Here is a 70,500-nt window from a genome sequence, read left to right on the forward strand (position 1 = left end):
AAAAGAAGTTTTACTAGTTGTTCTCCAGAAAAGAGATTTTGGTCTCTGGTCGCTACCAAAGGTACTTAAAACATAGGTTTTGAAAAGTAAAAACGTGCATAATGAAATGACCAAAAGGCCCTTGAGTAAATTGAATTCGAGCAAACAATAGGCCCGCAGCGACCTCTAGTAGTCGCTCCGAGAGGTCGCTCCAGGCTTCGGGAGCGACCTGGAGGGGTCGCTGCGAGACGTCGCTCCGGGCCCATTATGTTGTCGTCACGCGATAGAAATGCGAGCGACCACGGGGTGTCACTCTGGCCAAGTCGCTCTGGGCTTCGGGAGCGACCTGGAGTGGTCGCTCTGATAGGTCGCTCCGGGTCGGTTTTCGGCTTCCACCGGGATGAAATGGCGAGCGACTTCTCCGCATCGCTCTGGTAAGGTCGCTCTGATAAGGCAGGTTAGAGTGACTTGCTGGTGTCGCTCCGGAAAGTCGCTCCCAATGCTTTGCTCGTCCAATGATCATCTTTACACCTCTTTCGAGCTCCAAACACACCCAAATGTCTCCGAGAACTCCATGTGGTACTCCAATACCTGATAAAGACTTATGTATGCAAAATGCAACCTAAACATGGCTAAATCCTAGTCTATATGATCAAAATGCACATGGGTGAATAGATAAAACATTGGAAATATGCAAGATATCAACTCCCCCAAACTTGTTCTTTTACTTGTCCACAAGTGAACTTTCTAGAACTCATAGGGAGAGATGTTTGAAGATGGGAGCTCATAGCCAAAAGAAACACAACTAGCACTCAATTCAACATCTAATCCAACATGAGCACACTCTCTTATCACACTCTAGCTTCTCTTGGCCTATCTCAACTCTTTTTGCCCTTATACTCATCATCAAGCATCCACACATTCAAATCAACCAACTCTCACATTCATTAAGCATAAAACATCAAGTGAATTCTTGCAAATGGTCAATTGGTCCAAATCATTTGGTTGAGTAAAGGGAAGGCTTTTATTCAAGTGAGTCAAGAGGTTCAAAACACATGATCTTTAAAGGTGGTTTACTCTCAGACAAGTAGCCTTGACATTGCACATAATATATCTAAGAAATGGACCAACTCATGCATACAATGCTCAATCTCCATTGTTCTACCCTTTTCCCAAACATACAAGTTACACAATCACTTCATAATGTAAAACCCAACTCCCATCTCTCACCAAAAGATCCCAAGAACACTTTGCACATAAAATTTTTTTTCTTTGAAATCTATAAAGGATTTTCTCAACTTCAAAACAAATCTTAGCTCTAAACAACTTTGCTAGCCCCCTTTTTTTTTTTTTTATATTCCTTTTTTTCGGGGGCCAAGACTTTTCATAAACTCGAGCTAGACACTTATCTACTAATTCCAATAAGATTATCCATTTAAACACAAAGAGTCTATTCTTTTCCTTCGAACTTTTCATGCTTCCAAATCATAGTCACAACACTCACCCCCACCTATAGCTAGACAATAGAGTGCCTAATCTAGCAGGAATGAAGATCAAGCATTGTCGTTCCCGATACTCTCGACATTATGCACATGTAAGGCTTTCCGAAAAAGGCCTCACTCATCAAATAATGAAATCTCAAAAGGAGGGAAGGGTTTTGGGAATGGTGTACCACTCGAGTTTGTCAAAAAGATTGGCGTAAAGGATGTGACAACTCAAGTGTGTATATCCATGACTCAGTACATAAGGGACCATAAGCAAGAAGCAGTAAGTTCGTTCAGTTCAAACAAGGTTGTAGTTGGCTTCAAAGATTTAGTTTCAGCAACTAATGAGATTCAAGAAGAGTTTTCAAGGCTCGAAACGTACAAGGCTTTTTGAGAGATGCAATAGCTACTCGAGTGTGAAATAGTGTTCTTTACAAGGCATTTTAAATCATTGCTCCCAATGCAAGTGAATGCAACCTATATGCTCTAGACTCTCCTAAAAATGCAAGTGATGAAATCTATATGATTTTTTTTTTATGCTAAAAGGTATGTATGCAAGACTCAATGAAAAATCATCAAAGCAAACATGATCAAATACTTGGTACCTCCCCCAAACTTAAATGACACAGTCTCTGTGTTGTCAAGTAGAGAGAGATACCCAAAAGAGAAAGCTAATATGCAAAAATGAAATGGTATATACAAGGGAAAGTAGAGAAGTACCTCAAGTGGAAAGTGGAGAAGGAGGATCTTTCTCAATGTAGGGGTCTCCACAAGTGATGGTTCCACAATACTCAACATCCAGTGGAGACTGAATTGGGTAAGAGACAGCTTTGTTGACATTGAGGAGTGTGACCTTCTTGTTGGCGAAATCGATGCAAGCACCCACAGTAGTAAGGAATGGTGTGCCCAGGATCAATGGAACTCTCTTCTCAGTTGCCATCTTCAAGACAGTGAGGTCTATAGGGATGGTGCAAGATCCAATCTTCAAAGGGAAATCCTTGATGAGACCAATAGGAGTAGTAGAAGAAGAATCCCCAAACGTGAGAGAGGAAGTATCTGGCTCCATGTGTTCAATCTCAAGACTCTTCACCATCTCCATTGAGATCACATTCACACTTGCACCAGAATCAACAAGAGCATCATCAAAGGTGAGCTTACCAAGAGAGCAAGACAAGGTGAACTTCCCTTGGGATTCTAGTTTAGGGAGAGACTTTGGTGTGACTGGTGGATCAAGTTTCAAAGTTGAAATGTTGAGAAGCTCTGCTACTTCTGCTTGGTGGTCTACAATGTCCTTGATGAGCATCATTTGGACATGAGCCTCACGCATACCCGAAATCGCTGGAAGCTTAATTCCAATATCACTTAGGTCTTTTCTCAACTTGGAAATCACCTTCTTCTGAGCTTTGGTGAGGACCCTTTGTGGAAATGGGAGCTTGTCATAGGGTAACTGCTCAACCTCAGTGGTGTCCTCCAGCTTGACCTCTTTCAGCTTCTGGTTAGATCTCTTCGCAACTGGTTTCTCAGCCATGGGTGCATCTCCCTTCAAAATCTTTACTTCAACCATTTTGTCAGCTTCCTCAACAATCTTTGCTTCAGCTGTTGCTACAATCAGATGTTGAACCTGTTCAATCTCAGTTCCAAACACCAATCTTTCAATTTCATCTACCTCTTTCTTGTGGTTACTCAATTCAATCCCTGAAGAAGTGGTAGAGAGGACAACATTGCAATACTCCTTGGGTTTTTGCTCAGATTTTCCAGGTAAAGACCCTTGCTGGCGATTCTGGTGAGTGGTCATGGAAGCAAACTGGTTTTCCAAAGCCCTGAACTTGTTGTTGATCTCATTGTAACTTCCATCAATCTTGGAGTGAAGGTTCTTCAACTCATATCCAACCTGCTTTTCACTTCTAGTCTGAGACTCCAAGATCTGTTTCAGTAGAACATCAGTGCTGCTTTCCTGAGGAGTAGAGGTAGAAGGATTAGCTTGTTGTTGAGAAGACTGGTTCCCTTTGTTGGAGAAACCAGGAGGAGGGTTTTGTTGAGGCTGATAGTTGCCTTGCTGGTTGTTCATAGGCGGATAACCACTCTTTTGGTTGTTAGGATAGGATTTCTGTTGGTAGTTGTTGTACTGAAAGTTGTTCTCTTTCTTGTACCAGCTACCATTGTTGTTGATGAAACACAACTCTTCTTGCCCTTCCAAACCCTCAACTTTATGGACAACATGTGTTGCTTCTTGGTTTGGGTTACCAACAAAGTGCAGCTGCTCTTGGGTGGTTTTATCCGCAATGATGATGTCTATCTTATCCTGTAGAGCCTTCAACTCCTTCCTCATCTGCTTTTCATCTGTTCTACTGCCTCTGTCGTGGTCTCCACTGTAGACTGCATCACTCATTACCATGTTGTCAACCAGCTCTTCTGCATCTTCTTCAGTTCTCCTCAAGAAGAACCCATTGCTAGCTGTATCCAGTCTGGCTCTGTACTTAGGAAAAGCACCACGGTAGAATGTGCTCAGCAAGCTTTCTTTAGAGAAACCATGGTGAGGGCATTGAGCTTGGTAGCCCTTGAATCTCTCCCAGGCTTCACTGAATCCTTCCTAGCCCTTCTGTTGAAAGCTGGAGATCTCATTTCTCAGCTTAGCAGTTCTTGAAGTAGAGAAGAACTTCTCCAAGAATGCTTTCTTGCAGTCATCCCAAGTGGTGATAGAGTCGGTGGGTAGGGACTTTTCCCACTGACGCGCCTTATCCCCCAAAGAAAAAGGGAATAACTTGAGCTTTAAGGCGTCCTCTGACACACCATTGGTTTTTGACAACCCACAGTAGCTGTCGAACCTGTCCAAGTGATCATATGGGTCCTCTAGAGCCAAGTCATGATACTTGTTGTTCTCGATCACGTTGAGGAGTCCTGACTTGACCTCAAAGTTGTTGGCTGCCACAGCCGGTGCTCGGATTCCCAGTCTATGACCATGAATGTTGGGCCGGTCATAAGTACCAATGGGTCGAGCTGCCCGCGGTTGGTGTTCTGCCCCTTGTTGTGGATCTGCCATATCAACGTCCAATTCCTGCAAGTGGGCTTGTTGCTCTTCTTCTCTTCTAGCTCTAGCACACTCTTTCTCTAAAGCTCCGATGTCTGCTACTATTGGAACTAGGTTTGATTGACCCCTGCTCCTCAAGTTCATACACCGGAAAGCTAAAGGTAGGTGAAGAAGAAGAATCAGTAACAAAACAAAATTTAAAATGACTTAGTCTCAAGCAAGTGACTAAATCTCAATGTTTCAATCTACTCAGAATTTGGCAACGGCGCCAATTTGATGTTAGGAGTTTTCAAGGCTCCTAAGACAAATGTTGTAGTATAAGTGATTGTCGAACCAGTTCTGAGGGATATCAAAGCACCGAGAATGCAAGTACTTACTTAATCTAAGTGCAACCGATGATTTAAAGGGGTTTTAAACTACTACTAATACTAGAAAGCAATTACAGAATGATAGTTTCTTGACTAAGGGAAAAGAGAACTCATGGGCATAGGGATTAGACCTTGGGTGATCAAGTTTCGAACTAAGGATGGCAAACGATCAATCAAACTATCAACCTTAAGCTTAGACACAATCTTAAACAAGCTCTATGTCTAGATGAATGCTCATTTGCTAACATATCTCAAACATCAAATGTCTTTGGTTGAATAATATGAAAGCAATCATTACTAACAAGCCTATTGGCTATCTTAACACCTTTAACAACAAATGTCTTTGGTAAAGTATGTTAAAAGCTTAGGAGAGTTGTCTCAGGCATTTCATCAAACACCTTGTGGGTGGGAAATGCCTAAAGATCAACTTTTGATTGGCCAACTCAAAAGATGCATTATGAATACTCTACTAGCAAGGAACAAGAATGATCTACACTAAAACATCCTAGAACTAACCTAATCACCATTGATCTCCCTAACCCATGAATTCAAAAAGTGATTACTCACTAATCTCCATGACTCCTCTCAAACTCATGGTGGATTTCAGATTAATCATGCAGAGAAATAGACAAGAAATCAACAAGAACACAAGATGAAAGCAATCGAAATCTCAATCAAAAGAAGTTTTTCTAGTTGTTCTCCAGAAAAGAGATTCTGGTCTCTGGTCGCTACCAAAGGTACTTAAAACATAGGTTTTGAAAAGTAAAAACGTGCATAATGAAATGACCAAAAGGCCCTTGAGTAAACTGAATTCGAGCAAACAATAGGCGCGCAGCGACCTCCAGTAATCGCTCCGAGAGGTCGCTCCAGTCTTCGGGAGCGACCTGGAGGGGTCGCTGCGTGACGTCGCTCCGGGCCCGTTTTCGTGTCTCCGAGCGATGAAAACGAGAGCGACTTCTCCGTGTCGCTCTGGTAAGGTCGCTCCAGGCTTCGGGAACGACCTCAGTGGGTCGCTCTGAGAGGTCGCTCCGGCTCCATTTTGTTGTCGTCACACGATAGAAATGCGAGCGACCTCGGGGTGTCACTCTGGCCAAGTCGCTCTGGGCTTCGGGAGCGACCTGGAGTGGTCGCTCTGATAGGTCGCTCTGGGTCAGTTTTCGGCTTCCACCGGGATGAAATGGCGAGCGACTTCTCCGCATCGCTCTGGTAAGGTCGCTCTGATAAGGCAGGTTAGGGCGACTTGCTGGTGTCGCTCCGGAAAGTCGCTCCCAACGCTCTGCTCGTCCAATGATCATCTTTACACCTCTTTCGAGCTCCAAACACACCCAAATGTCTCCGAGAACTCTATGTGGTACTCCAATACCTGATAAAGACTTATGTATGCAAAATGCAACCTAAACATGGCTAAATCCTAGTCTATATGATCAAAATGCACATTGGTGAATGGATAAAACAATGGAAATATGCAAGATATCAATATGCTACAATGATAACAAAATAAAATGCCAGACACATTGACCCGAGAGAAAGAATGACTATGTCATCCCAGCTTAGCACCACACGGTTTTGATGTCTTAAAGACACAACCAAGTTGCTACAAAGTCTATATAAGATAGACCAAATAAATGTTCCAAATAAAGTTCCATAAATTCTATGGAACCTCGGAAAGAAAGAAAGGTGCATGAGATAAAATCCGAGTTTTATTAAAGGAAACCATTCCAGACATTGAGATATAAGGCTGGCCAGCTGAACAACTAGGTACCATACCATATAGCTTGGGACGCCAAGTTATAAGGTTATTAAGGTCCTAGATAATGAAATCTCAAATTTATTTATACCATGTCTGGAACTAAAAGGAACTATATATATATAAGTGTGTCGACACATACATTCATAGAAAATGCGCAAGTATGCAGCACATGAATACAAAGATATGTATCGAGGATCATAAACCCACACAAGAGTACTCATAATGAATAATGAAAGAAACGTGGGGTTTAAAGTGATATATAAAAGGCGTATTGTATTGGTCATGAATATGTAAACGCCATATGATGCCCAGTGAATATATAAATCCTGAAAGAAGGATAAATCGTGAGACAGACCGGGAAAGGTCTATATAATCCAATGTGGTGGATACGACTACATATTTTACTACATATGATGTCTGGAAGAAATTCAAAAGATGTAGTATGCTATATATGACTCACTGGATGATGATGATAATATTATTGGTACCAAAAGGTTTACCAAACGGTATTGAGCTCATAATCAAAATATGAGAAAAGAAGTTCTCTTGAACAGCATTTTTCTAAAGTTGTTCATGGACTGAATTAAATTACTACATGTAAGCAAGTGAAGAGTTCTATAAGAACAATTCAAATCAGTCCATAGAGGAATTTTAAATTCCTTGTGTTTTATATTAACCAGCCTAAGATAGGTTAAATGGTTATTCATTAAACCTTAGAAAATGTTATAGACCATCACCACAAATTAGCCAAATTTTGATAATACTTATGGTTGATCGAATTCTCAGCATGAACCAACCAAGCTGTGGTATGAATGAATAAGCTATCATAAAGATAAGCTATAAGATCGAAGTTCATCTTTGAACAAAAGGTATAGGACCACATTATGAGTCCATATGCGACCCAACGGGTCCGACCATCATATATGAAGATAATGCAGCTTGCATTGCTCAACTCAAAGACGGGTATATCAAAGGTGACCGAACCAAACATATTCTACCCAAGTTCTTCTTTACCCATGAGTTGCAGAAAGTTGGAGAGGTCAATGTCCTTCAGATCCGGTCTAGTGAAAACTCAGCCGACCTCTTCACCAAATCATTGCCCTCTTGCACATTCAGGAAGTTCACGCAACAAGATTGGCACGCGTAGACTCAAGGACCTTCAGTGATGTCCAAATCAGGGGGAGTAATGTGTGTTGTACTCTTTTTCCTTTCTCTGGTTTCCCTTTTTACCACATTGGGTTTTGGGTTTTCCGAGAGAGGTTTTAATGAGGCAAAATTAGCATGTTACAAACCCTATATGGTTATGGCATCCAAGGGGGAGTGTTATGAATCATGAAGTGGATGGTCCATAACATAGACCATACAAGTTCAAGACTAGAGTCCATTGGGGATTTACATCCAGCCACATGGAAGACTCATTCAACCTTATGTCTTTATGAGTTTGACCATGTCATTATGTAGAGTATCTTTGTAATCGATTCTCCCTTTAACTTCACCTTGTATGAACCACTATATATAGTGGTGTAAGCAATAAGAAATAAACAACACATTCTCACAAATCTTCTCTCAAATCTTAACAATTTTACTGTTAAACGATTTTGATCTGAAAATTCACGGCATGTTATTGGCACGGGCGGATCTAGGACAACATTTAATCGGGGGTATAACTGGTGTTATTTTTTTGGAATCAAATGGAATGATCCATTCCACTTATTCCAAATCCAAATTTTATTGATCCAGTTACAACCTAAATCTTGAACTAGTCGGAAAACTTTAATGGACTCGAGCTAATTTTAAGATGATCACTTAAAGAAAACTAAATTATAGAGGGAACCCCGTTCTCGTAGCGTATGTCCCCTAGTTATTAGTATTCATTTATACATGTTAATTGCAATTAGTGATTTAAAATCAATTATTAACGTTTTATAATATATCAGACTTTAAAATTTTAAAATAGTTTAAGGTGATGGATTCTACAATCTTTGCAGTATATGTTAGATTTTGAGTTCAATCATTTATTCATGAGAGACTCCATGAAAAATGATTTGAAATCAATCCAAAATACAAAAAAAAAAAATCTTTAAAAGTTAAATAACAATAGACTTTTAGAAAATGGATTTAAATCATTCATTGAATAATACTAATTTTAAAATAGAATTTATAATCATCATTCGAATAACAATGAATTATGTTTAGATATTAAACTCTATTAAAATACATTATTGAATAACTCTACCAAAAAGTTATTGTTGTGTCGTTTGTTCCAAAAAAAAGAATGATTAGATTAATGTTTCTAATCATTGAGTTAAAGAGAGATCAGGGCTGGGTAGTTTCCGGTAAAAACATGGCTTTCTAGAGACTCGTTGATGAAGTATGCATGTAAGAGACAAAAAAAAATTGATTGAAGCAGTTGAGGCGATGACGCAGATCCAGTCAATATCATAGTACTAAAGTTGTATTATCCACAAATAAAAGGCCGCATGCATTGACTTCACTTGACTTGACTCTGTCAGTCTTGACCTGCTTATTTCACCCTCCATGCATAAATTTAATCATAACCTTTATTAGTAATGGTTGGAAAATAATGATTTAACTAGAACTTTTTTTTTTACTTTTTCTTTAATAAATTGTTTAATAATCTTTTTAAACATATATGATATTTAAATATTTTTAGGTTTCTACGAACCTATCTGAATCCAGAAGGATCTTACTCGAATTACGTCCAAAAATTTATAATATTTGAATAGAGTTTAATTTTAAAACTCAAAAAATTCGATATCTAAAAAAATGATTCATATTTGAATGAGAATATGGATGTCCATATCTAACTGAATTTATAAACAAATAAAAAATTCTTTGTTAACTGGTTTGAATTCTTGTTACGAATTAATCAATTTCATTCAAACTTGTAAAATTATTATGGTTAATATGTTAAATAAATGATGTCGAATTACTATAGTAAATACAAATAATGAAGTAGTTAAGAAGTGTGAAAAAACAAAAAAAAATGTGATAAAGTACTTAAAATATGTAAATTCTATTTTATACTTTGTAATAAAATGATGTTGAATTGACCGGGAGCTTATGGTCAAGTTGTAAGGGGAAGGGGTTGTAATGTCACCACATTTCAGGTTCAATCCACCTACAATGCGAAACTATGTCACATTTTCCTGGTCACCTACACGTATATGGGCTACTGCATTTCGGCCAATTTGAATAGTCGGAAGAAGATCTATCCGTGGGCTGCACCTTCCACCCGTGAGTTAGTTCTGTGTCTTTAATAGATCCGGGGTTAATCTTTTTTTAGCAAAATAAATAAATAAATGATGTTGAATTAATTAAAAGGACGATAAATAAAGTGATTATAATTAGTTAAAAATGAATAAAAATTTGTAAAAAAAAAACACTTAAAAATTGACAAATATTATTTTGTATACTTCACTTCACTCGTTTGTAATAGAATAGATGCTTTCCAATATCACTTCGGTTATATTTGATAGCGTTTACCACGAAAATTCTTCTAGTTTGATATTACAATGTTCACTAATGTACATATACGCGTATATGAGAATATAGTATTTGTTACAAAACAAGTTATTTTGATAAGAATTAGCCGGTTGATGTTGTTCTTGATTGATAACAACTAACGTTGTGTGAAATTGATGTGCATGAATTCTTAACCGAGTAAGTTTGCAATTAACATTACATCTAGAGTGAGTACAGCAGACTATGGAAGACAGAAGATTAAGATTAGCTCAAATGTAATTTGGTGATAGTGCAATATTATGCACGATTAATTATGATGGATAGTTTAGGAATCTGGAGGAATGATCAATAGATGTGAGATAGTTAACAAAGATGGAGGCTAATCCTATGAACTCCCATGCAAAATAAAAAGCATACCATTAACTTCATTCTCAGAACTTTATGGTGTTATTCAATCAGTGATTTAAAATATATTGTCAGTTTTTGTAATCAATTAAAATTTTCAATTTAAATATAGTTTTTAGTTGATGAATTCTAAAATCTCTATAGTATACTTTGGATTTTTATTTCAATCATTTGTTCATAAAAATCCACCACAAATGATTTGAAATCAATTTTAAATACAAAAAACTTTTAAATCTTTTGAAATTGAGTAACAGTGAATTTTAAAAACTGGATTTAAATCATTCATTGAATAATACTAGATTTTAAATTAGATTTATAAATATCATATTCAATATCACTAGATTTTAAAGCAGAAATTAGAATCATTACTCTATTAAAGTGAATAATTGAATAACAAAGAAAAAAAAAACCTTCATTTTTCCAGTTCTTTGTATTTTTTGGATAGTTGGAAAATGAATAACTAATGATATGATTGTTCGACAGAAATTCAACATAGTGTGGACCGGATTGTCGAGAAAGTCTTAAGAAATTGATTGCAACTTCTAGAAGCATTTTAGCCAAAAAGAAGAAGAAAAACTTCTGGAAGCAATATAAAGTTATATAAGCCATTACGAACGATACGGGTTTCTTTCCACAGCCAACTCCGGTTAGGTAAAAATCGAATTGACACACATGAACATCGATGTGTGAATGCGTCACCAAAATATCCAGTGATGAACATGATCAAAATGGTTCGTAATGCGTAAATCGGATAGGAACATGTAGCCAGTACAAAACAGGAGAACCACAATGTCGACTAGATGAATAATCTAATCCAACGGCTCAAAGTCCACGAAACACGCCATCAAGTGGTGCTCTCTTTTACACCTTACCTCTCATTATAGTATATTATATAGTATTTTCAAAAAAAAAAAAGACAATAATAAAGGATGGTTCCCATGGCCCTTCTCGTTTAATTTATTTAAAATTAAATAAGAAGCATAAATTGAAAAAGTCTACTTGAAGACAAAGAAATGGTAAACCCCAAGTGGTACTCGTGAATAGTATATATACATGTTTCCACTCCCTTCTCTACTCAAATCATCTTCCTCTTCCTTCTCTCTTTTCCTTTGGTCTCAAGATTTTAATCTTAACCCAAAATTTGAATATTTATTAAAAAAAAAAAATCAATGGCCAATCCTAGCGAAGCTTCTGCACTTAGGTTCATTGAGAAGCATCTACTCGACGAGCTCTCTCCAGTGGCTACAGATCGATGGATGATACACGAATCAGCTGCAACGGAATCTAGCTCCGATTCTTCTCCTACGATCTTCGGATCACCAGCAGCTCCAATTGAATTCTCTGAGTTCGAGAATAAACCTGAAATCATCGATCTCTCGACGCCGAGATTCGTAGATTTGATTTCTAGTCCATTTGAATTCGACTCGGAGGTTTCTCTCTCTGATTTCGATTTTAAACCATCTTACCAAACCGGAAATCAATTCGAACCGGAGATTAAAACTCAATCGAACCGAAAACCGCCGTTGAAGATCTCCGTACCAACCAAAACCGAATGGATTCAATTTGATCCCCAACCGGAAGTTACTAAACCGAAGCAAGCAATCGCTGAAGAGAAGAAGCATTACAGAGGAGTGAGACAAAGACCCTGGGGGAAATTCGCTGCGGAGATCCGAGACCCGAATAAACGCGGATCTCGCATTTGGCTCGGGACGTTCGATACCGCGATTGAAGCGGCTAGAGCTTACGACCAAGCAGCGTTTAGACTTCGAGGATCGAAGGCCATTCTGAATTTCCCTCTCGAGGTCGGGAAGTGGAAGACACGCTCCAACGCCGACGGCGAGAAGAAACGAAAGAGACACGACGAACTAGAGGATGTGACTGTGGTAGAGAAAGTGTTGAAGACGGAACAGAACGTTAACGGCAAGGAGACTTTCCCGTTCGTAGAGTCAGACTTGACGGAGTTGTACGACTGGGACTTAACGGGGTTTCTGAACTTTCCGCTTCTATCGCCGTTATCTCCTCGTCCATCGTTTAGTTATTCGGAGTTGACCGTTGCTTGATTTTTTTCTAGTGTCGGCGGTGTATATGCTGATGTGGAAAAAATAGTACACGTTGGTGCATGAGATTTAAAAGGCATATACGTCGATACAGGTGTTTATATTTTTGACTTATTTCTATTTGTACATTTTTTTCATACTACTACGTTATTTTATTTAATGAAGATCGGAGAATCGGTTTGTGTGTTATTTCATCCTAGAAGAAATCAGAATAATTCAACACTATCATTTAATGCCATTGACCTGGATACATAAGAGTTGTTAGACACAATTAATGCATGACCATGATTATATGAGCTGGTCAACCTCGCAGTCGCACGTGCGTAGACCTATGCGTAATTAGCAAATTACATATTTTTTTTTGTCATCTAATAATATTACAGAGGCTAAAACCCAAGCTATACAATACAAAAGGCCAAAAAACTCATCCACACGGAAAACAAGAAAATAAAAGAGACCTAAGAGGGCCCAACGGCAAAAAATAGCACAAGGGAGAAACGGAGGTCGAATCAACCTCAACACGCGTCTTACGGAAAAGAGATGGAGAGGCACGTGGAAGCACAATCGACACCCGTCACCAAGACGACCGAAAAATCGTCACCGAAGCAGTTCACCGACAGTCCACCGGAACACAACGGAGCAGGACATAAATGAGAAGAAGCCGTCGGAAGACTTTAGCAATTAAGAGGCCACACCAACAAAGGCTAAAACGCCGGAGCCTGACTAACTAGATCGCATCAAATCGGCCCAAGCCGAGAACAGATCCGAAAAACGGAGCCACCAAAGACGTCAAAGTCCATGCCAAAAGATCTCTGCTTCATCAATCGACAACCACACTTCCAATAACGATTTTCCTGCAAGAATCACCAGGCACCCTTGATGATAGAAGGAAGCTTAAAAATGCAACAACTCTACCCGAAAGAAGGAAAGATCAATCGGAAATTGGAACAAAGGCGACTGCGCAGCGGAAGTCGAGACGTCAGAGATCGAACCAGACCGGGAAAGGATCCTGGAGAGAGGCCGTCGTCATCACCGAGAAGTAAGTGAGACGCCGGAGCTAAGAGCCAGTGAGAACGCCAGAGAAGAACGCCTACCACCGGAGCCAAAAGCCGACCAGTCTGTTCTAACTAAGCAACAGATGTCGGAACCTCATCCCCTACAGAGGGGACATATCGCCGGCCACAACCGCCGGACGACCACCGAGTCGGACGCTCTCTGAAAGATACAGGGAGAATTAAGAGAGAGAGCCCCGGTTCTAAAAGAATTTAATTAGCAAATTACATTACAAAAGTGAAGCTATGTATCCTGAAAAATATATCTTGCAAGACGAAACCTCTACGTACATTTTAGATTTGAATCTAATTAGCGAAAAACTTTTGTCTTTTTTGTTTTGATTTATTCCTAGTTCAACCTAAGAATTTTGTTGGGTCTTGGAATATATATATTTATACACTATCTCATTACTTGCTCTCATGGGCTTTAGGTTTTTTTTTGTCATCTGAGAATAAATTACAAAATCAAGTCCCTTTACAATGATACCCAAAGGCAGAAAAAAATGCAAAGATCCAACTGGGTCCATAAACAAAAAATGTCAAAAGGATTCGGAAATGACACGACAATACAAATACTAGCAAGTGCGGGACACGTGTAAGAACCTCAGCGAAGGAGACACGTGTCGCAGCGATCGACCACCGTCATCACCGCTTGAAAATCGCCGCCGGGACAACTTTTCGTTGATCCACCAGAAACACCGAAACATGATCTCAAAAAAAGGAGAACTGACTTAAGTAAAAAAAACACAATATGAGACTTTTGCCGTCGGATTTCCACCACCTGAAAACTCACATTGACCCTGACTATAATGAAAACATTCGATGTCTATATTGAGACATGCATTCTCCTTGACTAAAGTCAGATGGGTAGAAAGTCGATAATCTCATCAGTTTTGAATGGTCAAACTGAGAGAACGAATCGATGGGAGATAAAGAAGCAGCACAAATAAGTAGTTCAATGTTCACCTCATTAAAGCGGTCGTAGAACTCTTGGAGCTGCAAATCCAAAATTGCATATAAGCATTTAACCTTATAGTGATGTTCATTTATGACTCCTGTTTTTTTCCTTCGCCTTCTTGTGTCAAGGAAATCTTCCTTCATATCAAGCTCTTCAATACTATGTTTCTTAGAGAAAGAAGAAACTTTAAGCATAAGAGAATTCCATCCATCATCTCTAAACTTCTGCAACTGTCTTTTCGTTGATGCTACTATGGACATTGCATTCAAAATATCTTGATCTTTGTTTTCAAGGGCCAATGATAAAATATTTGTGACTCCTAAAAAGTGAACCACCACTTGCAAATAGAACACAAAATCAAAGTTATCCACATAACTGAGGAGACCATATGTTTGACGTCTTTTTGAGTCATCTGCGCCATCCTTCTGAACACATTCAAGCACTTGAACGATATAAGAAAAACACTCAACCACACGCAGCAAAGTTCTATAGTGAGAGCCCCAACGAGTCATCCCTGGTCTTTGAACAGAAACATCTTGATTTAACCCTTTTCCAGTTTTGTGTTCACCATCATTAACTTCTTTCTCAGTCATTTCTTTGTGACTCTCTCTAAGCGCATCCTTCCTTTTACATGAAGTTCCCACCACATTCAACAGCAGAGAAATCATATCAAAGAAGCCTCCAACAACAAAATGCTTTTTGGCAACTGCCACAACAACTAATTGAAGCTGAAGAACAAAGCAATGAACATAATATGTTGATGTGCTTTCCTTTGAGATTAATGACCTTAGCCCATTGAACTCACCCTTCATGTTACTTGCATCATCATAACCTTGCCCTATCACCTTCGTAATGCTTAATCCATACTTAGAAAACAAAGAATCAATTGCAGATTTCAAAGATGATGAAGATGTATCACTTACATGAGTAAGACTTATGAATCTCTCTTTGACTATCCTACTCTTTTCCACATACCAAAACACAACTGCCATTTGTTCTTTATAAGAAACATCAGCAGACTCATCCACCAACAAACCAAATACATCATGATCAATTTCACCAATAATGCTTTTGATTAGTTCCTCCCAAAACAATGGACAATATCTTTTTGAATCTTTGGAGAAGTCATCTGATTGTTTCCAGGAGCATTTCTTAAAACAACCTTACTCACATCTTCATTTTGCTCGACAGTGTATTTCAAGAGTTCAACAAAGTTACCATTATTACCAGTTTCTTCTTTCTCTTCATGCCCACGAAAAGGTAACCCTTGGCGCAACAAAAATCTTGAAGCATCAATGGAAGCATTTAATCGAATGCGATACTTATTTTTCATGATATCATCTTGTTTATGCAAAGAATGCTTGATAGACTGTCCTTGCTTCATCAAGTTTTCACACTTCATTGCTGCATTGTTGTGAAAACTGTTAACAGCTCCTACATTTTCTGAAATATTTTTAGCTTTATTCCAGCTAGAAAAATCGTCAATGGTCCATGCATCATTTCTTCCACTTTTACCAGCATTGTTTCTGAACAAGTAACAATATAGACAAAAGCTGCATCTTTCTTCACACTTTATTCTAACCAATTTAGAAACTGATCAAACCAAGCAGGATTAAGGCGTCTTAGCACGCCTCCTATCATTGATTGTTTGAAAATATGACCATGAGGTTGATAAAGACCTCTCATAAAATATTTTTGGATTACCTCATTCGTTTGATTCGCATTATATTCTGATATTTTTTTCCGATCAGCAGAAGGATCCCATGGTAGATTATCTAAATTATCTAAATCACTTATGATGATAGAGATGATGATGGAGGTGATGATGGAGCTTTTCTTTTCAAATTTATCAAAAATTTCTCCATATCTTCAACTGAAAAAAATGACAAACCAACTGTTAAAAAATCAATTGAAGTATGCAAAATATAATATAATTAATAATTGAATAATATACAACATTCAAAAAGTTACGTATTAAGAAAAACTTATAACCTATACAATATTCAAAACTTCGTCTAATTATAAAGTAGAAAATATTACTACTAAAATAAATTAGTTGGATAACTAGATCACTAAAAGCGAATTAGATTTTGTTTTTAAAGATCAAAAGAGGCTTGCCTGTTTTGATGGCGATTGATAGTCTGGTTTGCTTGATATTTTCTTAAAGAAGATGGCAAACGTTTTCGATAACTAGTAAAAGGTACAATTTTCTAACCTAATTTTATTTGGGCTTTAATTATTAGTTAAATATACTTGTAAAATACGTGGGTTAGTTATTGGGCTTGTAGTAGAATTTTCTATAATTAATACTAAGAGAGTTAGTGGGTTTAAAGATCAAAGGTGTGTCAAAGCCCCAGTTCTAAAAATCGGCCGCCTAGGCTAGGCGGCCGCCTGGGCGCTACGCGTCACTCTTCCGCTCCGATTTATGCCAAATCGGTTAAAAAAATTGGATATCCGATTTTTTTCCGCCTAGACCGCCTAAATAACCGCCTAGCCGCTTAGGCGGCCGCCTAACCGCCTAGGCAGCCGTCTAATCTATTTTTTTATTTTATTTTTATTTTTAATAATATTTTTATTTATTTATTTTATCTAAAATTTTATAAATATCATTTATATTCATAATTTTGATAAAAAAATTACACTATATTAAGTTTGTATATTCTATTTGTGTGTTTTATACAATTTTAAACATGAAAATGTATTAATGTTATACACAATTAAAGATTAACATGTTTTATAATATAGTAAACAGTCTAAAAATTCCGCCCCGCATAATTTCCGATTAATCTCCGATTTTCTTTTTAGGCGCTAGGCCCAACCCGACCGCCCGACTAGCGTCTAGCGCGTTTCCGAACAGGGGTCAAAACTATATTAAACGTGATTCAATCGTTCAATATTACTGAATGTGTATATATTAATTTTTAAAAAAATAAAAGGTGTGTCACCTGACACCCCATTGACTAACATAGGTTCGCCTCTGGAGTCTGGACTATATCCGTCGAAACCGAGAATAAAACCAAAAAGAGAAAAAGTAAAAGAACCAAACCCCTAGCCAATTGATCTTCACTTTGTAGAGATCCAATTGCATGCTTCAAAACTAAAATACAAATAAACGAAAATAAACGACGCGAAGATCAGAAAGAAACCGAGCTAACTCGGAGAAGAGCCAGACGACGCTGAAAGTATATGTATTTCCCTCGAAGAGTACCGTGTATATCATTGACAATATATAGTACAAAGTAGTTGAGAGATCACAAGAATATACTCTCGTATCTTCAAGAATATAGGAGAATAATATCTTAACTATACGCAGATAGTTATCTCATCTTATCTTGTATAATACCCTCCCGCAGTTGGAGCGTGGGTTCGCGCACGCCAAGACTGGACCTGAAGCTTGCTGCCTACGAAATCTCTTACTTGAGATGGGAATACCTCTTACACAAGCAACCGTCGTATATTGCGACAATGTGGCGCTGTCTACCTCTCTACAAATCCGGTCTAGCACCAACGGACTAAGCACATAGAGATTGATATACACTTCGTGCGCGAGAAGGTTCGTATATATTACTAAGGATCCCTTCTAATATCCGATGTGAGACATTTATCCCTAATACGCCCCCTCGAGATGATGGCTCTTTGAGCGTCAATCTCGGAATGTTCGAGCAAGGATCGATGGGCCGAATTTAGGCTGGATTGATAATGGATCGGATTGGACTGCATGGATCGGGCTCTGATACCATGTTAAGCTAGATGAGCTTCCAACCTAAAACCAATCTAGCTTAACATGGTATTAGAGCCCGATCCATGCAGTCCAATCCGATCCGTTATCGATCCAGCCCAAATTCGGCCCATCGATCCTTGTTCGAACATTCCGAGATTGACGCTCAAAGAGCCATCATCTCGAAGGGGCGTATTAGGGATAAATGTTCCACATCGGATATTGGAAGAGATCCTTAGTAATATATAAGATGGATGGGTCACTCCACTTATCACCAATTGGTTTTAGGTTGGAAGCCCATCTAGCTTAACATGGTATCAGATGAAAGTATAAGATGAAAGTAGATGTATTTCCCTCGAATAGTACGGTGTATATCATTGACAATATATAGTACAAAGTAGTTGAGAGATCACAGGAATATACTCTCGTATCTAGGTGAACGCAGATAGTTATCTCATCTAATCTTGTCTAATAGACGCCACTAGAAGAGACACTTTGATCGACATCGCCGAAACCAAACCAAGTGCCAATGAATCACCACGAAGAGATGTGATTCACCGGAGCCAAAAGCCAAACATCAGCACCAAGAGAACATCACCAAGAGAACATGAGAACCGTCAGAGCCAAAAAACCGTCCACAACGCTGGGTAAATAAAGCGCCGGAAAAATCTCCAGAAAAATGATGAAATATTTGCTCTCTTTCTATTTGTCTGAAAGATTTGAAAGAGTCGAGAGAGAGAAGACCCCGTATCATGAGCCAACATGAAGGATCTGGGGTTGCCACGTAACAGGTATTTTAACTTTACATAATATTAGTTATAAATTTAATAGTTTTTTTTTTCTTTTTGTAAATTTGTTGTACAAATATACCGTAAATTAAAGAACCAATTAGTAATCATATGCTTTATCACAAACAATCAAAGTAAGCTCACTTCAAATGTCAGATGGCGGGTATAAAAGTTGTAGGACCATCTACAGATAGCTAATTGACAATCCCTATAGAGTAAAAGAGAAGGATGGTAATAAATGCGAAGTGTATAGAATCACTGTAATAAATGTGTACATACTAAAATGGATATTTGTCACGTATAGAAAATTTTTCACTCAAATTCTACATAAATATGTTTACACTATGTACTTTACGTTTTTTAATATAAAACTCACATGTATGATTCTTCTTTACGTTATTTTTACTGTTTACGAATAGAGCTAGACAAATTATTCATAAATTTTGATTCGATTCGTTATCATTTTGATTCGAACAGAAAAATCTGAATATCCGTTACTCTACGAAGCAAGTCAAATACTAAAATGCAATATCCGTAAAAAAAGTAAATCACAAATATCAATATTGATAGGAACGGATATCCAATTTGATCTGTTATATGCATATATATACATATATTTAAAGAATTGTATATAAGTTATATATTATAGTTTATATAAATTTTACAATATTTTTGTTTTTAAATAATTTCATTTTAAGAATTTTATTTTTCATGTATTATTTTGAAAAAATGTCAGCTATATTAATTAACAGTATCTTTATATATTTATCAACCATCTTTATATACTTTTACATACATATACATGTGCAGATGGACGTGAGCACCTTATAACTAAGTATTTACCACAACTGAAACATCTAATTTTTTTGGAAGTTAAAATATTTTTTTTCTTAATGCTTCTTTCACTATCGACCAAATTGTAGTAAAATGATTTTTTTTTTTTTTAAACTATTATCCATTTAGAAACTATAATATGAAATCATTGTTTCGACATCACGACTATGTAAGATTTATAACATGAAAATAAACAAATAATAGTAATTTTTGATTATCACAGGAAAAAAAACCAAAAAATCAAATATTTTAACCGAACAAACCAAATAAATATTTATTGAAAATGATGGTTATATTTTAGGAGATTAAAAACAAAAAAACAACCTAAAACCGAACCGATATCCAGATTAAACAGATTAATCTCTCCTTATTAAAAAAATAAAGAAACTAATGTTTATGTTACTTAGAGGATCACAGCGCTACCTAGTTTGGTTTTAAATTGACAACCTATGTTTATGTTACTTAGAGGATCTTAAGACATACTATTCTGCCCGAATTTTGTATTCCTCATTCGCTACTCCAAGCATGGTTTTTCTATATTCTTTTGGTCACATGGTTTTTCTATATGTTCATAATTACGTTGTTTTTGCTGCAATTCTTGGACATTCTTTGATACCTCTTCAGTCTTACTCGGCATAAATTCGCTTTGACTAGAAGTCTTTGGTAGTGTCCATGCTTTTGTTACTTTTTCTGCTTTATTTTTTTTTCTTCCTATTAGAATCGATAGTGAAGTGATGTTGTAGCGGATAAATAATATAGTGGTTATATAGACACTCGGCGAAGTGAGGTTGTGCACACTGTTACATATAACTTTATTGTTGTTTAAGATACATAATACCTTGCGCTCCAAGATAAAAACACTTCCTATTTATTGGCAGATAGATCTACATTCCGCCGTCGCCTCCTCGTCCACTACCACCTCCACCTCCTCCGCTGCCCCTACCTCCTTGTCCGTGACCCCCTCCGCCTCCTCCTTTGTGTCCTCCCTGGCCACCACCGCCGCCTCCTCCTTTGTGTCCTCCCTGGCCACCGCCGCCGCCTCCTCCTTTGCGTCCTCCCTGGCCACCACCCCCGCCTCCTCCTTTGCGTCCTCCCTGGCCACCACCCCCGCCTCCTCCTTTGTGTCCACCCTGTCCTCCTTGGCCACTACCACCGCCTCTCTTGTGTCCTCCTTGGCCACCACCACCGCCTCCCTTCTGTCCTCCTTGGCCACCTCCTCCACCTCCCTTCTGTCCTCCTTGGCCACCTCCTCCGCGGCCCTTCTGTCCTCCTTGGCCACCTCCACCGCCTCCCTTTTGTCCGCCTTGGTTGTATTTGGATTCATCCTCTTTCCCGCCAATGACTTCATCGAAACCACCTATTCCTTGGTTGAGCTCATTCTTAGCGTTATGTGCTTCTTCGAAAGAAATCTCTCCACCATGTTCACAGTTCCCGTACTTACATGATGACTTTAACTCGTCTACTTGGTTTGCACCAGCTTTATAATGTGAGAAAAAAAACCCGTCAAACATATCATATTGATACGCATAAAGAAGAAAATGAGCCAATTGTGTACGACTCTAACCTTGTTTTGCGTCATCGACGGAAGCAACAGCTGTGGCGGCTAAAACAGCCGCTAACAAAACACACCACACTACAAAAGCTCTTGTATTCATGATCTTCAATGTTTTGCCGCATGCAAAATTACACACCCAGCGTCTTCGTATTTATAGTTGCACCGTATCCTTAACGAACAAGCAATTAAGAAACGATATACTAAAGAAGAACCAAGCGGTGAAAAATCCTGAGGGCACATCATGACCATAGCGTCTTACTTGTCAGTTCGAAATTTAGCCTGTAAGCTTACTTCAAGTCTGGAGCAACACGTACGATTTCAGGTAGCCACGTACCAAGTTTGGCGGGACTACGTACTTTTAATCAATATATTGTAAATCCTTATGGCAAAAGACGAAAACTAACTATTAAACTATGTAGCTTCCATAGTTACTATCTGCATGTGCTAATGGTGACACGTATATTCTGATGTTCCTGCGAGTTGTGCATGACATTGGCTCATGATGTTGGCTCAATCACGAGGTTCATCGTTGGAATCGGATTCTCCTAATCTTACCAAATATCGTCCAAAGCCTTCAAAGGGTGAGATAAACACAACAAAAAAGAGCTCATCATCTAATCACTTTATTCGGTTGAAATTATGCAAAGTTTCGAACAACCATTTTGTGATGTTACCATATCTCCAAAGTTCTGCTCCTCCAAAGGTAAATTAATACCCGTTATATCACTTCCTCTTCACAAGAATCTACCTTCAATAGTTATTTTTTTTTTAATAAGTTTAATTTTTCTTGGATGAGAAGTTGAAGGTTCAAGGGCAATATCGTCAAGTATTTCCTACACAAAGAGCCAATTTGTTTATGGAGAAAGCTTGCTGCAACAGATTCAGGCTATAAGATGGATGGACTTAACATAAGGAACAAAAATTTACTCAGTTATGCTAAAGAAAGATTATTACTTGATACTCATGTGATGAGTATCGTGGAGTAGGAGTTGATCATGGAAAATTACCATCAAACCCTAACGCTTTCGCTTCAATGCTTCGAAACTCTCTCTCGAATTGGAGAACAAAGGCAAACTAAAAACCAAGGAAATTTAAAGCCATATTCATAAAGTCATTTTCTTTAATCAATTTGTCAAAAAAAAATTTGTAGGGAAAGAAGGAAATTTGGTTGAAGTTACCTGTGAAAAAATCAGAATTAGTTCCAATTACCTGTGAATGTCTTCTCTGTGATTAATCAGAGAGTTTTTGTTTGATATTTACGTTAATTAAAAAAATTGGGATTGTGCAGGAAGGATTTGATCATCATGCAGAGAAAGGATATGTGATGCTAACTTATTGGATACTAGAGGAGGAGCCTTGTATGCTTCATGCAAATGCTTTCACATCAAGTTGGTCTTGGAAGGCCTTGTCTTGAACCAATATAAAGAGGTATCAAATATATATTATTTTGAAATCTGTGATATCGTTAGGTGCTTGTTGTGCAAGAAAAGCATTTGTACTTCGTCGAATACAGGACTATGGAAATTACCAACGGGATTTTTTAATGAAAATATGAATTATAAGAGATTTTCTCTGGCGCTGTAAGAGAAGTCAAGGAAGAAACAGGGGCAATTAAATTAAAAAAATCATTAGTATAAATCTTAATTTTAGACTTAAAAATCCGCAAGATAATAACCATGTATCGATGTTGTGTTCTTTAGGTAGATAGAGCGTTTCTAGGGGTTATAGCTCTCAGACATGCACACAACGTTGCGTTTTAGAAATCTGATCTCTTCTTCATCTCTATGTTGAAGCCACTTTCTCATAAGATCATCATCGACAATCTTGAGATCAAACCCGCAAAGGTATTAGATTCTTGCAGTCAGATCACAAATATAACATTAAAAACAGGATCATTCGTTCTTCATCCCAAGTGATAGGTGACTGCTTTTGTGTTTTCCAGTGGATGCCACTGGTGGAGTTTGTGGAGCACCAGATGATAAAAGGAGACAAAATGTTTAAGTGAGTGATTGAAATCTGTGAAGCAAGATTGAAACATTGTTACTGTGGTCTTTCTCCTAATAGAATTGTCTCTACTTTTGATGGCAGGCCTTCTCTCTACTACAACGTTGTTCATGATGATGATCCTTCACACTCCAATTGTACAGCCGATTTTTATTAATAATCGTACCGAATCAAAAGTTAAGTGGTTAGATGTTGTGTAGATATACTTATTCCCATGTAATGTATCTTGTTATTTGAACATTCTGTTCAAAAAAAAAACGAACATTCTCTCAAGTATAGTAAATACTAAAGATAGTAATAGCTCTTCTGCCAAATCCATGTCCCATTTCATATTGTATTTGCGATTCCCACACAAACATTAATGAACATTCTTTGGTTGATTCCATTTTTCACAGACCGGATGATCTTCATCGTATTCCATTTCTGAAGGGAAAATACAATGCAACGTTATGTATATAGTAGCTAGATCATCAAATCCGAAAACTGAGCTGGATAAAACTTGCAAATGCGTTACGTCCATGAGGAACTTGAGGACTTGTCATTTAGGAGAAGTATCCAGCATGAATGTAAGTAGATTCCACCACACTGGTTTATCTGTATACAACTCCACATATAATACCCGATAGAAGATACCTCCACTAGTATATGTAACATATATGCAGTATGATCCAGCATCAATAGTACAAAGACAATATAATAACAACATATACAATGTAATAAGAAATTAATCAATGGTAGTGAGTCAGTGTAGAGATAATGGTGTGAACTTGTTGACAAAATTGTGTTCTTGTTTCTTCTCAAGGCAACTATCATCTTCTCTGAGTTCACACTGCTGATTTCTGTGTGTAATTAGTAATTAGTATTGGAAAATCTAAATAATTTCAGACAGTTGTTTGCTTATGGATTTGATATGGACATAGATGTTGTCTTATATCCTAAGGTTTATTCTCGTTCACATTCTGTAGCTAATATTAGTCAAATGCTGGCCTTGGATGACCAGTAATTTAATTTCAGCCACAAGTTTTATTTGTAGATTTCCACATTTTGTAGGTTTGTTATAAGGTCTCAAAATTATAAAGTTTAGTTAAAAGTTTTTATGATCTACTTAATGTAGTATAGTTTTTTTGGATCTTATAATTACACAATGCATGAGTTCTATATATAAGTAGAATGCGACATATCTGATCTCATGAACTAAAACGTGATGTTGACTTGATATACACTTATTGTTTTTATACATGTGTATACCAGCTAATGTAAATACATTCATTGCTGGCATGTGTATTGCAATAGATGGTCAACTGGTTTTCGACTTTTAGTTTACACCTATATATTCCCATCTCAAAAGTTCTTGGATACAACAAAAACATAAACATAAACGCCAATCGCAACTTTCATGTTTTCTATGGGGAAGAAGCGGTCTGGACTTGCGGTGGCGCTTGTATTCTTAGTCTTGGTTCAAGTCTCTGTTTCAGTTCCGTTTATAGTGCTTCATGGAATTGCAGCTTCTTGTTCTCAGGGTAAAGAAGCAAACTTCACGCAGCTTCTCACTAACCTCTCTGGCTCTCCTGGATATTGCATGTAAAATCAACATAACACTCTATTATCTTTCTTTGCTGTTATCTTATGATTACGACTTTGGTTTGATCCAACTGCTATGGAATCCAGAGAAGTTGGAAATGGAAAACGTGATTCATGGTTCATGCCACTTATGAAACAAACGGAAATAGTGTGTGAGAAGGTGAAACAAATGAAAGAGTTGCGTAAAGGATACAACATTGTTGGAAGATCTCAGGTTCTTGATACTTTCTTGAAAAACCCCCAAGAAAAATCAGTTTTTAATCGTTGCCATTCTTAATTTTATGGATGATAATGATGATGAACGGTGAAACAGGGGAATCTAGTGGCTAGAGGCTTGATAGAGTTCTGCCATGGTGGACCTCCTGTTTTCAACTATATATCTTTAGCAGGTCCTCATGCTGGAATCTCCTCTGTTCCTTTGTGTGGTGTAAGCTTTTCTTATTTTCCCTTTAATCTCTAAATCTCTTTTACAATGATTTGATTTTTATTCAATCAGTGACAGTAAATTTCTGTTTTTTTTTTTGGGGTAAAGAATGGATCATTGTGTGAAATAGCAGATAAGCTGATCAAGTCAGAAATCTATAGCGACTTCATTCAAGTAAATATATATCTTCCTCTATATATCAGGATTAAAATTCTTAAGTAATGATTAATTAAACTTTTTAATGACTGCAGAATCATCTTGCTCCTAGTAATTATCTCAAAATCCCTACTGTAAGTTAACTCAATATTGTAAATACTAATTCAACTTGAACAAAGCTACAAAACTGTACAAAATTTTTATTGAGACAATTTTTCAATTAATAATGTGAATAATAATCTGCAAATTTTTAGACCTGTATTTGTAATCCTTAACAATTCCGATTTTTCTGCCTTGGGAAGTTTTCCTAAACCAAAATACACTACTCTCAAAATTTATTAGTTTAGAAAATAAGAATAGAGAAATCATTAGGATATACCTAAAAATATTTTTGTCACAAATATAGACCTTAAAAATAAAAATGACCAAAATAGACTTAAATGTTTTATCAAAAGAAGTAAATATACGCTTATACCATTAACGTTAATTAATCTAGACATTATAATTTAGAGTTAAAAGGTGGAGTTTAGAATTTAGGGTTTAGGGTTTAGAGTTGAGGAGTAGGGTTTTGGGGATAGAATTTAAAATTTTAAAAAATTAAAAAATTTAAAATTTTCAAAATAAAAAATGGTATTTTGGTCATTTTAGTTTTTGAAGCCTATTTTTGTGACAAAATTTTAAAAAAAATATTTATCTGAGATAATTACCCATGAGAATATGTGTGTTACAAAAAAAAAAAAAGAATATGCATATTTTTATTAGATTTTTAACAGAATCTTTGTTTTATTGGTTTTCTCAGGAAATAAACAAGTATCTAGAAAAGTCTAAGTATCTACCTAAGCTTAACAATGAGATACCAAACCAAAGAAACTCCACTTACAAAGAGCGTTTCACCAGTTTACACAACTTGGTTCTTGTCAAGGTTCCATCTCCTCAAATACCATACTCTTTTTTTATTAATTCGAATGAATCCTCTCTTGACCATTCTGTTTTGTTTTAACAGTTTCAAGACGATAAGGTTATTGTTCCACAAGATTCATCTTGGTTCGGGTTTTATCGGGATGGTGCATTCAAACCACTTCTCTCTGCCCAACAGACAAAGCTATATACAGAAGACTGGATTGGTTTGAAAACATTGGATGATGCTGGAAAAGTGAAGTTTGTTAGTGTAAAGGGTGCACACATCATAATGGCTGATCTCGATGTTGTCAAATACGTCGTGCCTGTCCTTCATCGTGATGATTACAGAGTTTAAATATACAAAATGTTGTTATGCTGTTGCACTTTACGAGGGATATTAAACGTGTAACACCACCACATCCACCTTCTCGATTTCTTCATACACAAGGAAACCATCGTGATACTTTTCCAACAATCATAACTCCCTGAGAAACACCACCGACTTAGAAAGATCCTCACCATTCTCCAGTAACACATGAGGACAAAGACCAACACAATCCATCTCTTTCATCAACTTCTCAGCCATATCCAAAATCTCCCTTATCTACAAACAACTCAGGAAACTTCCGCCAACGCCCACAAAGCCTCCTCATCAGCGAGTCCCCGCTTGGTTACAAAGAGACAGAACGATCATCCTCAACACTAACAAATCATTCATCTTTATTGTATCCTTCAACAACGTCCTTGATCAGATCTGGGTTTGCTTTAATCTTGAGAAAGTCGCAAGCTTTGATGTACATGTAAGGACTGTGTCTGTGTCCGGATTGAGTTCCGGCCCATACGAAGAACCTAAGACCCAATTGTGATTGATTTGATATCCCTGGAGATGAAAGCTTTGTGGGTTGAGAATTGGAACGAGGGAAAAAAACGACGACGGATCAGGTGGAGTAGCATCTCTCTAAAATATTTTCCCCAACGTCTCTCTAAAACCTAGATCTAATCCGCTCACCTCTTTGCTCCGGCGGTGGTGGTCCTTAGACCATCGTCGGAGGCTCTTTTTGTCTTTTCCTTATTTGCCTCATCGACTCATCCCTCCTTCTTCAGTCCTTGCCCTAGCTCTGGATCTCGTTCGCCTCCTTAGCTCCCCTGTTTAATCTCGTTAGATATGGAGGGAATGACGTGTTCAGTAGTAGATCTGGTGTGCCGGCGACGATTGGTGTTAGGGTCTGTCGCTGGGGTCGGCTATGTGGGTGGTCGGGATTCTTCTTCCTTGCTGAAGCCCCTTCAGATGATTCGACGGTACCATAGCGGAGGAGAGGTTAGGGCTCGGACCAGCTTCGACCCTGTTTTTCCGCTTGCTCGGATCGCTGGTGGCTGTTGTCAGTTTTTTCCGGATCTAGGGTTTCGACCTTGAGAATGATGGCGCGTGGAGTCCAGAAGAGGTTACAATCCCAGCGGTTCTTCATTGTCTCCCCTCCAGTTTATTGTTGTAAGGTATGTATCTGTTGGCTGGGGTTATTGTCTCAGTTCATGGTCATTCTTGTTCTTTTTGCTCTTGGAGATCCTACTGCTGGTTCTCAGTTGTGGGTACGTGTGGGGTGGTTCTTCTCTCGGTGTTGTCGCCCGAGCTTATGAGTTGCATGTGGCAGCGTCTGGCGAGTTCTTGAGACTTCATCCGCGTCTCATTGGTGAGCTTCGTCTTCCAGAGTCGAGTTCTGGACTGTGGCAGCGTGTTGGTCTCTCTCTTTCACGCAATAAAGGCGTCATCTTTGGAAGTGTGGTCTCAGCGAAAGAGGTACAGTCTGGTGGGTGTGGGCTGGGGTTAGTTTGGTACTCGATATTCTTACTAGCTCGAAGGTCGTCTTTATCGGAGGAAGTGTGCCTGATATGTCTCACTTCCCGTCTTGTGTGGTGGGTTAAAAGGGTGTACACGGTCCCGGGGTTAGGAGGGTTGGAGGCAGCAATCTCCAAGTCACCTTCCCGAACGACGGCACCGCCTATCATTGGACTCCTCCTCGTGCAGCCGGTGAGGCGATGTTGAACGGGTTTGAGGCTCCGTGATGTGTTTCTTTTGGATGGTGTTGATGATAGGGTCTCTCGGAAGCTGTAGGTATGTCCACAGTGCTTCAAGGATTGGGTCGCCTTTCTCTCCGGGAGCTCGCGGCAACCGAAAGCTCAGTCCGCTCACACCTCTTATTTGGGCCGTCGACGCTGCGCTAACTTTGGTTCATGTCTAGGACTTTTCTTCTTTGGTTTTGGAATTACATCTTTTTTAGATGCTCTGTTTAGCATAAGTTAGATTTTCATTTCTGCAAGTCTGCTACTAGTACTCTCCGTGTTTCTGTAAAAAATGAAAAATCTATATATATAAAGTAGTGTTCTCTTCTCTCCTGTGGTGCCACCTAGGATCCAGTTCAGAAAGTCGCTGCTTGAGGAGACGACATGTGTCCTTTTCATCAAAACGCACAGCTTCATTTAACTTAGAATACAATTGATCTGGGCTTTGTGTATGGGCTTACGGAAGCCCTAAACCGTAGTCTTCTCTCCTCTCCCTTCTTCCAATCCAACCTCCCTCAGCTTCCGCCGTCTTCCTCCTCCACCTCCCAGAAAGTGAGGCCCGTTCCAGCCCCTCCGTCGCTTCCGCCGGCAGGTAACTTCGGCAGCTTGAAGGTTCGAGGGCGATCGGAGGGAGCGGGTTGGGGTCTCTGCCGCACACGTTGACGGAGCCGGTGTGGGATACAGTGAAGAGGGATTTGTCGATGATCATGAGTAATCTGAAGCTGGTGGTGTTTCCAAATCCGAATAGGGAGGATTTTGGGAAGGCGTTTAGGGATTGGGATCTGTGGGAACCGTTTTTCTTCAAGCCAGCCAAATTGTCCTCGAGAACCTTGGTATCAAGGCAGCCGAATCGCCCTCAAGGTCCAAACCCCTCGAGGTCCAAACCCTGCTTTTTCAGAAAATTTCCTCTGTTAAATATCTCTCATACTCTTTGATAATGACTTCTTTCGCAGATTCATCTATCTGAATTGAAGTCGGGACAGTGCAGGTAGCGTGTTGAGGCAAGGCTTTTGCGTTTCTGGGAATCCCGAAAGGTTAAGAAGCACTGCTGATAGTTTTGTACAATCACTTGAGGTTTCACATTTTGGTGACAAAGGTCTATACTTTTTTGGATTCGGTTCTTGATATGTTTATATTTGATGTTTTTTTTTCTCACATAGGAAGTGATTTGAGGGAGAAAAGGATGCGAATTTTCCTCAAGAAGGTGTGGTCTGTGGTGGAGCTTTGTCGTACAAAAGTTTCAATCTACAAGGTTCCATGAGAGTTCATCATCACAACCCCAATTCTAGACCGCTTGAAGGTCTTCCCTACAGCTTAAACATGTAATCACAACATGCCATTGACTGAGCAACATAAAGGAGAAAGAGAGAATAACTCAGTGAGTTATGATCATGAACCAAGTTTTAGTGAGGAAGGTGGTGATGGTCACAACGAATCCATTAGCTAAAAAGTTTCCATGGCAGTGATGAAGTTGACTGATAAGATGTTGAAGTTGCAGATAACCGACGTGCCTTATATAGGTGATGATTTGAGTATGGATGGTGGTAGTAGAAGAAAGTTTGCGGCTTTACAGAGAAAGATCAAATGGAAATTTGTTTCTGAAGTTCTGTTTGAGAGAGGTTATCATGTCTCGCCTCAGCTGTCTGAGGATAAGTTTAATGATTTGAATAAGCGGTTTAAGAAGCTTAATGAGAATAGATTTAATATGCATCATGACCTTGCTCTGCAGCATTCGGTAAAGCTAGCGTTTAGAAACATAGATGATCAAGAGAATGATGATTTTAGGAATCATCAACTTGAAAGACGCACAAATAGAAAAAAAAAGACAACATCCAATATCTGATTTGTTTATTGTTTTGGGCCTTTTGGCTCATCAGACCCGAACATTATCTCATCTTTGAGCAATCAAGAATCTACTTTGCAACAATAGTAATAAGATTAACACATCTCGGGTTCTCTCCATTTTTCTCATCAATAATGAATGTTCTTATTTTGTCTGCTTTTGGGTTTGATGCTGTACATATGGTTGAATTTTTTTACAAAGCTTTAAAATTTAAACGATTCTCAAAAGCCTCTTTGTACTTGGATTTAAGAGTGTTGCTCGCATTCAAAACATCAAAAAAAAATCATGTTTCTTTTTTACTTATCTCTCCACGTGCCAATCTTAGTAATCTTGAACCCTTTTTATTTGCAATACCACTCAAATCTCTTTCCTTTCAAATACTAATTGAAGTCCAAACAAAATAAATGGAATTTGAGAAAAGAGATTTATCCTTAAGATTATTTTTCAAAAACTTTATGGAAGTAAATATCCATTCAGGTTCTCAACCACTATAAATACCAACGCCAAATATATTTTATCAAGTGCACAAAAACTATAATATATTTAAAATTACAATAGATACATTAGCTAAAAGAAAATATTATTTTTAAAAATATTATGGATGCATATATAAAAATTAAGAGAAATGTATAAAATGAAATAAAAGTAACAATGACTTGAAGAAAAAATGTATAAGACTGAAAATATTTATGATTTGTGGTCTAAGATATATTCAACTTATTGTCCTAATCAAGGTAGAATAAACATTGAATAATATATTTTATAAAATATAAATACATGAAAATATTTTTAATGGTAGAGTATATTTATAATTTCCAATAATCCGCCAAGTAAAGAAAAAGGAAACATGCATGTATATAACCATGAAAAAGGAAACATGCATGTATGTAACCATAAAAAAAGAAAACTACTTTAAATAACTTAATCAAAAACAAAAAACACATTCAACTAAACGCAGCAATTGCTAAACGCAATGAACATCACAACCTCAAAAGAAAGATGGTATAAGAGCAAAAATCTCAAGACATATATAGTTTTGTACTAACAACTTACCAACCAATTTAATTTACACAGATAGTTCATTTCAACAGTAATCAAAGCAAGCAAATAGCCCTAATCAAAGCAAATATCCCGCGCGAAGCGCGGATCGAGCCTAGTTTGGTATAATAAATTTTAACATTTTACAAAAAAAAAAAAAAAAAAAGTGGAGTAGCATTCGAAGACTACTATTATGGGTTTCATATTCGGCCCATTAACATCCAATTAAGAACCCAATAGGCAATGTCAGCCGCTCATTCTTTCATTGTTGCAGTCAGGGATGGGAGTTAGGTAACCGCTTCGGTTCGGATCGAGTATTTCCATTTAGGTTTGGATTGGGTTCAAGATTTATAGTTTGGGTTAGAATTTTTGTTTTTTAGCAAAATTAGAAAGTTCTTGCAAAAAGCAAATGATCAAACCAAAAATTCATAACTTATAATCTTTAATCATGAAACAAACTCAAAAACATCAATGTAATCACTGATCCTGAATCGCTTAACTCAACCGCAAACAAAAAGAAAAATGTTTGAAGATAAATCATCTGCAATTTTTTTACTTCTCGTCGTTGATAGAGAAAAAAATAGGAAAGAGAAAAACTTTTTGTGGTGCGTGTCTAGTTTGATTAATTTGATTGATATCTTTTGAATTGGTTTTGAAATAATGAATATCTAAATCTTAACCGACTAATCAAGAAAACGTTAGTGATTTTCAGCTCGTTGAAGATATTTTTTTTAAAAACATCAAAAGTTACTTAGTTGGTTAGCAACTTAGCATTGTAATTTGTAACTAATATTTGCTACATTAAATATCTGAATGTCACATCATACTTGACATATAACTTAGGTAGGCCAATGATCCAAAACTACAATGAGACCCCACACAGCCACATTAATTCCAAGCCATCGCTACCACCAAAATCTAAATAGCCTTCTTCCTCTCACGATCGTAAGGCTTCAAAATCCAACCCATGAGCCACTTGACCAGCACGAGGAACCCATGGGTTGATCGCAACGGGCCGGTGAGTTTGGTGATGGTTTGATGATGGCCCAGCCACACGCTCACAGGACGGACACATGATGAGCGTAGTTGGTGGAGTCATTTGGCCGTAAAACTGTGGAGAGAGCTTGAGAGTTCGAAGCTCCATAGCCTCTTTCAGAAGTCGACGATTCTCCTCCGTTAGTTTCTCTACGCATCGTTTCAAGTATTCACAATCCACCTCCGTCTGCTTTAATTTGGTTCTGTAACAAACCAAAACAAAAATCTCATAAGAGAAATTACAACAAACCGAACCAAACAAATAAACCGGTAGGTATACATGTCATTTATTGGTTACCTTGCTCTTCTGTTCTGAAACCACACTTCCACTTGTCTTGCGGTCATGCTCAACTTCTTGGACAGAGCTAGCTTCTGTTTCTGCATAATTACAAAAATACCCTCGTTATATATATCTCTGCGTAGTTTCAGTAACACAATTAATTTCTCTTATGAAATTAACTTACGGGATTGAGAGTGTTGTGTTCTTTGAAAGTCTCTTCCAGAAAAGCAGACTGATCCTTGGATAATCGGAGCTTCTTCCTCGACGTTTCGCCTCCAGCGTCTTCTTCTTCGTCGGTTCCTTCTCTCTCACTCCTCTTCCCGCCGCTTATGGTGCTCGAGATCGTACTGTTGGGAGAAGAAACTCCTGCTTCCTCCTCGCAATCCACCGTTGATGGAAGAGTGTTCACTTGTATTTTGCGAAGATCTGCAAAGAGCAAAACAAAATAAATAATCAGATCTTGAAAATTTCAGAGAACCCTAGTAGAAAGCTAATTAAAGAGAATGTAAAAGATCTGAAATTAAGTACCTGACGTAGAAGCCAATGTTTGGTTCCATGGAAATCTATAGAGGTTGTTGGATATAGACGAACTAGGATTGTTATGTTGTGAAAAACCTAAGCTTAGGCTCAAACCAAGATCTTCTTTTCCCATCATCATGATCTATCCACCAAAACTTTTCTATCTGAGGTTTTCCCGGATTCGTAGCTCGAAATTGTAATATTCTCTTGTGAATTTAGAAGATAGTAGAGAACAGATAAAGACAGAGGACTATAAGGTTTGATCTTTCTGACTTCTGAGTATATAAAGAACTCAAGAAGAAACTCACAGATGAGAGAAATGGTTTGTTTCTATGGAGAAGAAGAGAGAGAGATGTGTGATGATATTGAAGGCGAAGAGGGGATTAAATATAGGACTTGAAGTAATGAGATCTTGTCAGGTGGGTAACTACAATCCATCATTATTGGTGTTATTTTTTCTATTACTTTATCCTCACTTTGTCCCCTTTGGCTTTTGCCTTGTCTTCCTTTTTTTGTACTTTCCCAATCACATTGATTTATCACCCATGTATAATGTTTTAAGATAGCCAATATGTGTTCTGAGTATACATATGCATTGTTGTGTTTTGTGTCGTAAGATTTAAAGTCAGTGTCGTAAAAACCAATAAAACTGTCCTCTCTACAACTGAGAGATTATCGCACCCCTAATTTTAATTTATCTTAATTTATTAACACAACAAGAAACAAACATAGCCGGGCTATGTATGCTCTTATCTTTCGTTTTAAATTGATAACCCTTTATCAAAACAAAAACAAAACGAAAACATGAAGCAAAGTTCTTTTTATAATAAAACACCAAAGTACTTCAAAAAAAATCATAAACATAGTTTAGATGATTAGATACCCGAAGTTAATGAAATTGAATTTAGTGCTTGTGTTTAATCTAGTGCCTCATATTATCAAGCTTCGTGTATTTTATATGCCAAAAACATACAAAATATTTGTTTTTTTTTTATTGGCTACGGGATATCAGGCAGGCTGGGTCCAATCTCCAAGACTCCAACGGTGTAGCCAATTATTTGTTCAGATTTTTATATTAGAAAAATATTCAAAAATCTTTTAACAAAATATATAGTGAAAGAAAAAAATATTCGGTGTTCGATATAATGAGAGAAAATTGACTATTCGAGTGGTTGGTACTTGGTACAAAACACAATCCAAATGAATCTGATTTTCTTCAAAGTTGTAGGCCAATCAAAGGTTATAAACCAATCATATACATGTGAGGTGGATATTTACATATGAATTAACATCCTCATGGTTTCTACTTTCATTCATCACAACAGTGATATTTTCAAAGATATTAATTAGTAGTACCTTTTTTCCGTCATTAAAAGCTAGTAATGTTTGTGCTTTCCCATTTTAATTTGGCACATTTCTACATTTAAAATGAAAAATAAAAATAAAGAGAGCAATATAGGTCAAAAGTGCTTAGATCATCTTCATTTTAAAAGAGAGTTTGAATTAAAACAATACTTCAACCCTATTTCAATTTTCTTTATAATAAAGTAAAAATAGATTTGCTCCATGAATAATTTTTTTTTTTGTCGACAACATTACAGACTCATATTGACTCTGTAAACCACACCGGGAGATATTGATCCATGTGAACGACGAAAGACGTTTGTTTCCTGACACTGCGTGCTAGGTTATCCGCCTTTGTATTTTGCGTTCCTGGTACATGTATAATCTCTGAACGTGTGAAGCTCTCTTTCAGACTCTTGATCTTCCAAATAACTTGCAAAAGCTGGCCACTCTTCTGGTTCCGAAACCATCTTCACCAATTGAGAACAATCCGTTGCAAACGTAACCTGGAATTGACGTAAATTCTTCATACATTCCATAACTCATAGTAGCGCCTCCATCTCTGCATGCAAAGGAGTTAAAGAAGCCCTTACATTCTTGGCTCCCATTAGACCTTCAAAATCTTCTAAAGTACTGAACCAACCCTGACCAGAGAACATATCCCCCTCTTTCCATGATCCATCTGTAAAACACCATCTTCCAGGAATTGACGGCAGAGATGCCTGAACCTGTGTTCCCGTGTTCTGGTCTTTCAAAATCTGTGCCTCTGCCCAGAATGTGGATTCCGTTTCATTTTTAATTAATTTTTTCATTTTTTATTCTAAAATATAATGGGATTAAAGTATCTAACTCAGTTACAAAGTTTTTCAATTAAAAAAAAACATGTTGTTATTAAAGTGTGATCAGTTATCAATCAAAGTAAAATGGTGGAAAAATATGGTGAAAATGAAAAGGATAGATAATAATAAAACTGGAGTAAACTTTTTTATTTTATTAATAGTTGAGGTAAGATTTACTCTATTTTTACTATTTTTCTCACTTTTTAAAATAAATGAAATGAAATCATATTCCACTTGATTGGACGAATGTAGAATAAATTGGTTGAAATAATTTTTCATCCATTTTAATTTACTTTTATTCTACCATACCGTCATACTTTTAGTATTAGTCACTTTGTATACTGTATACAGTAACATGGGATTGAGCATGTGGGTCTTCCCACGTGACCGTTCGTGTTAAGTTTCCATCAATGAAAACCTTGGTAAAATTTTATCAATAAGTTCTTGTTTCCAAAAAAGTTTTCTACTATTTTAAAAAAATTGTGTAACTTGTTATTGATACACAATTAAATTATAATAATTTTTAAAACAATCTCGTGTAAATTCAAACTTTAAAGTTTTAAAGAATGTTAATACACAATGTTGACAAAAAAAAGACTGTTAATGCTTTTTAAATTGTAAATACTTTAACTACATTGCGAACATGTGTGTTAGCTTAGAGATTTTTTCTTCTATTTGAAATTATAAATTTATTATTTGTTCCAATTATTTATTTATATATTAAATATTTAATAGTTTTAAAGTCGTCAAAATGATTAAAACAACATGGACTATAAATTTACAACTAAATTGGGATATTTCACTGTTTTTTTCCTTATATTTATTTGTGGCGATTTCAAAGATAACTAAGTACTCACGGAAAAAACCGTTCAGATACATCACTCTCCTCTTCTAGAGAGAGAGTTCTCTCTCAAACAATCTTACTCTCTTATCTTCAAAAAAATCTTTCAGAGAGGTTAGATCTTGTCTTGAAAGTGAGAGAGACCATCGGGTTTTTTGGGTTCTGGTTTCGGTTTTATCCGACCGGCTCTGACTCCGGCGTTCTCGCCTTCTTCTCCGGCGATGGACGGCCGGCTTTGTTTCCGGGAGGTGATGGCTCCTTCAAGCATCGGTATCGCCGGCTAAAGTCCGGGTTTTTCCCGGCTTCGTTCGATCTACGACTTTGTTCTCCTCTGCCTCACTGCCTCTCCTTCTCAAGCTCCGATGGGTATCGGTCATGCATGATACTCGGAGTTGTAGGATTGATTGTAGGCGGTTGATGCTTTTCGTCGATTCGTAGATCCGCCAGGTTAATCTCCGATGAACGGAGATCTGTAAGCAAAAGCGTGGTGAGTGTGGTGGTGTTTCCCGGATGAGATCTCGATTGGTCGATGGAAGCTCTCTGTGGAAGGGTGATTGGGTGTTAAGAGAGGAGCGTTGTGTTTCTGATTCCGGTGTTTGCGGCGAAACGTCGGTGAGTGAAACCGGCGGTGGCTTCTCGGAATGGCGATGACACGGTGATGACGTGTGAAGGGTAGAGTAACGCGTGTTTCCTCGCAGTTGAGGTTGCAACACGTGATCTTGCCTCGCTCTTTCTCCGACACGTGGATCGCGAGGTGTTCGTGGGCTGGGGTTTTTAGTCTTTTGGGATTTTGGGTGTATTAATTGTAGCCTGGTTTGGATGCACGGTTGGGTTTGAGTCCCAATTTTAGTCTTTTTGTTTTGTTCTTCTTTTGAGTTTTATTTTTTTGGTACGAGCTTTAGTCTTTTTATAATATTAATAGATGAAAAAAAAAGAACTAAGTACTCACGCGCTGTCTAAGAAAGTGTAGAAATGCGGCAATTGCGGACAATTATTGAGGACATAATGATGGTTTTGTGGAAAGAAATATAATGATAGGCGGGTCCCATGATTTTACAAAAGATCCGACAAAATGTCGTAGTTGTGTTCAGTGTGATCTGCTGTCCCACGTGTTCGCTATGCTTGACAACTCGCACTAAGTGCGCGTTGATTCACGCCTGTATGTTTTCTCTTGATCATTTCCTTTTGATTAATAAGGAATCTTTTTTCGAAACTACGAAACAATACTTATATATTTTTAAGTAATTTCTTACATTTTTTTATTGTTAACTAATGTCAAAGATGTGGGGAAGAAGGAGACTCCATTAATCACGTCTTATTCACATGTCCTGCTGCTCGACTGGTGTAGGCGATGTCATCTCCGCACCGAGGTTTTGAATATAGATCTTTATATGAAAATTTTAGTCATTTGCTGGATACTGGAAAAGATTCTAGAGTGCCAAAGGATGTGAGTTGTAGCTTCTCGTGGATCTTATGGATGTTGTGGAAGAACAAGAATGCATTTAACTTCGAAGGAAAAGAGTATGAGGCAGAGGATACGGTCACAAAATGTCGTGAGGAGTCCAGGCGCTGGACTGAGGTTGTGGCAACAGCAAAAGCGGAAACGGGTAATAGGAATCAGAGGCCTAGGGATGGTAACATATGGATAGTACCAAAGAGTGAAAGAGTGAAGTGCAATATTGGAATCTCATGGTCTAAAGTGACGTGTATGTCGGGTTTGGGCTGGATTGTAAGGAATAGTGAAGGTGAAACTTTGCTCCATAGCAGAAGAACTATAAATGGTGTGTCGTCGCTTTTGGAGGCTAGACGTTTGGGTTTAATTTGGGCAGCGGAGAGTATGAATTCTCACAAATTGCAGAAAGTGTGTTTTGAGTTGGAGGACTATGAGTTGGTGGGCTCTGTGAACAAACCTAAGGCGTGGCCAGCGTTTCGGGCGTACGGTGAGGAGTTAAGGGATGTCTTGAATAAAGTTACAGATTGGAAGGTAAGCTCAGTAAAGAGAGTGGCTAAGTAAGATGCTTTTATGATTGCTCGGAGTGTGACAAAAGAAAGGAGATATCAATCATATGTAGCTCAAGGTAGTCCATCTTGGTTAAGGAGCTTGCTTGCGGAGGAAGATACGAGGTCAATAAGAGTATAAGGTGATGTCAACTGGAGGATTTCATTGGAGTGGAAGAATATCGGGTGGGAGAACGTGTTTTAGGCCGTGATCCTTTTCTTTATTTGATTTGGGTTGGTTGCTTGATCGATTTGCTTTAGAGAAGTGGTTGTATTCTTTCTTTCTCAAACATGTTTTTTAAGAGTTAAAAAAAAACTAATTTAAAAGCTGTATTTTCCAAATAATCCGACTGACTTCATTTATTACATAGTATAAAAGTGAACTTGCCTATTTTTAAATATTTTATTACATCTTATTTTTTCATTCTTTCTAATTACTTCATTAATTATATTTACCATAATAATTCAACAACATTTATTTTACGTGTTAACCGGAATATTTTACAAGTTTGAATAAAATTGATTCATTCATGACAAGAATTTAATCTGTTAATAATATTATATTTTTTTTACATAATTAGTTATACATGGGGATCTAATTACCCGTTCGGGTACTGATCGATTTTTTGGATATCAAATTTTTGGATTTAAAATTAAACTTTGTTCGGATATTATAAATTTCGGACGGGGTTCATACTCGAATCTGGATAGGTTTGTAGGAAACTAAAAATATCCAAACAATTTATGTGTTTAGAAATGTCATTAAATAATTTATAAAAAAATATAAAAACTAACATCTACACAGGCGTCCGAACCAAGTTATAGTCACTATTACAACAAAAGTACTTTCATTCTATTCAAATTTTCTTATATTTTTTGCCAAATTTTTTTCTTTTATGTATCTAGAAAAAATATTGTTGCCTTCTGAAAACTCCTTCCGTTTCATAATAAATGAAGTTTTGGTTCTTTGTACCCATATTAAGAAATTATCTTTCCTAAAAAAAAGTCATTGAAATATAATTTAAAACTAATTTATTTAATTATAAACAAAAATAATAATAACACAATTGACTACACAGTTTTTGATAAAATTAAAATTATCTAAATATTTGAAAACATCATCTATTGTGAAACAAAAATAATCACCTAAAACATCATCTATATCGAAACGGACGGAGTACTTTAGAATGTGAATGTGGGTAGACCAACATGACAGCTACAAAGTTGAGTCACAATTGTCAACAAGCAAAAAATCATAGACAAAGGAATAATTATTTTTAGCTATATAACAGTACCAATGTTCGGAATTGTGCTAGGCGTTATTCGGGCTCTCGGTCCGGGTCTAGCGAGTTGCAAAAAAATCGGAGATTAATCGCCAATTGATCGGGGATTAGTTTTGAGTATTTTTTTTCAATTTCTGGTTATGTATAGTTAATAATAAACGATTTACCAAAAACGAAGTGATAGTTGTTATGGTGTAGTGGTCTTATAGCTAGTTTTAATTCGACAGATCCCAGGTTCGACGGCCCGGATGCGCTTTTTAATTTTTTTTGCTTTTTTTCATTAATGGTATAATAGTAAATATCTTTTCTTCTTCCCTGTCGTCTCTTCTCTCCCTATAAACCTAATTACAGCCTTTTTTTATTTTCTCCAGCAAAAATCAACATTTTTTTAACGATTCCCGTTGATTTAACTTCATTTCTTTGTTGCTAGCACTGAAATATGATGAATTCGTGATGAAATTATCGTTTTCGAACACGGAAATACCATAATATGCTGTTTTTTTTTCGACCCAAGTTTTTGGCCGAACAGGGCAAAGTCACAGCGGAGCTCCGGCGCCAAGCGTTTCACCGGCGCGTAATCGGCCGCTCCGGCCGCGTTTTAGAACCTGGAACAGTACATAAAGTAATCATTTTTAATGTTCTGCATTGCGTAGGACTAATAATTGTCGTTCTGCTTAATCATCATATGCTTCATGCATGTTAGCCATACTTGTTCTTTACAGCATTGGAATGTTTGGCGATATTTTATTAGATCCTTTTCTGTTCAAACCTTTTTGGGAAAATTGCCAAAACGGAACAAAAAATAACATAGTTGTCCCTATGGTATAAAACCATATTTGTCCATTTATTCTCTTTTTACCCTTTTCATTTCTGTAATTTAATAAAATAAATAGTTTTATGAATCCAAAAAAATATTAAAAATATAAAAAATTAATAAAACACATATATACACAAACACATATTTTTTTTGGTTAAAAAACTTAATAAATAAAATTTTAAAATTACGTTCCACTAAAAGTAGAATTCGTCTTTTACGGAAAATGAGTTAGTAGAAAACAAATTCCAGAATAAACAAGTCCATCTACTTTTTTTAGAAGAAACAATATAAAAATGATTAAAATTCTAAATATGGGGAATGCGAATTTTACTAATTGTAAAGATCGCTACTTTTCTTTTGAATGCAGTTTCTACTTTTATGAAGTATTCTAAAATTCTGGGCATGCGAAATCTAAACTTAACACGAACGTCTACAAAAAGTAGAAATTGTATTCAGAATTTTTGTCATGGTTCTACACGGTGTAGAAGGTGACTTTTACGGATAAAATACAAGTTTTTTCCAAAAATTAAGGAAGGTTCAGTTAAGAAAATATTCGAAAAATATTCTAATTTCCTAAAACGTGTCCTGGTTGATTTTCTTTGTCAAAATATAAAAAAAAAAAAGCGATTTTGGTTTTTCTTCTTCATCAATCTATGATTTCTCCATAGTTTGTCTTGTAATTTTTACAAACTCTTGTTCTATGATGCATATCTATACAATATGTGGTGTTTGAAAATTTAGTACAAGCACGAGATGAGATTTTTCGGCTGATGATAAAGGAGGTAGACTACTGTTATTAGAATCAAGTTCTACCTTAGAGGATATTAAAAGAATAGTTTTGGAGGATTTTAGAAACCAAATGCAATTAGGTTACAGGATATTTTTGATCTGTGTCGTGTGTTCTTTTTTTTTTAATTGTTTTTACATTTTTTTTTCTTTCTGAAACATTATGAGATTACCTTTTTTTTTTATCTTTTTCCATTAAAATTTTTAAAAATGGTTTTTATTTATGTTTAATTTGATTAAGGAAAGGTTAGTTTTGGGATTATGAAAAATATTATACTATAAGGACAACTTAGTGATGGTTTTATACCATAGAAACAACTATGTTGTTATTTTGTTCTGTTTTGACAATTTTTCCAACATTTTTTTGTAAACCTAAAACCAATTATTTTCTATCTAAATATATTTGTCCAATTGTCCTCTCACATGTACTTGATCTATCGACTGGAATATTTGATTATTATTTCTTTCCAGACTGAGGAAAGATTAATCCGCAGATATAGTTATGATCATCAGCAGAGCCGGACCTAACGTTAATGGGATCCTAGGCAAAATTGAAATTTTATCTAAACTTTAGTAAAAATCAAAATTTTATATTTTTTATTTGGTAAATGCTTATTTTTAAAATGAATAATCATAAATTTTATCTCGTAATATAGTTTTTACTTTATATCTTAATATTTTTTATGTTTTATATAGTATACATTTCATATGTATATAAAGTTTTTTAGAAAACTTCGTGGGACCCCATTCCAATGTTTCATTTTAGGGAAATTGAGATGTATAACCATCAAACAAATTATAATTCAATGGCTAACCAAAAACCCTACATCACCTATACACTCTGCCTCTAAAACATAATATTGCCATATTGCTCTCACATACAACCGGTTGAAACCTGCAAGAAAAAATAAAGAAAAATTAATAATAATAATCAAAAGTAACTTGTGTCCCTTGAAAATCACACATTTTCTCACATGTGCTTTATTTTAGTAACTTTATAGTAGGTGAAATTCTTCTTCCCAGATTTTTTCTTGAATTGATTTCTTCTCACGAGAAGAACAATCAAGTGTGGTAAAAAAGAGGCAACGATGAAGGCGTAGACGGTGAGAACACACACCAACTCTTTCATTTTTTTCCTCCTCTTAACTCATTGATTCTCACAAATCATTCTTTTGTTTTCATATTGTTTTCGTTTTTAAATCTTGCAAATGAGATTGGGATTATCGCATCAGAGTTAGATCCATGATAGATATCCACTAGTGAAGAATCACGACGGCGGATCTGTAAAGTGTCGATGTGTCAGAAAAAAGGGAGGAGATGGAGACGATCTCTATATGGTGGTAAAGAATAATGAGAGTGAGCCAAATGAATGTGTATCAGCATGTCTAAGAAAGAAGAATTGAAGAAGATGAACTCTTCGTCTATACTATATTCGGTGAAATGAATAGTATAATATATATTCTTTAGGGTAGCTATTTGTGTAAAGATATCATACTATTTGAGACGAAATGCTATATTATTCCTTAAAATGTAATAACATGCCATGTTTTCAAATTCGATAGTTATTTTCACTGTCATTTTCTGTGATTGATTGTAATATGAAATTCATTTTTTTTAATGTTGAACAAATTTGATTATTTGGAATCTTCATTATTACCAATTCTAGTTTAAAAATCTAAATTCTATTATTTAGAGGAATGGTGGTGAACATGAGGTTTGCATTAGATTTTGAGATTTGGGTTTACAGTTTAGGGTTTTGGGTTTATATTTGGGTTTAGGATTTATTGATTAGTGTTTAAGGTTTAGTAATTTCGTTCTCAAACTTGGTCATTTGGCAAATGTAAATGGAGTGGACCAGTACTTCTATACCATTTATAGGGGTTCCATACTATGTCGTGTACATTGAGAAAATTGACAACATATTATATAGATTTTGTTTGGGTTTATACTTTAGTTATTTGGGTTTAGATTTAGTAACTAGGGGTTTTTCTAGGGTTTTAGTATTTAAGTGGGTTAGTAGGGTTTAGTGTTTAGGGTTTATATATGTGTTTAGGGTTTAGTGATTAGGGTTTAGGGTTTATATTTGGGTTTAGGGTTTAGTGATTAGGGTTTAGGGTTTATATTTGGGTTTAGTGATTAGGGTTTAGAGTTTAGTGATTAGTGTTTAGGGTTTATATCTGGGTTTAAGGTTTAGTGATTATGGTTTAGGATTTATATTTGAGTTTAGGGTTTAGTGATTAGGGTTTAGGGTTTTGTGATTAGTGTTTAGGGTTTATATATGGGTTTAGGGTTTATATTTGGGTTTAGGGTTTAGTGATTAGGGTTTAGGGTTTAGTAATTTTCTTTTCAAGCTAGAGTTTAGGGTTTAGGGTTTATATGTCATGTCTTCAAATTTGATATTTCTCTTCTATGCCCTTTTGTACGATTGTTCGTAATATAAAATTAGTTTCATTCAAATGTTCGACAATGTTAGAGTCATGTCTAGTTCAAAAACGTCTTTTTCATCAACAAGTATTTTTATTTCTTCTCGTACTATTTCACATATGATGCTCAACTAATATAAATAGAACAAATATTTGTATACTATTTTATACAATGTTCCATACTATGTATGTATAGTACTTGAAAATATTATAAAATATTATATATTTCAGATTTTGATTTTCTTTTAAATATATATTATAGCTTAGATTTGAGTTTAGGATTTAGTGACCAAAGTTTAGAGTTTAGTAATTAGGGGTTCGGTTTAGAGTTTAGTATGATATTTTCCATCTTTATATACTATAGTTTAATATCACAAAATATTATATATATTTTTTAGATTTTAATTTTATTTCAAATTTATAAATATATAATATAGTTTACATTTGAGTTTGGGTTTAGTATTAAAAGTTGGAGTTAGATTTAGGTTTATATTTGATTTATGGTTTATATTTGGATTTAGGGTTTAGTGATTAGGGTTTAAGGTTTAGTATTTAGAGATTAGTTTCAGATTGAGATAAGTTTTAGTATCTAGATTTTAAGGTTGATGTATAATTAATATTCTATATTATTTTGGTGATATGAAGTAGAATTAATGAAATATTTGTGGTTATATGTATGTGATGTGGCTGTGTTATCTTCCTTTTGTTGGTGACAGTTTGCATTAATTGTTGGCTACACTTGGATTTTGTCAACGTCATCTCCACATCTTTAAGTCACCGGCAACTTGTATGAATCAAAAATAAAATCGGTGGAAATAAAGCACAATTGATAGATAATACATTATGTCAAAATCAGTGTTTTGCACTTAATTTATTTTCCAAACTTGGTCATTTCATAAATTCACCCTTCGTTTTAATAGGGTCAAGTCCGGCTCCGATCATTAGACAAAGAAAACTTGGAAATTGAGGTTCGCCTCACATGATTGTTGGATTCTTATTTTTTTATGGCTTTGACTGGTAGTTTTTTGGAGTAAATGAAAGTAATATAAAAAGTGGAAATGAACAGAAAAGTTTAAATGGGAAAGAAAGGAAAAAAGAAATAAATGTTGTTACGCCGACTATATTGAGTGTGTGTTTATCACTTTTGAAACAGCAATAAAAGTAAATGGGAGGAAATGTCTTTCTACTTGATTGGTAATTTTTAGGAGTAAGTTGGAATAATAATGTTTTCACCATTATGTTTTGCGCTAGAAGTGCTATACAGTCAGACGCTATACAACTTAAACTTAAGCTTTAGTTAGTTGTACATAAAATATCAAAGAGTATGACAGTTTATTATTTTATCTAACGTTAGACCTGTTATAAAAGAAACTGAAATTTTATTGTATCGCGGAAATTTAAATAAGAGCAAAATTTTATACCCGTAGGAGAAGATAATACTGATAACAAGAGATGATGTGTTATTAGAAGGAGAAGGAATGGTGTGTTTACAATGATCGAAACGATCGTTTATATAGAAGAGAAATTTACTGTGCAAATAGTGAAGCGGACCCCACATCTTTTTATATTTTCAACGAAAACGGTAGCTGCTTTTTCTGACTTTCATAACACTCCCCCTTGGGGACCGGTGTCACTATCCACTCTCGCTTAACGTCTTTGTTGCCTCGTTAAAAACCTTTCCAGGAAAACCCAATGGGAAAAACCATAGTAAGGTAAAAAGAGTACAACTACGTAAGCTCCCCCTCGAATGAACAGTCATAGATCCTTCTGATGGCGCATCCCAATGTTATGGATGTGTTTTCTGAATACCGAGGTAGGGAGTGATTTTGTGAAGAGGTCGGCTGCATTGTCGCATGATCGAACATATCTTACTTCAATCTCTTTATTCTTCTCGAGCTCTTGAGTGTATGAGAAGAACTTCAGAGGTATATGTTTGGTTCTATCGCTTTTGATATATCCTTCCTTCGTTTGAGCAACACATGCCGCGTTATCTTCATATAGAATAGTTGGCTCCGTATTTTCGTCAATCCCACTGCTTGAACAGATGTGTCGGCTTATTGATCTTAGCCATACACATTCTCTACTTGCTTCATGGAGTGCAATGATCTCAGCGTGATTTGAAGAAGTAGCAACAAGTGTCTGCTTCTGAGAACGCCAAGATATGGCGGTGCCTCCAATTGTAAAAACATATCCTGTCTGGGATCGAGCTTTGTGTGGATCTGACAAATAACCTGCATCTGCAAAACCAATCATTTGACCTTTTGAACTTTTAGGATAAAACAAGCCTAAATCAGTTGTTCCTTGAAGGTAACGAAAGACATGTTTAATTCCATTCCAATGTCTTCGCGTAGGAGACGAACTGAATCTCGCTAAAAGATTAATGGCAAAAGATATGTCAGGTCGAGTACAATTTGCAAGATACATAAGAGCTCCAATTGCACTTAAGTATGGAGTTTCAGGACCAAGTATTTCTTCATTTTCCTCAGATGGTCGAAACGGATCATTTTCAACATTAAGTGATCTAACGACCATCGGGGTGCTAAGAGGAGTTGCTTTATCCATGTTAAAGCGTTTCAATACTCGTTTGGTATATGTAGACTGGTGTACAAATATACCCTTTCGAGAATGCTCAATTTGTAATCCTAGACAATATTTTGTCTGGCCGAGATCTTTCATCTCAAATTCTCCTTTCAGATAGTTTGATGCCTTTTGGATTTCGTTTTGAGTTCCAATAATATTAAGATCATCAACGTACACCGCGATTATCACAAATCCGGATGTTGTTTTCTTTATGAAAACACAAGGGCATATAGGATCATTCGTGTATCCTTCTTTTGTTAAGTGTTCGCTGAGACGATTATACCACATTCGTCCAGATTGTTTTAACCCATATAATGATCTTTGCAATTTTATTGCACATAACTCTTTAGGTTTGGAACTTAACGTTTCTGGCATTTTAAATCCATCTGGGATTCTCATATAGATATCAGTATCTAATGATCCATATAAATATGCCGTAACGACATCCATGAGACGCATTTCTAAATTTTCATTGGCCGCTAGGCTCATCAGGAATCTAAATGTGATTGCGTCCATGACAGGAGAATAAGTTTCCTCATAATCAATTCCTGGCCTTTGAGAGAAACCTTGGGCTACGAGACGAGCTTTGTATCTTGTAATCTCGTTTTTCTCATTTCTTTTTCGGACAAACACCCATTTGTACCCAACTGGTTTTACATCTTTGGGTGTGAGCACAATAGGTCCGAATACATTTCGTTTGTTAAGCGAATCTAATTCGACTTGAATTGCATCTTTCCATTTTATCCAGTCATGTCTCTTTTGACATTCATATACAGACTTTGGTTCTGGATCTTCGTTTTCTTCATTTATTTCCTTTGCTAAAAGGTATGAGAAAACGTCATCAATATCATCCATCTCATTTCGTTTCCATATCTTTCCATTATGGATGTAATTGATAGAAATCTCATGATTTCCTTCAGATTCAAGATGCTTTATATTGTCATTAGATTCACAATTTTCTTCGTCCAAAATATTTTCTGTTATTTTGGGAGTATCATGCTTTTCACATTCCTTACGTTTTCTAGGAAGTTTATCCTTTGAACCAATAGGTCTACCGCGCTTTAAACGTGTTCCTGATTCACGTGTATCAACTGCCGTTCCACCATTTTGTGGTATTTCAATACGAGCAGGAGTATTTGCAGCGGGTATATGTGATTTAGTTACCATTTTGGTATCAGCAAATGCATCAGGTAGCTGATTTGCTATATTTTGTAAATGCATGATACGTCGAACTTCTAGTTCTGACTGTTTCGTAGGAGGATCAAGGTGTAATAACGATGGTACACTCCATTTGATCTCTTTTCCTACTTGTTTATTGTCTCCCCCTAGAGTTGGGAATTCTTTCTCATTGAAATGACAATCGGCAAATCGTGCCGTAAACACATCACCAGTTTGTGGTTCTAGGTATCTTATTATTGATGGAGAATCATAGCCAATATATATTCCCAACCGTCTTTGCGGTCCCATCTTTGTACGTTGTGGTGGTGCTATTGGAATATAAACCGCACAACCAAAGATTTTTAGATGAGAGATATTTGGTTCTTTTCCAAATGCTAACTGTAATGGGGAATATCTATGGTATGCACTTGGTCTTATCCGAATTAGTGCTTCTGCATGCAAAATAGCATGTCCCCATACAGAGGTTGGGAGTTTTGATCTCATGATCAATGGCCTTGCAATTAGTTGCAGCCGTTTAATTAATGATTCTGCCAAACCATTTTGTGTATGAACATGAGCAACAGAATGCTCTACTTCAATCCCTGATACCATACAATAATCATTAAAAGCTTGGGATGTGAATTCACCAGCGTTATCTAATCTAACTCTTTTAATTGGATAATCTGAGAACTGTGCTCTTAATTTGATTATCTGAGTTAGAAATCTCGCAAATGCCATATTTCGAGATGATAACAAACAAACATGTGACCATCTACTCGATGCATCGATTAATACCATAAAGTAGTAGAATGGTCCACACGGTGGATGTATTGGTCCACAAATATCACCTTGGATTCTTTCCAAAAACTTTGGTGATTCTTTGTCAACTTTGGTTGGTGATGGTCTTATGATTAATTTCCCAAGAGCACACGCATCACATGTCATTTTATTACTTTGGTATATATCTTGGGTTTTTATTGAATGACCATGTGAGCTTTCAATGATTTTTCGCATCATTGTAGTGCCTGGATGACCAAGGCGATCATGCCATAATGTAACATCTTCTGGATTTCTTTTTATCACAAGATGTGATTCTATAGCATCAATATAAGTGTGATGCAATCCAGAAGGAAGTTCTGGAAATTTTTCCAGTACAAGGCCTTTGCCTGATTTTTCAGAAGTTATATACAAATACTTCTTTCCATTCTCAGTTGCAGACTGAGTGTTATACCCTTGACGGTATATATCTTTGAAACTCAACAAATTTCTCTTAGAATTTGGAGAATATAAGGCATTATCTATGGAAAACTTTGTTCCATTAGGCAACATAAAGTTCGCCTTGCCAATTCCTTCGATCAGGTCTGTAGGACCTGATATTGTGTTTATAGTCATTTTTACTGACTTTAAAGTAGAGAAATATCTCTTATCCTTCAGTATAGTGTGCGTTGTGCCACTATCTGGTATGCAAACTTCTCTACCAATTTGTTTAGTTGTTGTTCCATTTGCTTTCTTATCCATTTCTGTAACACACAGTTAATATCAATAAAGAAAATAAACTTTCATAAGTAAACATATTATGCATCAATAACAAGTACACAATAATTATACATTAGATATTTTGAAATACAACATTATTCTGAAAGTGAAATACATAATATTTTATGGCATCACTAGGCATTATTAAGCTTGATCAGTACAAGCACTTCAATTATTTTGATGAGTGGCCTCGTCGAAATCTCCCATAAAGTCAGAGGATTCGAGGTATGTCGATGTTGTACCCACAAGGTGTTCATTGAGATTTACTTCCTTTGCCTTGCCTTTAATAGATTCTTGGTACAATTGGCATAGATGCCGAGGAGTTCGACATACTTGAGACCAGTGTCCCTTCGATCCACATCTGTAACAGACGTTCTCATTTTTATGAGTAGGGTTTTCTTGGGTTTCTTTTCCTTTTACCCGATCAGATCGATTCCATGTGTTGGATCCCCTTCCTCTTGGGTTGTTACTCCTTTCATGGTTGCGGTTAAATCGATAACCACGACCACGACCAAAACCACGATTGTGACCACGGCCACGACCACGCCCACGATAGGAATAATTTCCTTTTTCCGGATTTTTTATATCCGTTGCATTTACCTCAGGAAATGCTTTGGTTCCCGTGGGTCGGGCATTGTGGTTTTTAATGAGGAGTTCATTATTTCTCTCCGCTATTATAAGCGCCACAGCGAGTTCAGAGAACCTCGTATACCCACAATTTCTATATTGTTCTTGTAGAACATAATGATTTTTGTGGAACGTTTGGTAAGTTTTCTCGAGCATTTCTGCTTCCGAGACAGGCTTACCGCAATAATCTAATTGCGCCGCTATTCTCAATATAGCGGAATTGTACGTTTCCACTTTTTCAAAATCTTGAAATCGTAGATTTTTCCACTCATCGAGTGCATGGGGGAGAGTAATTTTCTTTTGGTTATCAAACCTCTCCTTCAGAGCTTTCCAAAGATCTAAGGGATCTTTGGTTCTCGCATAATCATGCGTAAGATTTTCATCTAGATGCCTTCTCAGAAATATCACGGCCTTAGCCTTTTCATGAGAGGTTGATATATTGCCGTCTTTTATTGTTCCGAGTATTTCCTCGGAATCTAGATGAAGCTCCATATTTGTAACCCATGCCGTGTAGTTTGTCCCAGTTACTTCCAATGCCGGAAACTGAAGTTTCTCGATTTTTGCCATTTGAATTTCTAATGCACATAAATAAAAATTATTAGAATATTATTAATATTAAAAGGAACCGTTTACATTAATCATGCAAGCAATTACAAGGAGAAGCGATGTAAAGAAAATTAAACCGATATTCATCTTAAATTCACTCGGAGTAAATTTTCCAACGAATAAACCATAAATAGAAACACAAATAAAAATGGCACATAAAAACAAAAGTACGCGAATCATCTTTCTTGAAATGTACACCTCTATATTTTCTTCTAAAACAGAGATCTCTATTACAGAGATGAAAATGCTCCAATGTATGCCTCTGTAATAGAGTTCCTCTATTTTAGAAGAAAATATAAAAAAAAATTACTTAATTACTTTTTGCCTCTATATTTAGAGGTAGAAATATCATATCTCTATATTTTCCCATATAAATAGAGAAACTCTATTATAGAAACATACATTAGAGCATTTTCACCTCTATAATAGAGTTTCTCTATTTTAGGGAAAAATATAGTGATAGAAATATGGGTGGATTGGAAATGGTCTTATATGATAATTAAGATTCCCATGCCAAAAATGGAGATAGGTAGGCCTAAGACTTTTATATGAGATCCGGATTCGATCCGAGATCCGATCCGGATCCGATCCGAAAATCCAGATATCCAGAGAGACCGAATCCGGATCCGGATAGTAAAATGTTAGATCCGTCAAAACCGAATCCGGATCTGAATATCTTGATTTTTTGGTCCGGATATCCGGATCCGTAAATTTTATTAATAATTATTTCAAAAATAGTAATATCTATATATAAAAACTAATTTTATTTAATAAATTTTCATTTTTATAATACTATATATAAATTTTATGTAAATTTTGTAATACTATACATAGAAATAAATAAAAACATTATATATCTTTTCTATTTTTAAATTATTGTTAATATTTTATATATATTAATATAAATTTTTATTTATTTTAAGGGTCTAAATCCGGATCCGGATATCCGCCGGATATTATAATTTTTAAAAGGATATCCGACACCCGGATATCCGCGAACCCGGATCCGGATAAAGATAGTAAAATTACGGATTCGCCGGATAAGGATCCGGATCTGGATATCTTAAAATTGTCCGGATACCCGATCCGTCCCAGGCCTATCTGATTATAATTGCATCAATGATTTGTTTTCGTAGTCATAACTTCATTAATGATTAATAAAGAAAAAGAATAAAAATGGTTTGAAGAATCTTCGGAGAAAGCTTGAAAATCGTGAATAGAAATTGAAAAGAGAGAAGCAAGTTGGTTTGTGCGTAATTTCTTTTGCATCTCATGTGGAACTGACGTGGCGCACACATTCCCATGCGAGCCAAGACCACCCATTACAGCAAAGCACACGTGCAGGTGTCACATCCGCACGTGCATTCCTTGTTAAATATTTGCAGTCAAACGGTCAAACATCAGTTCATTTTTTTTTTTTTTTTTCAATTTAATATTATTTAATAAAAGGCCAAAAGCCCAAAAACCAAACTACAATTTAAAAAAAAAAACACACACCAAAGCCCGAAACAAAGGGCAAACATAAAACCTGGGCCTAAAAGCCCAAACCCACACCCGTGTTCATCCACGCGTTGAATCCATCATCACGCGACACACGCGTCTGGTCAACTCGCATGGACGCCACATATTGAACCCACCGAAAGCACGCAACACGCGTCATACGATCACACTCCGTGATCCAATGGCCGAGATTTTCGCCGGAGAAAAACGAAACGCTGAATGTTTTGCCGAATCACGCCGGAGACAAACCACCGCTCCCAACTTCGTCACCCACTCTTTCACCGGAGAGCTTAAGCAAGCCATCTCCGAGATCTCATCCTTCCCGTTCTCTTACATCCTCATCATCACAAACTCAACGCCGGAGAGCTTCCATCGAAATCATCACGAGATCTCATCCGCCGAGAGCAAAGTCAGAGAACGCTTCCAAATAAAACCGCCGTCGACTGCGAAGGATCAGACGACGCGGATCTTAAAACCGGTTGTTCACCTTAAAGCCAGGTACAACGCCGGAGTCAAAAAGCCAGCTGTCCACCGTGAGAAAGGTGTGACGCTGGAGTCAGAGCCGGCCACACCGCGTCGAGGAGACCACCGTGTGCCAGAGTCAGTACCATCGTGAGGAACCACCACGAAGACTCTCTCTCTCTTAATCTTAGAGAGAAGGCAGAGCTTCTACCATTCCTCGTATGACTTTTCAGAGACCCATTCATTTTCTCTTCTATTCTAGCTTGTCTTTTTTTTTTCTTCTAATACTAGAATAACAATTAAAGGAATTGATATGGGACTGACGGAGTAGACTCTCTCTCCTCTCTTAGTGAGAGATTTGTTCTCTCGAAACCTCCAGCCTTCTTATCAAAAAAAAAAAAAAAATCTTTCAGAAGGTTTGGAGATTGTTCGGAGGAAGAAAGAGTCCGATGTTTTTTGCTTTCCGGTTTCGGTGTTTCCGACCGGCCCCTGCTTCCGGCGTCGCATCTGCTCCTCTGATGGTCGTCCGGCTTTAGACTCTGGGAAGCGGTGGCTTCTATAGCACCTGCTTCGCCGGCTTTGTCTTCGGGATTCGGCGGCTTAGTAGCGTCGTTTTCGCCGGCTATGTCTGATCGTCAATTCAAGTCCTTCACTTCTCCATCGACTCTCGATTTCATCCTCCGAAGGTCGGAGTTCTTTGAATCGATTGAAGACGATGGTTTTTTTCTGAAAAGACGATCCGGTTGCGTTTGCTTCTATGAAGACTTCTTCGTTTGGATGGTCTTCACCGATCTATCTCTGCTGATGGCGGAGCTCCGACGTAACCCTTCCGGAGGAAGTGATGGTTTCCGACTTGACGCGTGTCTTTGAATCGTGTGTCGATCGGACATGTGGTGGTCACTGACGATTTTCCTCTACGGTTTTCTCTATTGGGCTGTTGGCCCATGGAGTTTTTGTAGATGTGGCCCGTAGTCTAGGCTTTATGTTTGCTTTGTGTTGAGCTTAGTTCCTTTGTTGGGCTTTGACGTTTAATAATATTCCCAGATGATAAAAAAAATAAAAAAAAAATAACAATTAAAGGAATATGAAATTATTTTCCAGTTTGTTCATGGTAACACATTCATGGTGTACCCCATTGATAATGTGCAAGGTGTGTACGTCTTTTAAAGCCCAATAAATGGTCCAAAATGTGCATGGAGGACCATAGACTTGGGATGATGGGATCACCTACACTTTGTTATTAGTTCGATCACCTACACTTTGTTATTAGTTCGAATAGCTTTGGATTTTTACATTTCTCATTATGGTCCTTCCCTTAAGAGTGGAAATTTGCTGAACTTCTGTCCGAGCTGTTGAATTGTAGAAGAAAGAGTTTTGTGAGCTTGTCTAAAGGCCAATAAACCTTCAGTTCATGCTCCACTCCATTGACGATATTTTTTCTTTTCTACATATGGCTCACAGTCCGAAGACAATGACTGTTTCATCTGCGTTGTTGTATATTCTGTTAAAGCAGATATAGAGAGAATCTATGGCTACAAATTTATCAGTCAGCCTGACAGATTCTACAGTGCTTCTCTTCCATTATCTCATTACAAACATTACAAGGGTCTATTGAAACTAGAGAACAGGGGCATCAAGAGGTTTCTTAGGCAATATTGTTTTAAACCCACCAAAGCTTTTTCTCCATCAAGTCCTTTGAGAATACATAACGAAACCTTGAACTGTATGGCAACCATTCAATCACCTGAGACGCTTTCTTGTAGTTTGGGTTACCTTCCACGCATTTTTGTATCGATTCCCCAAGCTTTTCGTCTGAGTTATCTATTAACCATCTCACCAAATCGTCAAGGCTAAGAGAAGCTTCCTTTGTAAACCTCTCAATAATCTTAGGCAAGAACACTTTCTTCTGTGTTTTTACAACCATGTTTGCCCGTAGAAACTCCCTTTTCGAAGCTTCTAGTTCCTCTTTAATGTTTGTGGCAGTGTATGCCTTTAACTGCACCCAACAATCATATAAGCTCCAATTTCAGTTCACCATAAAAACCATAAATGTGCATAAGATTAGTAATAAAGAGTCAAAAATGTTACCACTGGATCTGAGAGTACACCAGTGCAAAGAGCAAAGCAGAGAGATGGCTCTGGGTTGTGAAGACTGAACTTTAAGCTTACTTTATCTTCAGTTGGCTTCTTCCTCAAGGCGGTGGTGATTATGGTCTCAAACCACTACAATGTATGAAGGAATGCAAAGTGTCAAAAGTTGATTTCTATGTTGAAAAAGGATAAGGTATAATGCTTCTTACACGTCCATTTCGTGGAGTCCGGAAGCAGAAGATGGAGTATTCAATGGTGTTTGCATTTATGATGTGTCCACCGATATTATACGCAGACTGCACTATACAATGAAACCTATAGGTATCTGCTCAAGTATGAATCTATTTTCATCTATTGAGATCAAATTAGAATACCTTGTGAAACAAAGCTAACCTTCTGAGAGAATTAGCTGGTACACCATATGCTAGGTATGCCTAGAGAAGATAAATAGATTATTTAACATTTACACCAAAAAAAAGATAAATAGATTATTATCCTCATAGAATCAAGAAATAGCAAAGCCAAAAAGGATTTTTTTTCATTTTTTTTTATCAAATCAATATGTCCTTACATGCATAAGGAGAGCATTGTAGATGTTGATCCAAAATGCTAATTTTGCATTTCCTTCCATTTGATTTATAGAAACTCTCTCCAGTTGTTCAACAAGGAGCCTGTAAGTCAAAATCATATCTTCTAGTCAAAACCAATTCTGAAATTTTTTTTCAAGGAAATAACCTAGTTATTGGACTAACCTATAGTTGTTAATAGCATATGATGCTTGCGAGAATATTCTCTTGTCTGATGAGATCAAAGATACTTCCACTATGGATCTGCATGACCAAGATCGGTCTTCACCCATAACATTCTTGGGAATAACCACATTGCTAGCCGCCAATCTTGATAGGATTGGTGAATCTTTTTTCCTCTTCTCAGGATCTGCCGACATGGAACTGCTGCAAATCCAGAAGTACACTGAAGCCATACACTTGACCATTTCTTCAGACAACTTGCTAGGGCATTGGTACAAATGATCCTTAAGAGTTCTCTGTGATGGAGTTATCTCCGTTACTGAATCCTTTGAATAGGACTGAAATAAGAAAACACAACAAAAAAACATATAAAAATCAGAAAAAGTCTCAACAAAGATGAAAATTAGGGTTTTTATCAAATACTTTTGCTTGGCCTGAGCAACTTTTTATTGAAGGAAGACAGCTATTATCCTGGAACTGAGAAGACTGATCCTTTTTGGAGGGTTTTCTGCTCAAATCTTTAAAAGTAACCATAGCATGCCAAGGCTTTAGAGAGAAGTTATTGGAGGAACAAAATGCATTTGAAATGACACTTGGGTGTTTTCTTGGTGGTTGCTTTATATGATGAGCTGGAGAAGAAATCACTGAGCTTTGCTTTGAAGATGCTCTGCTTATTGTCTCTTCAAAGATATTCCGGTACAAAGAGAGCACATGATGCTCGCGATTCGCGACTTCTTCTTCAAGCAATTCGATCTCAGTGATAAGTTCCTTTGCCTTAAAATCATCCAAAGCACATAAACAAAGTCTCACAAATTTGTATTTACAAAAAAAAAAAAGTGTAGGCTGGATTGTAAACACTAAAGTAACCTGAGAATAAAAATGTCTGTGCCTTGGAGATAAGCTACTTGAAGCACGCCCCATAGCTTTCTCTAACACCATTCTCATAGACTTTTCTTGTTGTAGACGCAGATGAAGCTGCTCAACCTGTGTAGCAAAACTCAAAACATGATGGTGCCTGTTAAAGACGATGAGACATGAAGAAAGGTCCTAAGGCTTACATCTCGTTCCAGAGATGCTCTATCTTGTGAAGGAGCATTCAGAGCTTTTGGTTTCTTGTTTGCTGTTGTTTGAACAGAGGATGTCTTTGGAAGAAAAAAGAAAAAACAAATCAACTTCAAAAGAAAAAAATGATCACATGAAATACAATATCTAGGTCTTACTTGCATTCTAGGGTAATGTTTGGGAAATGGTGAAGCTCCATCACTAGAAACATGGAGATCTCGCTCTGACGATGCACTAGAATAATCATAAACTACAAATTACTTTAAGTAGAAACATTAGTAACAAAAGAAATCTCTAGATGCGTTTTATTTGCTTAACAGTTTCTATATCTTTCTCGTTGAACCAAACACTTGGTGTACAAGAAACCTCGAGAGTAAATTTTGAGACCCTAAAGAAAGTTTGATCTCAACTACTCCTTTATGAAGTTTACATATAGACTCAGTGTGGTGAAGATTGAGCTTAAACTATCGAAGAGAAGGTACCTTTTAGACCGTCCATGTCTATGAGAATCCAGGCAATGCCAAGAATCTTCATTTTCTCTGTTTCTTCTCTGGTTTGTACCGTCTTTATTCAAACTGAAATCACCCATCTCAGGCAAAATGATTAAAAATTAGAGCGTGAGAAATTGATCAAAGTCTCCAGAAAACATCACTGGACTAATAAGAAATGGGTGTACGAAGAACTATAACTAGAGAAGGTCCAGAAAGGAGTGAGCTTCAAATTTGAAGAAAGGAGAAAGAATGAAGAAGTAAATGCAGAGACGAGAAATTGTAGGTTAACCCAAAAGAAAGGGGACCAGGTTTGATCAGGTTTTGCTTCCTGCAAAATATTCAATTCTCTTCACTTTATGGTTGTTGAATTGCATTCAATTCATTTTTTTCAATCATTTAAAAATTTCTTAAATTGTCGTGAAACTTAGGATTTAAAATCTGTAAGTTCTGTATATTATTAATGAACTAGCTTAAGACCCGCGATTGCGCAGAATGAATGTTATATATAAAAATAATTTTTTATCTCTTATTTTTTGTTTGTATTCATTTACGTATTATATTATGTATATGATTAAATTAGACTAAACAAATAAATCAAAACAATGGATCTTGTTTATTTATGATACCTTTTAGGTAAATAAATCAAAACAATCATTTTATTTATTTTATATGGCATATAACTAAATTTCAATGACATGAATATAGAAATATAATATATTTAATATAAATATTTATTATTGAGAATTCATTCTCATGTGATAAACACAAAATTTCTAATGTACGATTTTTTGAATGCAAAATTCAAAATTTAAATATAAAATTTTCAATACTTTTTCAATACAAATTTAGAAATTATCATATTTAAGTATTTTTCTATGTTATGAATGTCTAGGAAATGAGACTTCATATTCATACGATTTATGATCATTCATATCTTGTTATTACAAAAAAAAAGTTAAACCATTGATCACAAAATTTTAGTGTGAAACATTTAACGTTTTTAGTAATTTATACTCGTTTTAAAAATTCAAAATATAACATATTATAAGAAAATAAATTTACATTATATGGTTAATGTGGTTGTTTAATATTTTTTAATGATATAAAATTAAACAAAAAGAGCTAAGATACAAACATTATTATCAAAAATTTATTATTCATAGTCATTAATTCTCATATATACGTTAACCATATTAGGCAATTCCGTAGCTTTTATTTAAGGAAAGTGCGAGAATATTATTTTGTACACTATTTATCAAATTAATAGTTAGTTTAATAAAAAGTATAATATAAGTTAAGTTGGACCAACATATTTTTCTAAAAATTCTGAATTTCATTCTAATAGTCACACGTGGTTACAAAACAATGTTGTAATGTTTCTCAGTTAATATATAAGGGATAAGTGTTCCCTTTATATAAGGGTTACAAGAGAGATAAATAGAAATACAAGAATAGTAAAGATTACAAATCATAAACATAAGTAAATTAGGAAAACTAGAAGAATGGAAAGTCTCTTGGCCGCCTCTCTCTCATACTCGACCGACTCTCTCTCCTCTCTCTCTCTCTCCTGCGGTTTGGACCTCTAATAGATCGGGCCGGTTATGGACATTCATCAATTGATTTATAACACTCCCTTTGGATGTCATAACCATACAGAGATTGTAATACGCTTAATGTTCCCTCATTAAAACCTTATCAGAAAAACTCAATGGGACAAAACCATGATGAAGGAAAAAGAGTACAACACGCACTACTCCCCCTGATGTGAACCTCAGTGGAGGTACTTCAGCCTACGCATCCCAAATCTGATGCGTGAGCTTCCTGAACGTGCAGGTAGGAAGTGCTTTGGTGAATAGGTCTGCTGAATTGTCACTTGATTGTACTTGGACGACCTGAACCTCACCGGCTTTCTGAAGCTCGTGAGTGAAGAAGAACTTAGGCAATATGTGCTTCGTCCTATCACCTTTTATGTAACCGTCCTTGAGCTGAGCAATGCACGCAACATTGTCCTCATACATCACGGTTGGCTCTTTGCTCTCGGCCATCCCGCAATCAGCTCGGACGTGTTGGGTCATCGACCTCAACCAAACACACTCGCGGCTGGCCTCATGTATGGCCAAGATTTCCGAGTGATTGGATGATGTGGCCGCGATGGTTTGTTTCATGGAACGCCATGAAATGGACCTCCATGTTTAAAGATATATCATGTCTGTGATCGAGCATGATGTGGATCTGATAGATATCCTGCATCAGCAAAGCCAACTAAACCATCTTTGTTATGGTTAGTATAATATAGACCCAAGTCTTTCGTTCCTTGCAGGTAACGAAGAACATGTTTAATCATGTTCCAGTGCCTTTGGGTCGGGCAAGAGTTAAACCTAGATAGTAGGTTCACGGCAAAGCTTATATCAGGCCGTGTGTGAGTTGCCAAATACATTAAAGCTCCTATGGCACTGAGATATGGCATTTCGGGACCTAGGACATCCTCATCGTCCATCTTGGAACAGAATGGGTCAGTGTCCAGACCGAGAGATCTCACGACCATGAAACTGGTCAGAGGATGGCAATCGACCATATTGAATCTCTTGAGTACCTTTTCTGTACATGCCATTTGATGCACAAGGATTCCATCACTTATGTACTCAAGCTGTAATCTGAAACAGAATTTTGTTTTTCCCGAGATCTTTCATCTCAAATTATTTCTTAAGGTATTCAACCGTTTGGGAAATCTCTCCAGAGGTTCCTAAGATATTTTATATCATTAACATATGCTTGTATACTTTAGTTCTCGAGAACCTGTTGCATTTGACAACTCAATACCCTCTGGGACTTTTATATATATCTCATTATCCAGTGGACCATACAAGTATGCGGTTTCTACATCCTTTAACCGCAAGTATATTTTTCTTCTTTTATGGCCAGACTTGTTAGGAATCTAAATGTTTGCTGTATCCACCACATGGGAGTATGTCTCCTCATAATTGATTCCTGGTCTTTGTGGAATCCTTGTGCATATGGCAGTGCCTTATATCTTGCTATCTCGCCATGTATCATTTTCTCCACAAAGACTCATTTTGTCCAACTTGTTTCATATCTAGAGGTGTCCAAACTATGTGACCAAAAAACTCTCTTTTCTTAATGAACTTAACTCCACGTCCCCTTTCCATTTGATCTAATCTGATTCGTTGAGTGCACTCATGTATGGACGTGGGTTCATGATCCTCATTCATTTCATAATCTCAAGTGCTACACTGCATGCAAATATATTATCAATGTCGACATTCTTTCTCTTGTTCCATTTGTGTCCCGGACATGACATAACTTATTGAGGTTTCATTATGACCTTCAGTACCCTGAAGCTTGGCGTCCCAAGCCTCATTGTTAGGCACCTTAGGTACAACCATTTTTTTATGGTTTCCTCATCCACGGCCGTGGCTTTTAAGTTTGTCCATCTTAGGATCGACCATGTCTAGGATTCCCTCGTCCACGGATTTATTAGCACCTTTCTTTAATATCCTAGGGATCTTATCTTTGGAAATTATTGGTCTACCACGTTTTCAAACGTGCCTTAGACTCAGTAGCAACTTGATTGTGTCCTTCTTGAACATCAATTCTTATTGGTGCATTAGCAGCTGGTATATATGACTTAGTCATTCTATTTGGGTCAGCAACGGAATCTGGCAATTGTTTAAGCTAGCTTTTGTATAAGCTTTTGGACTTCTAAATCTCATTCTTGAGTCCGAGGATCTTGTCAAGATATGGATGTTTGATTCCATGATATTTTTTTTACCATTTTACTGTTATCTCCCCCTAATGTTGGAAGTTCGGATTCATTGAAATGTCAATCCGCGTATCTGGCCTTTAAACAAATCACCCGTAGTTGGCTCGAGATACTTTGAAATCGTGGGGGAATCAAATCCAACATATATCTCCATCCTCCTTTGAGGTCCCATCTTTGTTCTCTGTGGTGGAGCAATTGGAACATAAACGGCATAGCCGAATGTCTTTAGATGGGAAATGTCAGGCTAGTGACCCGTAAGCAATTGTAATGGAGAATATCGGCCGCGTGTCCCCACGCTGAGACCGGAAGTCTCGACCTCATGAGTAATGGTCGAGCTATGAGCTGTATGCGTTGCATAAATGATTCGGCCAAGCCGTTCTGTGTATGTACATGTGCCACGGAGTGTTCCACACTTACCCCCATGGACATACAGTAATCATTAAATGCTTGGGAAGTGAATTCACCAGTATTACCAAGACGTATAGTCTGGAAATGAGCTCGTAATGAAATTATCTGAACAAGTAACTTGGCAAATGCCAAGTTTATCATTTCCTTAGTGACTTTAACTGGTGATGGCCTAGAAATGAGTTTCACTTGGGAACAAGCAACACAAGATATGTGCTTAGGGATGATTTGTTTCTCTTTAAGAGAATGGCCGTTTGAGTTTAGAGTGAAATTGTCGATTGCTTCTTTGTTAAAAATGGCATTGACTTCGATCATACTGACTTTAGCATGGTAAAGACCAGTAGATAGTGCGGGAATGGATTCTAAAACTTTCTTATTGCCATGGACGATATCAAATATTTAAATGAATTCTTTGTTTCCTTCGCCCGTGGTTTCAATATGAAAGCCATTCATTCGAATTTCTTTAAAGCTTAATAGACTTCTCTTAGATTTGGGTGAATACAAGGCATCTGATATCTCAAGATGTGTACCCATAGGCAACAGGGTGTTAGCCTGACCATGACCCTCTATGAGACTAGCTATACCCGCAATGGTGGAGATGTTGGCGTTTTTCAGAGTTAGGTTTATGAAGTATCTTTTGTCTTTTAAGATCGTGTGGCTTAGAGACTTCATTTATCAAAAACATTAATTTATTATTAAGTTTCAAAGAAATGACAACATTGGAAATGAAAACACCAAATCAAAGAACACCAAAATTTAGATTACAAATGTCGAAATCAAACTTCAGTCTTTAAGACAATCTGAAGTTTCATAATCCATAAGATCGTCCTTTCATGATCGAAATCATTTTCATCATCTTGATATGTCATATGGGCTTCAGGATTCTTCCCTTTCAAACTCTCTTGATAGAGGTCAACTAGATGCTTAGGAGTCCTACAAGTCTTAGCCCAATGATTGCTCATTCTACACCTATGACACACGGATTTGTCTGATGATTTGGTCGAGTGTTGGGGTTTGAATGTAGATCCACGGCCGCGACCATGGCCTCTTCCAAATGAGCCATGATCTCGTCCATGGTCTCGACCATTCCCTCGCCCGCGGCCAAAAGATCTTCGACCGCGGCTACGTCCGTTCGATTTGTCTCGACCACGGCCATTCTGGCCGTTTCCTTGAACATGGTTGGACTCTTTATTGTCCTCTGTTGTGTGTGCTTCAGGTAGTGGAGCTGATCCAAGAGGTCTCATCTGACTGTTTCTCATCAATAATTCATTGTTCTGCTCAGCGAGCAAGAGACAAGAAATAAGATTAGCATAGGTCTTGAAACCTTTCTCACGGTACTGTTGTTGTAACAGCATATTGCTTGCATGGAAAGTGGAAAAGGTTTTCTCAAGCATATCCTCATCCGTAATACTTTCACCACACAGTTTCATTTTAGAAACAATCTTAAACAGTACAGAGTTGTACTCGTCCACAGACTTATAGTCTTGGATCCCGAGATTCGTCCAATCAAACCGAGCCTTTGGTAAGATCACCGTTCTCTGGTGATCATATCTCGATTTCAATTCTTTCCAAATATCTAGTGGATTCTCAATGGTTAGATACTAATCCTTGAGACTCTCAGCTAAATGATGACGAATGATCAAGATGGCTCTGTATCGATCTTTTTCACTGGCATTATTGCCCTCGGTGATACATTCACCGAGATCCTTGGATTTCAGGATGATCTTAGCATCAAGCGCCCACTAAAGGTAATTATCTCTAGGGAGATTTAGGGCAGCAAAATCAAGGTTGTTGATTTTCGACATCTGAAATATTTTTCAGATCTTTTAGGAATAGGTTTTAGTGTTTAAACGATTAGGGTTTTATATTCAAACAATCAATCAAACCTTACGGCCAAGATCTATGTCTCTCGGCCAATAAGCAAGCCGCACGGCGATGGATGCAATCGGTTCACTCTTATGCATTTAGTTTGTCATGTAATTGCAACCCTAACATGGTTTCTATCAGTTCATACATGATGCAATCAGACAAGCAAAATCTCGGCCAAACAAAAGAACAAGCCATACGGCTATTTGATTTGATTCAATACCATTCCTAGAATAAGTTCTAGGTGCAATTTGCAATCAATCAAGTGTAATCAAATTAGGGTATGAATGCAACAAGGCCACACGGCCGCGAGATGATATGATCTAGAACAATTAACCTAGTAAGCAGTTTCAGATTCGATTTTAAAACAATCTAAACTAGGTTATTAGGGTTTCAGTTTAAACAATCCAAACGATTTCAATTTATTCAGATTTCAAGTTTAAGCAATCTTAACACCAGTTCTAGGTGATCAAATCAATCAATCAATGTTCAATTTCAAATAATAAAATCGATTTTCAAAACTAGGGTTTTAGGGTTTTGATTTTATTAACAAGCAATTTTAATTTCAGGATAATCAATTCAATCTCAATCAACATTCAATCAGTTTAATCAATCAATGTTTTCGAATTATGGTTTTAGGATTTTCGAAAATTTGATCTTAGATCAAAAGAATTTGATTTGAGATTCAAAACCATTAAGGCTTTGATTTTAATTGATCAATGGATCAATCTCGTTTTAGGGTTTGGAGATCGAACTTATAGAGCTTCGATTTACTCGTTAGGGATTAATCTATTATCCTATGCTTTTCATCTTAGAGATTATATTTTAGGGCTTCATTCTTTACAAACAACCAGATTCGATTCATTATGTTCTTAGAATTCGAAATACCTTTAGGTTTGTAGATTGTTGAAACCGGACCACCAAAGGATGAACCGCGAGCTGGACACGAATGGGACGCGAGTCGGCTCCTATCGAATCGCGAGCTGGCTGCTGTTGGATCGAGCTGTTTGCGAACAGACTGAGGCTGATGTCGCGAGTTTTCCTTGCTGGATCGGGAACGATCGCCAACTCCTATCGGGTTTCAAACGTCGGCTCGGGAACGCCTTGGTCGTCTGTCGCGAACGAGCTGGAGCAAACCGGGAACGCGAGCTGAGGCTGAAGTCGTCTAGGATCAGGAACGCCTAGGGGCTGGGGCTGATCGTCGGACGCGAGCTAGAACGGAGACGCGAACGGATTATGGTTTGTCGGGTTTGAATCGCCGGGTAGATTAGGGTTAGGGTATTGCGATTTGGTTTTTAGGCTCAGGGTGTTTTAGAGGCTTTCGTGCTGATAACGTGTTGTGAAACTTAGGATTTAGAATCTGTAAGTTATGTATATTATTAATGAATAAGTGTTATGTTCCCTTTATATATGAGTAACAAGAGAAATAAGTGGAAATACAAGAATATGAAAGATTACAAATCATAAACATAAGTAAATTAGGAAAACTAGAAGAATGAAAAGTTTTTTGGCCGTCTCTCTCTCATTCTCGGCTCTCTCTCTCTCCTCTCTCTCTCTCCTGCGGTCTGGGCCTCTAATAGATCAGACCGGTTATAGACATCCGATTTATAACATAAATCCATTTTTCTCCTCTTTCCAGAAAAGAAGACAAACGACTTTTCAGATTATTTACTACTCGTAAAACAAAAAGGCTTTTCAAAATATTTGCTCTTACATAATGTGGAAAACTCGCTTAAATATACTGATGTTACTCTACTAAAAACACTGTTGGGAACCCGCAAAATTGTAAGGGATGGTACTATAGACTATAGTTAATGTTGTCCATGTCAGTACGAATCAATACGAGAATTTAATGTTCTGACTAAAAAAATTCCTGTTTTTCTTCTCCTAATTTTGAAAAGTCAGTTAAATTTCATATTCAACATGACAAACTCTTTTGGGAATTTATTTTCGCACTAAACAAAAATCTAGCTTTATTTTTCCATTAAAAGACTATGTATATTGGTTACATATTTACATCAACCTATTTTCACTCCACGTCATCTTTTTTCTCTTATACATCATCTTTTTTTTTTCACTTCATAATTCAACACCCACTCAATTTATATTATCTCCAATGGTTTTGTTTAAAAAAAATTACAACACCATGTCCCACCAACTTTATTCATACTTTTACTTTATGCTTTTGTGATTACATCTTATAAGTAAAAAAGATGAATTTTTTATGTATTCAAATGAAATGAAACAAGTATCTATTTATAGAATATAAAAAATGATGAATTTTGATAATATATATATATATATATATAATTATAGTTATTATAAAATAATTGATGTTAAATAATTGAGATGAAAAAATTTAGTATAAAACAACTCTTTCTCTTTCTAAATATTGGTCCAATCAATATTCGCCACGTCATACATGAAAAATCCACTTTTTTTTCAACACCCGTTGATAAATTTCAACACTGATTTTGCCACATCATATCTTTTACTTTTACAACAAACCATTGTAAGCTTATCAACAGTTGATAAATCTCCCTAGTCTAAACAAAAATATAGCAGTGATACTTTTTTTTCTTTTGAAAAGAATCTAGCAATGATTCATAATTGAAAATATGATTTAGTGTTGAATAATTATTAATTCTATTTTCTTAGAAGAAGATCTTATACGAGCTTTGAGACTTGTATATTAGGCTTACCCAAGTCTCGAAGCCCATATAAGGTCTGCTTTGAGCCCGTTAGAAACCTTTCGTGGCTCCAACGAGTGACATAAGCAACATAACAATACAAATCATATTCATATATACAGACTACACATGAGTATAAAAATAGTTGGAATTTTTTTAAAATCGATTTATTGTTAGGTGTGTTGAAGCCGGAAAACCGGACTGACATAAAAGATAAAATAAAAGCGATGTTAAGGAAATAAACGAATGTAAAAACGAATACAAGAACGATAAGAAATCGTATTCGCGAAGAGACATGGAGTCGAGATATGATCTCTTTCCTTAACTCAAAATATTCGCTCCGTTAGTGAGACGGGACTGTACGAATATAGAGTCCCAGGATACAACCATGGCAGACGAATCACGCCTCACTCGTGATCGCTCTATCGAACTATAAACTCTACGAAATACTCTCGTATTTAAGACTTACGCAAAGGGATTTTCGCTGTTGGTTTGATGTGTAAACGTTAGAGAAATGAGAAGAGAGACGAGTTGTACTTAACGAGATGGACGAGGAGCGACTTCCCGTAACTGTTGCATAACGTGCGCTCGTTAGTGGGGATTTGGCAAAGATCTCGGGAAGTTCAAGTTACGAACTTATTCCCCAAGACTCGCTATCTCTCTCTTTCTTATCTCGTTTAAATATCTCGAGAGGATAAACATCATGACGTTTTTATTTCCTAGACAAACTGCTTGTCGTTTCAAAATAAAATGCATGTCGTTTTTGAGATTTTAAATGGCAAAATGTTGAGCTTAACTTGGTCCAAAAAGAATATTCTTATCGGGCCGGAGGCCCTCCACCAAGACCCAAGACCCAAGACCCAAGACCCAAGACCCAAGACCCAAGACCCAAGACCCAAGACCCAAGACCCACGCCCACGCCCACGCCCACGCCCACGCCCACGCCCACGCCCATGCCGAGCCGAGCCGGGCGGACGGCGGCGGCGGCGCGCGTGGGGAGTCTCTTCCTTCTCTGACTCGTTTAAACAAGTGAGTGTGTTATCCCATATATAAACATCTCACTTTTGCTCCTCTTCCCCGATGTGGGACAAACTCATTACTACTCTATTACTACTTCTGGGCTTTTCATTTAAATGAAACCCAAAACATTTCTTTTCATTTATGAACAAACCCAAAAACCCAAAAACATTGATCCAACAATCCCCCACATGAATAGAAATGACTCTTCTAAACATATGCAGACTAAATGCAGACTCAATAGACTCTAAAAACTTTACTTATTCTAATCATGACTAAACTAGACAGACTTATCGAGAGTGTTTGCGAAAACTTCACTGTGTTTGAGTTGGTGGCATTTTTAAACCTTGAACCACCCATAGTTAATATCTGTCGGGTTTACTTTACTAGAGGGTGAACATGATGTCTTGAACCAACCGGTGTTTTATGTATACCGAGACAAGAGGCATAACGCAGCTTCATTTTCTCGTAGAACTTAGTTCTCTATTGTGTTCATTGTGGCCCTAAACTATTCCTGGTTTTCATGAGTGAACTTAGAGAATATAGCCTTGCATTCATTCTCCTAGAGACGGTCCCATTTCACACTCATTAGGTGATTGACCATGAAAAGTATTGAGTAATACTCCGCTTAGAAGCTATGGAATCATTAAAAGCTTATGCTTATCCTTCTCACATTTGTTAGCACTTTTATCATCGTAGGAGCTGGGAAAAGACTACTTTGTCTCAAGTGCTTTGGTTAGATTATGTTTGGTTTTGTTTTCCCTTTGAACCTACGTCTTGGGATCTCCAGTCATGATAGGTAGGGTTGCAATCAAGCATCCTCATTCGTTATAGGCTTTAAACCCATTCCTTTTGATGATTTAGCAACAACATCTCGTGACAAACCTTTAGTAAATGGATCCGCTAGGTTGTCTGCCGATTTGATGTAGTCTATTGTGATTACACCAGTTGAGATAAGTTGTCTAATGGTTTTATGTCGTCTTCTGATGTGACGAGATTTACCATTGTAGAGATAATTCTAAGCCCGAGCTATAGCTGATTGACTATCACAATGTATTCGTATAGCTGGCACTGGTTTCTCCCACATAGGAATATCTTCCATAAAATTTCTAAGCCATTCAGCTTCTTCTGCTGTTTTGTCTAAGGCTATGAACTCAGATTCCATGGTTGATCTGGCTAACACTGTTTGTTTGGTAGATTTCAATGATATTGCTGCTCCTACTAGTGTAAATACATATCCACTCGTGGATTTTGAGTTTTTAGAATCTGATATCCAGTTAGCATCACTGTATCCTTCTAAAACTGCTGGTTCTTTACCATAGTGAAGCCCAAAAATTTTGGTGTAGCGCAAGTAATTGAGTACCCTCGTTATAGCTTTCCAGTGTGTATGACCTGGATTACTTGTATATCGACTAAGTACGTTTACTGCATGCGCTAGATCTGGTCTAGTACAATTGGTCAAGTACATGAGACTTCCGATCACACGTGCATACTCGTTTTGTGAAACCGCTTCACCTTAATTCTTTGTCAAGTGCATTTGGGGATCTAACGGAGTTTTTGCCGTACTATTAGAGTAATTTTTAAACCTCTCTAATATTGTTTGAGCATAATGAGATTGGGTTAAGATAATTCCGTTTTAATTTCTTGTGACTTTAACCCCGAGAATTACATCTGCTAATCCCAAGTCTTTCATCTCAAATGTCCATTTGAGCATGTTTTTTGTTTGACTGATAATGTCTTTACTGCTTCCAATAATGAGCATATCATCTACATATAGACATAGCAAAACATACCCATTTTTGGTAGTTTTGTAGTATATGCATTTGTCACATTCATTTATTTGAAACCATTTGACATCATTGTATTGTCAAATTTTTCGTGCCATTGTTTAGGAGCTTGTTTAAGCCCATAAAGTGACTTTACAAGTCGACATACTTTGTCTTCTTGTCCGGGAATGACAAAACCTTCAGGTTGTTTCATGTAAATTTCCTCTTCTAAATCACCATTTAGAAAAGCAGTTTTTACATCCATTTGATGGATTTCTAAGTCTCTTAAGGCTGCGATAGCTATCATCAGTCTTGTTGATGTTATTCTCGTCACTGGAGAATATATATCAAAATAGTCAAGGCCTTCCTTTTGTCGGAATCTTTGAACTACAAGCCTAGACTTGTATTTTCCACCAGGTTTTCGTGTCATTATCCATTTATTCCCTAATGCTTTGCAGCCAGGTGGTAAATCAGTTATGTAATAAGTATAATTTTGCATGATCGAATCAAATTCATGCCTGACAGCTTCGTTTCAAAATGAAGCTTCTGGTGAAGCCATGGCTTCTGCCAAAATTTTTGGAACATTTTCTACTAAAAATGCCATTAGGAAATCTTCTCCAAAAGATTTTTCTTTTCGAGCTCTTTTGCTCCTTCGAGGTTCATCTTTTTCTTCATTTTCTGAAATATCATTTATAGAAATCTCGACGTTTGTCTCAGTTTCTGAGTTTTTGTCATTGTCTTTTTTTTCTCGAGTTCGTTTTGAACCTTGTTTTTCCTTATATGGAAAAATATTTTCGAAGAAAGATGTATTTCTTGATTCCATGACTGTATTTTCATGAATGTCTGATATTTCAGATTTATGTACCAGAAATTGATAAGCATTACTGTTATGTGCATATCCGATGAAGATGCAATCCACTATTTTAGGTCCAATAGTGACCTTCTTTGGTGGCGGTACTGCAACTTTTGCCAGGCACCCTCACACTTTGAGGTATTTATACGAAGGTAAATTACCTTTCCATAATTCATATGGAGTTTTGCCAGTTACTTTGTGTGGAATTTTGTTGAGGATATAATTAGTGGTAAGCAATGCTTCCCCCCACATGTTCTGGGGTAACCCAGATTCCTGCAACATTGCATTCATCATCTCTTTTAGAGTTCGATTTTTGCGTTCAGCAACTCCATTAGATTCTGGTGAGTAAGGAGCTGTAGTTTGATGGATTATTCCATGTTCTTTACAGAATGCATTGAATGGACCATCATACTCGCCTCCTCTGTCGCTTTTAACTACTTTAATAGTTGTTTTAAGCTGATTTTCGACCTCGAGTTTAAATTCTTTAAATTTTTCTAAGGTTTCATCTTTGCTATGTAATAAATATACATAACAATATTTTGTGCAGTCATCTATGAAGGTCACAAAGTACTTTGTACCACCTCTAGTTTATAAGTATTTTAAATCACATAAATCTGTGTGAATTAAATCTAGAGGTTTATTAGTTCTTTCAACACGAGGTGATGGCGTTTTCGTGAGCTTAGCCTGTACGCATACTTCACATTTTTGTTTACTTGTTTTGCATTTAGGAATTAGATTTAAATTCATTAATCTTTGTATAGATTTGTAGTGTACATGGCCTAATCTTTCATGCCATATATTAAAAGACTCAACCAAATAAGCAATCGGGTCTTTCTTATTCATTGAAACTTTTGAAGCTACAACTTTCGGAGGGACTGTCATTACATTCAACTTGACAAGTCCACCCTTAACATACCCTCTTCCCAAATACATCCCATTTTTCCTAATCACGAGCTTGTCCGCCTCAAAATTTGTGGCGAATCCATTCTTGCTGAGCAAGGTTCCCGAGACCAGGTTCTTCCTCATGTCAGGCACATGCTTCACATTCGTCAGAGTGACCTCATTTCCAGATGTCATCTTCAAAATCACATTGACGCGTCCTTCAATCTTGGAGACTGCAGTGTTTCCCATCTTGAGCTTCTCCTCAGTCATGCTTTTCTGATAGGTGCTGAACATCGCCCTATCGGTGCAAATGTGGGTGATTGCACCAGTGTCATACCACCATTCCTTGGGGTTGTTGCTTTCAACCATGTTGGCTTCAGTCACCACAACAACGACATCCTCCTCTGTGAGATTTGCCTGAGCCTTCTCATCCTTGATCTTTTTGCGACACTCAACAGTCTTGTGCCCCACTTTGTGGCAGTAGTGACATTTCCCCCTGAACTTCTCCACATTCTCATTCGCATTCGCATTGATTTCAATGCCTTTGTTCTTGAAGTTTTTTCCAGAAGCCTTCAGGGCTGCAGCAGTTCTGGAAGGCTTGGCAGGAGAATGGGCGTGTGCCTTTCCTTTGCCTTTGTGCTCAGCCATGTTGACACTGTGCTCCTTAGCAGTGACCTTGTCAGCAATTCGGTTTCTGGATTCCATCTGAAGCCTCATGATGAGCTCCTCGAGCCCCATCTTCTTCTT

General features: G+C 36.9%; 8 protein-coding genes, 1 long non-coding RNA gene and 1 other non-coding gene across 10 annotated transcripts; 5 read left to right on the forward strand and 5 right to left on the reverse strand.

The window, feature by feature from the left end:
• Nucleotides 1-2,184: 2,184 nt before the first annotated feature.
• On the reverse strand, nucleotides 2,185-3,792 carry LOC106417026. The gene is made up of 3 exons (XM_013857890.1): nucleotides 3,708-3,792; nucleotides 2,596-3,158; nucleotides 2,185-2,445 (listed from the first exon to the last, which is right to left on the reverse strand). Exons 1-3 carry the CDS (start codon nucleotides 3,790-3,792, stop codon nucleotides 2,185-2,187), a joined length of 909 nt encoding a protein of 302 aa, XP_013713344.1.
• A 196-nt stretch (nucleotides 3,793-3,988) lies between these two features.
• LOC125593538 lies at nucleotides 3,989-4,095 on the forward strand. Its single transcript, XR_007329442.1, has one exon. It is a non-coding gene; the product is annotated as a small nucleolar RNA R71 (small nucleolar RNA).
• Nucleotides 4,096-11,566: 7,471 nt separating this feature from the next.
• On the forward strand, nucleotides 11,567-12,746 carry LOC106416616 (ethylene-responsive transcription factor 5). The gene has a single exon (XM_013857540.3). It carries the CDS (start codon nucleotides 11,670-11,672, stop codon nucleotides 12,558-12,560), a length of 891 nt encoding a protein of 296 aa, XP_013712994.1. The 5' UTR covers nucleotides 11,567-11,669; the 3' UTR covers nucleotides 12,561-12,746.
• A 1,667-nt stretch (nucleotides 12,747-14,413) lies between these two features.
• LOC106417027 (zinc finger MYM-type protein 1-like) lies at nucleotides 14,414-15,559 on the reverse strand. Its single transcript, XM_022709344.1, has one exon. The coding sequence runs from the start codon at nucleotides 15,557-15,559 to the stop codon at nucleotides 14,414-14,416; it is 1,146 nt and encodes a 381-aa protein (XP_022565065.1).
• A 5,081-nt stretch (nucleotides 15,560-20,640) lies between these two features.
• Nucleotides 20,641-21,655, reverse strand: LOC106417877 (glycine-rich protein 5-like). The gene is made up of 2 exons (XM_013872846.3): nucleotides 21,472-21,655; nucleotides 20,641-21,384 (listed from the first exon to the last, which is right to left on the reverse strand). The coding sequence occupies exons 1-2, from the start codon at nucleotides 21,560-21,562 to the stop codon at nucleotides 20,792-20,794; spliced, it is 684 nt and encodes a 227-aa protein (XP_013728300.2). The 5' UTR covers nucleotides 21,563-21,655; the 3' UTR covers nucleotides 20,641-20,791.
• A 185-nt stretch (nucleotides 21,656-21,840) lies between these two features.
• LOC106418000 (palmitoyl-protein thioesterase 3-like) lies at nucleotides 21,841-26,882 on the forward strand. The gene is made up of 11 exons (XM_013858691.3): nucleotides 21,841-22,165; nucleotides 22,262-22,890; nucleotides 23,163-23,306; nucleotides 23,405-23,463; nucleotides 23,551-25,047; nucleotides 25,135-25,261; nucleotides 25,361-25,474; nucleotides 25,580-25,645; nucleotides 25,723-25,761; nucleotides 26,427-26,549; nucleotides 26,631-26,882. Exons 5-11 carry the CDS (start codon nucleotides 24,863-24,865, stop codon nucleotides 26,880-26,882), a joined length of 906 nt encoding a protein of 301 aa, XP_013714145.1. The 5' UTR covers nucleotides 21,841-22,165; nucleotides 22,262-22,890; nucleotides 23,163-23,306; nucleotides 23,405-23,463; nucleotides 23,551-24,862.
• Nucleotides 26,883-26,990: 108 nt separating this feature from the next.
• Nucleotides 26,991-30,309, forward strand: LOC125592885. The gene is made up of 2 exons (XR_007328612.1): nucleotides 26,991-29,619; nucleotides 29,746-30,309. It is a non-coding gene; the product is annotated as an uncharacterized LOC125592885 (long non-coding RNA).
• Nucleotides 30,310-32,221: 1,912 nt separating this feature from the next.
• Nucleotides 32,222-33,668, reverse strand: LOC106416584 (homeobox-leucine zipper protein HAT2). Its single transcript, XM_013857511.3, has 4 exons — nucleotides 33,310-33,668; nucleotides 32,966-33,207; nucleotides 32,800-32,879; nucleotides 32,222-32,704 (listed from the first exon to the last, which is right to left on the reverse strand). The coding sequence occupies exons 1-4, from the start codon at nucleotides 33,437-33,439 to the stop codon at nucleotides 32,404-32,406; spliced, it is 753 nt and encodes a 250-aa protein (XP_013712965.1). The 5' UTR covers nucleotides 33,440-33,668; the 3' UTR covers nucleotides 32,222-32,403.
• A 4,007-nt stretch (nucleotides 33,669-37,675) lies between these two features.
• LOC106417029 lies at nucleotides 37,676-38,338 on the forward strand. Its single transcript, XM_013857893.1, has one exon. The coding sequence runs from the start codon at nucleotides 37,676-37,678 to the stop codon at nucleotides 38,336-38,338; it is 663 nt and encodes a 220-aa protein (XP_013713347.1).
• Nucleotides 38,339-53,576: 15,238 nt separating this feature from the next.
• BNAC09G20190D lies at nucleotides 53,577-56,951 on the reverse strand. Its single transcript, XM_013857602.3, has 11 exons — nucleotides 56,485-56,951; nucleotides 56,161-56,236; nucleotides 55,999-56,082; nucleotides 55,808-55,924; nucleotides 55,364-55,714; nucleotides 54,944-55,278; nucleotides 54,763-54,862; nucleotides 54,566-54,625; nucleotides 54,401-54,487; nucleotides 54,189-54,323; nucleotides 53,577-54,096 (listed from the first exon to the last, which is right to left on the reverse strand). Exons 1-11 carry the CDS (start codon nucleotides 56,589-56,591, stop codon nucleotides 53,761-53,763), a joined length of 1,788 nt encoding a protein of 595 aa, XP_013713056.1. The 5' UTR covers nucleotides 56,592-56,951; the 3' UTR covers nucleotides 53,577-53,760.
• Nucleotides 56,952-70,500: the final 13,549 nt, after the last annotated feature.

This window comes from Brassica napus, chromosome C9 (genome assembly GCF_020379485.1).
Source record: "Brassica napus cultivar Da-Ae chromosome C9, Da-Ae, whole genome shotgun sequence".
In the NCBI taxonomy this organism is placed as follows: domain Eukaryota; kingdom Viridiplantae; phylum Streptophyta; class Magnoliopsida; order Brassicales; family Brassicaceae; genus Brassica; species Brassica napus.

Bases quoted from the DNA above. Each gene is read 5' to 3' on its own strand.
- LOC106417026 (XM_013857890.1), bottom strand. From the start codon at position 3,792: ATGAGGAAGGAGTTGAAGGCTCTACAGGATAAGATAGACATCATCATT. The intron at 3,159-3,707 runs GTAACCCAAACC...CCACTTCTTCAG, and splicing joins AGAGCAGCTGCACTTTGTTG to GGATTGAATTGAGTAACCAC. The intron at 2,446-2,595 runs GTTGATTCTGGT...TTCCCTTTGAAG, and splicing joins TCACCTTTGATGATGCTCTT to ATTGGATCTTGCACCATCCC.
- LOC106416616 (XM_013857540.3), top strand. From the start codon at position 11,670: ATGGCCAATCCTAGCGAAGCTTCTGCACTTAGGTTCATTGAGAAGCAT.
- LOC106417027 (XM_022709344.1), bottom strand. From the start codon at position 15,559: ATGGCAGTTGTGTTTTGGTATGTGGAAAAGAGTAGGATAGTCAAAGAG.
- LOC106417877 (XM_013872846.3), bottom strand. From the start codon at position 21,562: ATGAATACAAGAGCTTTTGTAGTGTGGTGTGTTTTGTTAGCGGCTGTT. The intron at 21,385-21,471 runs GTTAGAGTCGTA...CACATTATAAAG, and splicing joins CGTCGATGACGCAAAACAAG to CTGGTGCAAACCAAGTAGAC.
- LOC106418000 (XM_013858691.3), top strand. From the start codon at position 24,863: ATGTTTTCTATGGGGAAGAAGCGGTCTGGACTTGCGGTGGCGCTTGTA. The intron at 25,646-25,722 runs GTAAATATATAT...TAATGACTGCAG, and splicing joins TCTATAGCGACTTCATTCAA to AATCATCTTGCTCCTAGTAA. The intron at 25,762-26,426 runs GTAAGTTAACTC...TGGTTTTCTCAG, and splicing joins ATTATCTCAAAATCCCTACT to GAAATAAACAAGTATCTAGA.
- LOC106416584 (XM_013857511.3), bottom strand. From the start codon at position 33,439: ATGATGATGGGAAAAGAAGATCTTGGTTTGAGCCTAAGCTTAGGTTTT. The intron at 33,208-33,309 runs GTACTTAATTTC...TGCTCTTTGCAG, and splicing joins AACATTGGCTTCTACGTCAG to ATCTTCGCAAAATACAAGTG. The intron at 32,880-32,965 runs GTAAGTTAATTT...GTAATTATGCAG, and splicing joins AACACAACACTCTCAATCCC to AAACAGAAGCTAGCTCTGTC.
- LOC106417029 (XM_013857893.1), top strand. From the start codon at position 37,676: ATGTCATCTCCGCACCGAGGTTTTGAATATAGATCTTTATATGAAAAT.
- BNAC09G20190D (XM_013857602.3), bottom strand. From the start codon at position 56,591: ATGGGTGATTTCAGTTTGAATAAAGACGGTACAAACCAGAGAAGAAAC. The intron at 54,626-54,762 runs GTAAGGACATAT...TATCTTCTCTAG, and splicing joins ACAATGCTCTCCTTATGCAT to GCATACCTAGCATATGGTGT. The intron at 54,324-54,400 runs GTAAGAAGCATT...CATACATTGTAG, and splicing joins GGACTCCACGAAATGGACGT to TGGTTTGAGACCATAATCAC.